The sequence below is a fragment of the Nicotiana sylvestris genome, chromosome 6 (assembly GCF_000393655.2).
Source record: "Nicotiana sylvestris chromosome 6, ASM39365v2, whole genome shotgun sequence".
NCBI classification, from domain to species: domain Eukaryota; kingdom Viridiplantae; phylum Streptophyta; class Magnoliopsida; order Solanales; family Solanaceae; genus Nicotiana; species Nicotiana sylvestris.
The window spans coordinates 87953700-88025788 of record NC_091062.1 but is presented as its reverse complement, the minus strand read 5'-3'; the positions used below and the strand labels follow the sequence as shown (position 1 = coordinate 88025788).

At 41.8% G+C, this 72089-nt stretch overlaps 1 protein-coding gene across 8 annotated transcripts; it reads left to right on the top strand.

Annotated features, from left to right (window-relative positions):
* Window positions 1-47129: 47129 nt before the first annotated feature.
* On the top strand, window positions 47130-56290 carry LOC104242263 (protein MICRORCHIDIA 6-like). Of its 8 annotated transcripts, XM_070150336.1 has the most exons (12): window positions 47497-47810; window positions 49248-49286; window positions 51540-51638; window positions 51732-51830; window positions 51922-52068; window positions 52529-52621; window positions 53346-53397; window positions 53500-53611; window positions 53968-54056; window positions 54924-55030; window positions 55811-55853; window positions 55989-56290. In XM_070150336.1, exons 1-11 carry the CDS (start codon window positions 47799-47801, stop codon window positions 55817-55819), a joined length of 858 nt encoding a protein of 285 aa, XP_070006437.1. In that variant the 5' UTR covers window positions 47497-47798; the 3' UTR covers window positions 55820-55853; window positions 55989-56290. The 8 variants fall into 8 exon arrangements, with proteins under 8 accessions (XP_070006443.1, XP_070006440.1, XP_070006437.1 ...); XM_070150342.1 differs by lacking the exons at window positions 47497-47810; window positions 55811-55853; window positions 55989-56290 and adding exons at window positions 47130-47490; window positions 55177-55804; XM_070150339.1 differs by lacking the exons at window positions 47497-47810; window positions 55811-55853; window positions 55989-56290 and adding exons at window positions 47130-47490; window positions 55177-55804 and having other exon boundaries at window positions 49183-49286.
* Window positions 56291-72089: the final 15799 nt, after the last annotated feature.

Sequence of the window (72089 nt, the reverse complement as noted above, 5' to 3'; positions counted from 1 at the left end):
TCTACTATTGGTTGTCGCTGGGTATATGCAGTCAAGGTTGGTCCGGATGGCAAGATTGATTGCCTTAAGGCCCGTCTTGTTGCCAAGGGATATTCTCATATATTTGGGCTTGATTACAGTGATACGTTCTCTCCCATGGCTAAGATAGCATCAGTCCGCCTTTTTCTATCCATGGTTGTAGTTCGCCATTAGCCTCTCTATCAGCTGGACATTAAGAATGCCTTTTTACACGGTGACCTTGAGGATGAAGTTTATATGGAGCAACCACCTGGGTTTGTTGCTCAGGGGGAGTCTTGTGGGCATGTATGTCACTTGCGCCGGTTACTTTATGGTCTAAAGCTGTCTCCTCGAGCCTAGTTTGGTAAGTTCAGCACAGTTATCCAGGAGTTTGGCATGACTCGGAGTGAAGCTGATCACTCTGTGTTTTATCTGCACTTTGCTTCGAGTCTCTGTATTTATCTGGTGGTCTATGTTGATGATATTATTGTCACACCTCCTTTTTCCGTACCCGCGAGGGGACAAGGGAGTTTTTCCAATTAAAGGACAATCGAAATAGGATTTATTTATTTATTTCAGAGTCGCCACTTGGGAGATTTAGGGTGTCTCAAGTCACCAATTTTAATCCCGAATCGAGGAAAAGAATGACTCCATACTATAGTCTGCGTACCAGAAATCCGGATAAGGAATTCTGTTAACCCGGGAGAAGGTGTTAGGCATTCCCGAGTTCCGTGGTTCTAGCACGGTCGCTCAACTGTCATATTCGGCTTATTTATCTGATTTTAATACAATTATGAACCCTTGTGCCAATTTTATCTTTTCACCGCTTTTATTATATCTTAAGGAATGTGAACATCGTTTAAAACATGTTTTTAGATTGCGTCACATGAAATGCACCCGCGATCCGGAACATATTTTTATTCAATGTTTTAGGATTTGGATTTGGATTTGGGTCGCATGAAATGCACACCCGAGTTTAAGAAGGTAAGATTATTAAAATACGCGCCTAAAGCGATTAGCGTATTATTAATTCTGGGAAAGGCCGTGAGATTTGCTAAACGGCCCGCCCTGGAAACTAAGTGCTTTATATACACATTTAACGAGGGCCTCGCAGCTTGTGCATTTTTATTCGTCGAAGGCTCATCTCATCTTTATTTTTTAGAAGGATATCCTATAGCGGCTATGTTTTCTTGTCGCATTTGTCTCTACTAATTGAAAGTAAAATGATCCTACTCAATTACATGCTTGCAGGTTATTTATAACGGGATTCCGAATGCCTTTGCAGAATAAGAAAACATGGCCATGCACATGGGCAGCTAATCGAACATTATGGGCCCAAACCCAGCCCACACAGTATCGGCTGGGCTTGGGCCACTGCCTTTCTGATGAAAGCCTGCTGGGTTCGTTTGATTCGGGCTCGACCTTCGTGAGGTTGAGAAGTGCAGACTTGCGCTGTTTGTTTTAAAGCAATGGTTTGCCAATTATAAGGAGGCAATTTATCAAAAGGAAATGAAATTAACTAACAATGGATAGTTTCATACTTGACATGCATTAAAGGACATGCTAATCACAAACATAGCTAATTTCTAAAATATATCCTACTACACTGTCAATCCTGTTGCCTATCAGCTTACACGCGCAATACGACATTAAGTTACCCCACATTTGCATTCACTATATAGGAGGGCTAACTCCCGTATCCAGGCAAAAATGTAAACCATTAAACATCACATGATATTCAATATACAGATTATGCATAAAATAAACAATCTTCAACTCTTCTCTTTTGTATTCATACTCAACTTCAAGTTACGTTGACAGTATTAGTCGTGTACCTGGATGTTTGAACAATACGAAGGAGAAGAAGAAAGGAGTCAGCAACAGGCAACCAAACAACAACAACACAGTAACAACAATGAAGCCCACAGGTGGTCGAGCACCAAGCAAACAATCCCAGACACAGAGTGTAAAACAGCAGAAAACCCAGAATATTCAATGTAACAGCACCAGCAACTCAATAGTCACAAACAGTTCGGCAACTAACCCAACAACAATTGGCAAAGACAGCTTGACCAACTTGCACTCTTATGCAGTGTTCAGACAATGCTTTGTTACAGTATTCTGAAATTTTCTTTATGTTTCTTTCTGTCAATTCTTTTTCAACTTAAAACCCTTCTGAAGACTAAAAATGTCCACCTCCTTTATGTTCTGAAACAATCCTCTTTATAGGCAGAAATGGCAAGCATTAATATGCCTTGAACCCTTTCCCTCCTTCCTGCCCATAACTTCTTTTTAAACTAAAAGTCTTCCCCATGCCCATCCATTCGACAGGCCTTTAGCCTGTATTTTTTGCCCAAAAGCATGGGCACCCCTTTTTTATTCAATCAGCCCCATGCTACCAAGTTTGGCTCCCCACTATTACATTAGTTTAATCCTAATTCAGTACTCTATTTGTCAGCTCACTTAAACTAAGCTTTTTTGTTCTTTTCAAACCCCAAACTACCCCTGTTAGACCCTGGTTATTACTGTATTAACCCATTGCAACAGTAGGACATTTTGAACTTCTGAAAGTTTAAATTCAGAGCTGCCCTAGACTGAATCTTTTAGTTGTTTTGCAAATGCAGTTACAAACTAATCTCAAACAAAGTCAAGCATCCAATTAACAACAAAGTTCGATCAGTCATGTGAAGTTATCAGAACATTTGATCATTCAGTCATAGAAAACTATCGACGATGTTTATCAAATCGACTATACTAATTATAACAAGAAATAACCAGTCGATCACATAAACAACACGTACAGGGTCCCGAATGGCTTCAGACAACTTTGCACAATCACTGGGAGGCCATATGAACTATCTATTCGACGACTAATCTCATCGAGCATATATATCACAAGACGTATTCACATATACACAGGAGAACAAATGACCAAATAAAAGGTCTTTACAAAGACGGAAGAAATTGAAAAAATATCAGAAACACCAAACAACTACAACAAAACATGCTTAACAAATTCAGACAACTTAAACAAAACTGAAAAGAAAAAGAAAACTTACTGAAAATGTTCAACCAAAGCCGACCCAGGTCTGAATTAGATTTGACCATTTGAGGCCGAACAAACTTTAATCGGGGTGTTCTCAACCGAGAACACCTTGATTAAGGTCTATTAGACCTCAAACCTCTATTAAAACTGGTCGGATTCCCCAGGTTCTTGTGTTCTAGGGTTTGGATCTTCAGATTTGAGATTCTAGGATTTGTGGGTAGATTCGGACCAAACCAAGCTTGGTTTAGTCACGAGGGAGGTCAAGGGGTTGTCCAGTGTGAATCTGGGTTGGTTTGGTGTAGATCGGGGTTTGGTCTCGAATCTTCAAATCAAGATTCGAGATGATGGAGTGTGATTCGAGGCCAGGGGGTAACAGATTTGGGTTTGGGGTGGTGAGATGCATCAGGGGTGTTAAGGGGGTGGTCACCGGCGTCCTTGCCGCCGGCTTTACAGTGAAGGTGAAGGGGGGCGGCTAGGGTTTGGGATATTAGGGTTAGGCTCTGGAGACGATGAAGCCGGGGGTGTTTGGATAGGGGGCGTGGGGTGTGATGGAGGGTTTATATACGGAAGGGGAAGATAGATCAGGGCCGTTAGATCAAGTGATCTCAACGGCTTGGATCTACTAGTGAGTGACAAGACGGGGTCGTTTGGTATGGAAACGGGGTTGTTTTGGTTTAAGTGAGGGGTTGGGTTGACCCGAGTAAACAGGTCGGGTTATGGGTGTGAGTGTGGTTCGTTGGATGAGTTTGAACGGACGGCTCAAATCAGATGCCCTATGAGGCGTTGTTTTGGGTCCGTGCCTGGGCAGGCCTGGTTTGGACCGGGTCCTTGTGCTGGTTTTGGGCCTCTCTTTGGGGCCCAATCTGATTTTCCCACAACCCTTTCCCTTTCTAATTAACCAAATTTAAACTAAATTCCTAAATAAATTGTAAAATTAGAAAAAATTTAAAATAGAATTACACACACATTGGTTAATACCTATAACAATTAACACACAAATTAACATTAAATACAAATCACTCAATGACAAGACATATATTTTTTGATTTTCTTTTCTTTTTGGAGTAACTTTCGCGAAGCCAAAAATCACGTGCTTACAGCTGCCCCTCTTTGTCCGAAGACATGAAGGGTTTTCGCGCAAAGATAAAGCGGGTGATTTTTGCTCGTCCGATTACTCCGTGTGAAGCATTTTTTGAAAAAGATTTGACCGAACCTTTGCTTCAGAGGTTTCCTACATATCCTGGGCTGAACAGGAATTAGGTCAATGTAGTTCGGGAAGTTTTGGTAGCTGGGACTATCGTGTGACTGTAGTGTTTGCTGCTGTTGTGTGCTGTTACATGCTGCTGGAGGATGTTACCGCTTACCAATCTCCTTGTTACATTGTGCTGAAAAGAAAACAAGAAGCTAGGCTAGCCTATGGATCATAAGATCTCATCTATCTTCAACTTGTTCTTGTCGCCTTGCTTTCTTGTCGGCTTGAGTTTTCCTCCGATGCTTTTATTTTGTGAACTTCGGGGACGACACTGGTCCTTTGCCTTTCTGAATGCCAGTTTTCATTACTTTGCTTGTCCCGCTGGGGACATGGCTTTCTTCATTAAGCTTTTCAGTGGTTCCTCCGGTGGTACGGTTCTCTTCATCAGTTTGCTATGTTGGGCATGATTTAATGTTTACAAGCCGCTTCTTTCAAGACGCGTCCTTTCTTCCTTTTGACACATGCACTTGAGTCTGCAATCTTCTGCTTCCTGGTGTTGGGGATTTTTATTGTTTCCTGCTGGGGATTCCTGTTGTAACCTTCTACCTTCCGGTGGGGTTATTATACTGGTGGGCGACCTAGAACAGAAAGTATTCCCGCATTATACTGGTGGGCGACCTAGAACAGAAAGTATTCCCGCATTATACTGGTGGGCGACCTAGAACAGAAAGTATTCCCGCATTATACTGGTGGGCGACCTAGAACAGAAAGTATTCCCGCATTATACTGGTGGGCGACCTAGAACATGAATGTATTCCCGCATTATACTGGTGGGCGACCTAGAACATGAATGTATTCCCGCATTATACTGGTGGGTGACCTAGAACAGAAATATATTCCCGCATTATACTGGTGGGCGACCTAGAACAGAAAGGTATTCCATTTGTTTCCTCGTTCTTCCGAGAAATTTTTTGACAACGGCAGAAAATTTTCTGCCCCGGTTTTGGTGATCTCCCTGGCATCGCGTCCTGCTGCCATCATCAACCTTTATTTTCCTGCAGCAGACAAAAGGATTTAGTTAGTTTTAATCATGGTGGGCAGCGGTGTCTTTCCGGTGGGTGATGATTTTTCTCTCTTTCTCTTTTCTTGCTTTGTGCCCCCACAACTGGTTGGTGGACAAAGTTGCTTGCTGGGGGCGACCCGTCTGATGGGGATGGTTTTCCATTTATCCCCCTTTTCTTCTTTTCTCTTTACGGAACCAACTGTGGGAGTCTGCTCCCCCCCCCCCGAAACCACTCCCTTAAGAGTTTATTTCCTCCCAGAACTACAAGGCATAAAACTTTATTGCCTGGGGATAACCTTTGGGACTGTTAGGGTTATCTTGCATCGGATCAATTTCCCTTTCCTGTGGAGTCCGACCACTTCGGACTTGGGTCCGTGATTTATCGACGTTCTGCGGGGAAACCTTCTCGGAACTTGGTCCATGAGTCCTTCACCCGTCATTTTCCGCTCTCTTTACGTCACCCTTCTTTCGACGCAATTCGTCCTTTGGTTTTGCGACCGACGCCTTTTGTCTTATTCTCGGTTTTTGGCCTATCCCTTTCGTATTTTTGCTTTTGGACCCCTTCGGTCTCTGGTAGTAAACTTTGAAAGATCCTTTTCAAAACAAATTTTTAGAAAGAAAATGAAAAAGGTAGAAAAGGTGAAAAATCTTTCTGAACCAAAAAACTTATCTGGATGACATGACTGGTCCTTATGATCCTGACGTGCACCATAGATTCCTGACCCAGTCTATTTGTATCAATCATCTTGCCTGATGGTCTTATTTGCTGGGGATAAATGGGTGTCCATTTCTTTGCGAATGTGGACCCTTTTGTCGATCTGTCTTGTCGCCTCATAGTGCCCTTCGAGGGGTTTTCACTAATGAGACTCTCTCTTTTCTCTCATCTCCCGGCGCCTTATGGTGCCTGTGAAGGTTTTCACCGATAAGACTCTTTCATTTCATATCTCTCATCTTTCGTCGTCTTGTGGTGCCTGCGAAGGTTTCACCGCCAAAACTCTCTCATTTTATTTCTTCAAAGGAGAATTGGAGTTCTGCCGATATGACCCTCTCTTCTGGAGATTCCTTTGGACTATCAATTCATTTCCAGTTCCTCTTCTTTGCCGGGGATCAGTGTATTATTCTCGGCTTTATCTGCCTGACTTGGCACCTCCTGGAGGTTGATCGGGAGGTCTTTTTTGGATATCGATGTTGGTTTTGGTGTGGGGCCAAAGAAAAGCTAACAAAAATTTGAAATAACTTTGACGGGTGAGCCACTACAACTTTTGGAATCAAACTTTTGCTGGAACTTTAAAACATAACCCCTGCCCCAGTTTTTTTGCTTGGGGGATTTTATTTTTTTACACTATGTTGAGCTATGTGCATTACGCACACTGTACCTACTATGCACACTATGACCGAGCCGTGAGGCGCCTACGTATCCTCTTTGAGGAATCAGGTCAAACGTAGTTCCTAGCGATTTCATTTTTCTTGTGATTTTTAGCTTCTTCTTTTTTCATTTTCTTTTAAATTTTTCTTTCTCTTTTTTTCTTTTTTCATATCTTTCCATTATGTGATTCTAAAAGGGGGATATGAAAGAATAACTTAAGGCTCAAAAAGGGGGAAACAAGGGTAAAAAGTGTTTGGATAGAAGAAAGAATTGCCTCCGTCATTTCATTATCCAATAAGTGCCAAATACAAACAAATGAACCAACAATTGCCATAATTAAAGAAATTACGCGTAATATCTCTTGACTGCATCCAAATTGATAGCCATGTCGACACATCTTCCCTCGATATCCGTCAGACACAAAGCACTGTTGGACAACACTCTGGTCACGATATAAGGCCCTTGCCAATTTGGGGCGAACTTGCCTTTTTCTTTGACTTGATGCGGGAGGATTCGCTTCAATACCTGCTGCCCTACTTCAAACTTCCTGGGGAGTACCTTCTTATTGTATGCCTTTGCCATTCTCTTCTGATACAGCTGACCATGGCACACCGCTGCCAATCTTTTCTCGTCTATCAAGCTCAACTGTTCCAATCGAGCTTTGACCCACTCATTATCATCAATCTCGGCTTCAGCGACAATCCGGAGGGACGAAATTTTGACCTCCGCTGGTATTACGGCCTCAGTTCCGTACACCAACAAATAAGGAGTCGCACCTATGGAAGTCCGGACGGTAGTGCGATAACCCAACAAAGCAAAGGGTAATCTCTCGTGCCATTGTCTAGATCCTTCCACCATCTTTCGCAGTATCTTCTTGATGTTCTTATTGGCTGCTTCGACCGCTCCATTCGCCTTGGGGCGATATGGGATAGAATTGCGGTGTGTAATCTTGAATTGTTGGCATACCTCTTTCATCAAGCTGCTGTTAAGATTCGCACCATTGTCCGTAATGATCACTTTGGGGATCCCAAATCTGCAGATGATATGGGAGTGAACAAAATCCACCACTGACTTTTTAGTCACCGATTTGAAGGTTTTAGCTTCGACCCATTTGGTGAAGTAGTCGATGGTCACCAGAATGAACCTATGGCCGTTGGACGCTGCCGGCTCGATAGGCCCAATGACGTCCATGCCCCATGCAACAAATGGCCAGGGTGCTGACATCATATGTAACTCTGTTGGCGGAGAATGAATCAGATCTCCATGTATCTGACACTGATGGCATTTCCTCACGAAAGTGATACAGTCATGCTCCATGGTGAGCCAATAATACCCTGCTCGAAGGATCTTCGTTGCTAACACATATCCGCTCATATGTGGCCCACAAACTCCAGCATGTACCTCTGCCATGATCGTCGTGGCCTGACCGGCGTCTATACATCTTAACAGTCCCAAATCCGGGGTTCTTCTGTATAACACTCCTCCGCTGAGGAAGAAACCATTTGACAAACGCCGGAAGACTTTTTTCTGGTCTCCAGTGGCCTGTTCTGGATATATCCCCATTCTGAGGTACTCCTTGATATCATGAAACCAGGGCTTGCCATCTACTTCCTCTTCCACTGCGTTGCAATAAGCGTGCTGATCACGAACCTGGATGTGCAGAGGGTCAATATACATTTTGTCAGGGTGGTGCAACATTGATGCTAAGGTGGACAATGCATCTGCAACCTCGTTATGAACTCTCGGGATATGTTTGAACTTCACCGATCGAAATCGCTTGCTCAGATCGTGCAAGCATTGTCGATAAGGCATGAGTTTCAAGTCCCGTATTTCCCATTCGCTCTGAATCTGATGTACCAAGAGGTCCGAGTCTCCCAAGACCAAAACGTCTTGGACATCCATGTCCGCAGCCAATCGCAGACCCAAAATGCAAGCTTCATACTCGGCCATATTATTGGTGCAATAGAAGCGTAGTTGAGCCGTAACAGGATAATGGCGTCCTGTTTCAGAAATGAGTACTGCTCCTATTCCAACCCCTTTCGCGTTTGCAGCTCCATCGAAGAAAAGCTTCCAACCCGGTTCCTCGGGTAACGCCAACTCACTTGTATGCATCACTTCTTCGTCGGGAAAATACGTTCTTAAAGGCTCGTATTTTTCATCAACGGGATTCTCTGCCAAATGGTCGGCCAGCGCTTGGGCTTTCATGGATGTCCTTTGTCACATAGACGATATCGAACTCTGTGAGCAGAATTTGCCATTTTGCCAACCTCCCTGTGGGCATAGGTTTCTGAAAGATATACTTCAATGGGTCCAAACGGGATATGAGATAAGTAGTATACGAGGACAGATAGTGCTTAAACTTCTGAGCTACCCAAGTTAGGGCGCAACATATTTTCTCGAGTTGAGTGTACTTGACCTCATATACTGTGAATTTCTTGCTAAGATAGTAGATGGCCTGCTCCTTCCTTCTTGTGTCATCGTGTTGCCCCAATACACAACCAAATGAATTTTCTAGGACCGTCAGATAAAGAATTAAGGGCTTCCCTGGCTTAGGCGGGACCAACACGGGTAGATTAGACAGATACCCTTTGATTTGGTCGAAAGCCTCTTGACACTCTGCCGTCCAACTTACCGCAGCATCCTTTTTCAGCAGCCGAAATATGGGCTCACAAGTTGTTGTGAATTGAGCGATGAACCTGCTGATGTAATTGAGTCTACCCAACAGACTCATTATCTCTGTTTTGTTCTTTGGCGGTGGCAATCTTGGATGGATTTGATCTTGGATGGGTCTAACTCAATACCCCGTTGACTGACGATGAATCCTAACAGCTTTCCTGATGGAACCCCGAATGCGCATTTGGCCGGGTTGAGCTTGATATCATACCTTCAGAGTCTTTGGAAAAATCTCCTTAGGTCTTCTACATGGTCTTCCTGACGCCAAGATTTTATGATCACATCATTTACGTACACCTCAATTTCTTTGTGTATCATGTCGTGAAACACAGTGGTCATTGCTCGCATGTACGTTGCCCAGGCATTCTTCAATCCGAACGGCATTACCCGATAGCAGTAAGTTCCCCATGGCGTAATAAAAGCTGTCTTTTCCGCATCTTCCTCGTCCATTAGGATCTGATGATAACCCGCATAACAATCCACAAAGGATCCGATCTCGCGCCCAGCGCAATTATCGATCAGGATATAGATGTTGGGCAATGGAAAATTGTCCTTTGGACTTGCTTTGTTGAGGTTGCGGTAGTCGACGCACACCCTGATTTTTCCATCCTTTTTTGGAACTGGTACCACATTGGCCAACCACTCGGGATATCGAGTGACCCGAATGACCTTCGCCTGCAACTGTTTAATCACCTCTTCTTTGATCTTTACACTCATTTCTGTTTTAAATTTCCTTAACTTTTGCTTGACCGGAGGGTATGCCGGGTCAGTGGGCAATTTGTGAACCACTAAATTGGTGCTTAACCCCGGCATATCGTCATATGACCATGCAAAAACATCTTTGAATTCCATGAGGGTTTTGATCAATTCTTCCCTGACATTCTGCTCAATGTGGATGCTGATTTTGGTTTCTCGGGCGTTATCAGCGTCTCTTAGATTCACAGCCTCGGTGTCATTTAGGTTAGGCTCGGGTTTCTCTTCAAATTGGCACAGTTCTCGGTTTATTTCTTCGAAGGCCTTATCTTCGTCATATTTGGATTCATCGCCACAAACGACCTCTTGTATCATTAAGTCGGATTCAAATTGATTTATTAGACTAGGTCGAAGATCCGTTGTGCATGCCATGTCAGTAGAACCAGTAAAAAGAGAACTGTTCAGAAAAAGAACAAAATAAAATTAAAATGAGACAAAAGAAAAGAACTTTATTAAACTTGCGGGATAAAAGGGTTCACACTTTTACAAAACAGAAGTAAAATTTGGATTACACCCTGGAATAATCCGAAACAAAACAAAACAACCAAAAACATAAACCAAAGCCTACTACCAAGACTCCCCCCCCCGGACAGGAAGAGGAGTGACTGTCCAATTGTTGGTCTTGGCCTCAGGCCCCACAAACTGTATCTCTGCTCTGCTGGACCCTTCTCCAGCTTCTACCATACTGACATCAGCGAATAGCATCCCGAAACTCTGATTTAGGTCCCCGTCCGTCCCGATCAATGGTCCGAGAATCTTTGGGACCGGTGGCCCCTTGGCCCTTGCTCTGACAAAAGACCTTGAGAGACGTGGCACGGGTTTGGGAAGATACCAGACTTTCTTCTTTATTTTCCGCGCTTGCTTTACATTTGTTGCGGTTGGTTTGAACCCCAAACCGAAAGTTTCCAAATTTTTAGGCAGGGAGACAGGTTGGACAATCCCCTGAAGCTCGACTCCCAGGCCTTTTCTAGGCACAAATCCATTACCCAGCATTTCCGAGACCATCATGACTGTTGCGGAAGCTACCCTAGGTTGCGGGATGATTTCTCCTTCAGAAATTTTGTTTGCCGACACTGTATCGAAAATCTGGTAGACCCAAGGACCTTTGTCATCATCGGTCTCTATGAAAGGCACAATGGCGCCACCCATGGTGCATGCCGTGTTCTCGCCGTGTAGTACGACCTCCTGCCTATCCCACTCGAACTTGACCATCTGATGGAGGGTGGAGGGCACTGCTTTGGCTGCATGAATCCACGGTCATCCTAACATAAGGTTATAAGATACCGTGGCATCTAGCACCTGGAACTCTATGGTGAACAGGACTGGACCGATGGTCAATTCAAGTACAACATCCCCCACAGTGGCTGTTCCATTTCCGTCAAATCCCCGGACACAGATGCTATTCTTGTGGATTCTTTCGTGGTCGATCTTTAACTGGTTCAGAGTGGATAATGGGCAAATATTGGCACTCGAACCGTTATCCACCAATACCCGAGCAACTATAGAGTTTTCGCATTTGACAGTTAGGTAGAGAGCTTTATTGTGCTTCGTACCTTCCATCGGCAGATCATCATCTGAGAATGTTACCCTGTTCACCTCGAAAACCTTGTTGGCAATGGTTTCCAGGTGGTTTACAGAAATCTCGTTGGGCACATGAGCTTCGTTTAATATCCTCATCAAGGCCCTGCGATGCTCCTCAGAATGGATTAGTAATGATAGCAGCGAGATCTGGGCCGGTGTTTTCCTCAGTTGTTCGACCACAGAGTAGTCCTGCACTTTCATTTTCCTCAAGAACTCCTCAGCCTCTTCTTCGGACACAGGTTTCTTGGTTGCATCTGGGCTGGGTCTTCTCAGCTCCACTGGAGCAAAACACCGTCCTGATCGAGTCAGCCCTTGCGCTTCACAGCTGACTTCATCCACTTGTTTTCCTTTGTACATCACCACTGCCTTATCGTATTTCCAAGGCACGGCCTTGCTATCAACCATTGGCAGCTGGACTACAGGCTTTATGGTGACCAGTTCCCTGTATACCACTTTCAACACAACTGCAGGTGTGGGTGGAGTCCCTGATATTACCAACTTGTTTGGCTCGGGTTTGCTTGTTGTGGCGGACGGGCTCTTTCCCAATATCACTACTGGCTTGACGCCTTCTCCTTGCACCTGTACCCCCGTTCTTTCACTGGTCGATCCTTCTTTCGGAGCGGCCTGGATCATCATCACTGTTTGTGAGGGTTTTCTCAACTCTCCTCCCTCATACACCAACTCAATCATGTGAGTCTCGTGGTACGCTGGCAGTGGGTTCTGGTTGATGTTGGGAGCCTCCGGTGTCTGGACCTCGATCTTATTGGTATCAATAAGATCCTGTATGGCATGCCTCAATTTCCAACACTTTTCGGTATCATGCCCCAGCATCCCTGAGCAGTACTCACAGCTTATTGATTGGTCCACGTTTTGGGGTGTGGGATTTGGTCCTCGAGTCTCGACCGGACTAACCAAACCCAATTGCCTCAATTTGTGGAACAAAGCGGTGTAGGTTTCTCCTAACTCAGTGAACGTTCTCTGTTTCCGCAGCCTATCATTCCTAGCAGCTGGATTTCCCCGAAAGCCTGCCCCTAGAGGGTTTCTATATGCGCCTGGAGGAGGATAGGTGTTTGGTGGTGGTGCATATGTGTTCTGGGGAGCCGGCGCGTGCCATTGCGGGCAAACCGGAGGCTGAGTGTATGTCTGGGCCTAGTGTACGGAGCAATGTGGCTCTCGAGGCGGATATCAGTGCTGTGGCGGGTTGTATGGGTAGTTTGGCCTGTGAGGTCTGGGTTGGTTGTAGTGGGGTTTGCCAGACCTGGACCAACTGCTTGCCTCAATCGTGGCAATTTCTTCTTTCTTCCTTCTTCCCAGCGCACCTCCCGCGCCGCTCTGAATAGCCTGGGTCGTGGCCTTGAGTGCCGAGTAATTCAGGATTTTGTCAGACCTCAGACCTTCTTCTATCATGACCCCTATCTTCACTACCTCGTTGAAGGATTTTCCAACCGTCGTCACCAAGTGACCAAAGTAGGTTGGATCCAATGTTTGCAAGAAGTAATCCACCATCTCTCCCTCTCTCATGAGAGGATCGACTCTGGCTGCTTGCTCTCTCCAACGGAACCCGTACTAGCGAAAACTTTCCCTGGGCTTCTTCCCGGTCCTCAATAACGTGAGACGGTCAGGGACTATCTCGAGATTGTATTGAAAATGACCCGCGAAAGCCTGCGCCAGATCATCCTAGGTGTACCATCTGCTGGAATCCTGCCTGGTATACCATTCTAGTGCCGATCCGCTCAGACTTTGGCCGAAATAAGCTATCAACAGCTCATCTTTACCGCCTGCCCCTCTCATTTTGCTACAGAATCCTCGCAAATGCGCCATGGGATCACTGTGCCCTTCATATAAATCAAACTTAGGCATCTTGAACCCAGCCGGGAGTTGGATGTCCGGGAAAGGGCATAGATCTTTGTAGGCCACGCTGACCTGGTTGCCCAATCCGTGCAGGTTCCTGAAGGACTGCTCCAGGCTTTTGAACTTCCTCAATACCTCATCTTGTTCTGGGGCTTTAACTGGCTTTTCAATTTCTGCCAGTACTTCCAAGTGCGGATTGTAGGCCTGTGGTTCGGGGGCATGGAATGTGGGCTCAGGGGGATAGTATTGCGTATTGTGAGCCTGAAACAATGGCTCGCTGGTCGCTCTTTGCAGGGTGGCTGATGTGGGTCCCACAAAAGTGGGAATATTTGGTGTTGGGAGAGGTTGATGGGGTGGTGGAGCTTGGGAATCATGGGGGCTTCTTTCCTGATGATAACGGGGATTCGGGAGGCTTGTTGAAGGGCCGGAGTGAGGGTATTCCGGCATGTGCCCCAGTGGCTCAGGGCTCTTTTGTGCTTTGGCTAGAGCTAGCTGCATTGCATTCATCTCTAGTCCCATCCTTTCAATCTTTTCCATCGCTTCTTTTAACAACTGGCTCATCGGCCTTTCTTCCTCATTACTATTCTCTGAAGTAGTCATGCTTGTTGCTACCGGTCCTTTGGATCTGGTTTGGTAAGAGTGTGTTGCCAGAATTCTTTAACAACTAACTGTCTGGATTCAGACAACAACAAACTTTGTTAGCGTTAGAGTTTAACATATTTGATCACAACACATAGAGGATGCAATGCTCCTAGGCAGTTAACCGTTTCTACATGCTTTGCTTCAAACAACATGCGTCATCCCAGCTTGCTCATTTGTCCCCTTTTGGGAAACCCTGTATTTTATTTTATTTTTTGTATTTTCTTTTTCTCTTTTTTTTTCTCTTTCTTTCTTTCTTTATTAAAAGCGGTCGAATCTTATGGGGATTGCCTACGTATCACGTCCCCGCGCGAATCAGACCAGGCGTAGTTCTGCTATAAAGTAAAGAAACACAAAATTCTTTTGGAATCATTAAATTCATTCTCAAAATTTTGCTATTACAAATTACTTCAAACAAGGAACAACAATAGTACAGACTCCACAGTGTTTAACCCGATTTGACTAAAAGAAAAGAAAACAACATATGGGAAGGTGACAAAGCCAAATAAAAAGGACTCGACCAAAGATTAATTTTTCAACTTAGGGGCCCGCGAGGCATCATTCGGCCTTTCCGCGGCCCTTGGTGTGAGGTCCCTTTGCAAGCTCTTCAACTCGTTCATAATCCGGTGGACGCAGCCCATGATGGAAACAAGGAGGGTCTTCCGAGGCATTTGCTCGCATGCTAGGCATCTCATGTAGATGTAGTGCCCAATCTCGTCGATCCTTCCTCGAATGTTGTCCCTTTCAGCGAACAATTGCTCTATTTGCCGGTTCTTTAATCCCAGTGCTTGAGCATTGTCAGCAAGTCGATCCTGGAACATCTCCATTTGTCTTTCCATGCAGGCCATTGCATCGTAACAATGTCTTCTGTCGGCCTGGGCATCTCGTGCTTGTTTGATGATCCGATCATGTAGAGTGGAGTTCGTTTCCCTTAATATCCCGATGCTCATTTCATAATCCCTTATGACCTGTTGCAGACGCTGCCTCCGGGCCATTGTGCATTTTGCCCATCTGACCTTCATCCTTGCTACGCGAGCTTCTGATTCTTCTAATTCTTCTTGGCTTTGGACGACCTGATTTTTCAAACTTGCTATCAATCTTTCGTCGGAGCGACGTTTCTGTCGGTCAATGTTACTTTTGCTGGCTTGGCGTAGGCGGGCCTTTAGTGTCTGGTTCTCTTGGGCTAGCTTGTTCTTTTCGCCTCGCTCCGAGGCGACTTGCACATTGCTCTCAAATATAAGCCTTTCAACGTGTTGCTTTAGCTTCCCGATTTCAGCCCGGTAACCTTCTTCCCTTTTTAACCATCCCCATTGCTCCTGTGAATCATCTGTGAATTGTTGGACGTGGGCTCTTTTAACAGGTCTCTGCCGAATCTGAAACCTTCTTTCGAACCAAGCATCGTACTTTGGGTCTACCTCACCTTTAGCTAGTTCTCGCACCATGGTCTTGGGTTCCAAGAATCTACATTCGTGCCACAGCTTTCTAATCTTCCCCTCGGGAAATATGACTCCCGGGCTCAGCTCAATGGCATGCTTGCTCAGATCTTCATCAGTAGGGATTACTTGAAACCTGCCCAGCTGTCGCAATACCCGATGAGGAGCATATGGCTGGATGCTGCGAAGTCCCATCAAGAGGACATAACATTCTTCAGCCGACATGTAGATCACCTCAGTATCAATCAACCAACCGAATTCCCATTCAATTTGGTCAGCCGTTGTTGATCTTAACCGTGTAAACCATGCTTTGACACCTTCAGGAGATCTGACGCCTGTCATGCGTTTCTCAAAGCCGCTGATACAATTCCTCTCGGTCAACCCGTGGTTCATGTATCCTACTCGGTGATGGAGGTGCTCTTGCATCCATAGCTGAAGTAACAGATTGCAACCTTGGAAGAACTTGCCTCCTTCTCGGCATATAGTCAAAGCTCGGTAGATTTCGGACAAAATCAAAGGAACCACAGTACTGTCGGTTCTTTTGATTGCAACGTCGGCCATCCCTACAAGGCCTATCTCTATCTTTTTATCCTTCCTTGGACAGACCACGACTCCCAAGAACGCTGTGATGAAAGCCAAAGTACGTCTTGCTTCCCATTTGTTTCTGTTCCCACCATGAGTTAGTCCAAGGTTTGGTTCCTTGAAACCTTGCGGAGTTCCGTACCGCTGATACAAGAAATGGAGATCACAACATCCTCTCGATAAATCATCATTTTGTATCTTCTGACTGATGCTTAGCAGATCCAAAAACGCATGCGGAGATACTGGCCTTGGCGAAAGTAGGTATTGCTCTCTTAACCTCCCATTCAATCCTGCATATCCGGCGACTTCCTCCAGTGTTGGTGAAAGTTCAAAGTCAACGAAATGGAATACATTGCGGGTTGGGTCCCAAAATGGTATTAGAGCTTCAAGAATATCTGTCCTTTGCCTAACACTCAGCAAATCGACAAAACCTCCCAATACTCTTCCCACTATCTCTTTGCTATCGGCTTCCAAGTCATTCCACCACATGTGGAGTTGTAGAGGGACCTCGCTGAGGGCCGAGAACGGTTCATTTTGATTCGTGCTCATCCTGCACATTTATTAAGGTGTTTTTAGGCGAAAGCAAAAATCTTTATTTTTATTCCAAACAAAAAATCTTCGAAAAAACAATATATGTATATATATACATGTGTATATATATTTATACATATATACTTTGTTGTATATCATTATTGGTAAAATGAAACAGGGAGTTGGACCCGATGAGGGTTGCCTACGTATCCCACATCCGGTGAGAATCAAACCGACGTAGTTCGGGTAATAAACTAACTAGTTTATATTTTTTTTATTATTTTTATTTTTGAAAATAAAGCAAATTAAAATAAAAACTCATTCCTCATTCTCAGCATGCTATTTTTCTCTTTTCTCTTTTCCTTTGTTTTTAGTAAAACAAACTATTAAAATAAAATATACTCATTTTCTCTTCCATTTGAACTTTGTCATTTTTTTGTAAAAATTTCCCAACATTCAAAAAACGGTCGTCATGCATGTTCGAAGCAAATAAATGCACAAGCAGTGAGCAGGATGCATCAGGATGGCCTTTTCTGTTTTAGGTTGCTATTCCTAGACGGACCCAACCCCTGTGTTGAGTCCCCTAAGTCAAAAATGCACATGATGTAGATAAGCGTTCCTACTAGGGATCCGACATGAAGTTGAGTTATTCTAAGTTCAGAACCTGGGTGTTTGTTCTAGACCTGGCTTACCCGAGCGGACAGCTCGAGCCGAGGGGGGGCAGCGTACCGGGAATACAGAAGCTTCACCGGCTTAGCAACTTGTCCGAACCTCGTTCTAAATTAGGATTTGACACTATACAGAAAAGAAGTCGTACGAAGTACACCCTTCTTCATGATTTAGAAGACTCAGAAAGGATCGGGGTTTCGGCACAGTTTATATACAGTTCACGTAATATCAAAGCGGTAAAAGGTAACCAATTAGCACATTAAGCACAGATCATGTGACAAAATCAGATAAAGCTGAACACAACAATTTATTCTAAGCTCGATTTCTAACCCTAAACCAGTGATTCTGGGTTTCAAACGTCCCCAGCAGAGTCGCCAGAGCTGTCACACCTCCTTTTTCCGTACCCGCGAGGGGACAAGGGAGTTTTTTCCAATTAAAGGACAATCGAAACGGGATTTATTTATTTATTTCAGAGTCGCCACTTGGGAGATTTAGGGTGTCTCAAGTCACCAATTTTAATCCCGAATCGAGGAAAAGAATGACTCCATACTACAGTCTGCGTACCAGAAATCCGGATAATGAATTCTGTTAACCCGGGAGAAGGTGTTAGGCATTCCCGAGTTCCGTGGTTCTAGCACGGTCGCTCAACTGTCATATTCGGCTTATTTATCTGATTTAAATACAATTATGAACCCTTGTGCCAATTTTATCTTTTCACCGCTTTTATTATATCTTAAAGGAATGTGAACATCGTTTAAAACATGTTTTTAGATTGCGTCACATGAAATGCACCCGCGATCCGGAACATATTTTTATTCAATGTTTTAGGATTTGGATTTGGGTCGCATGAAATGCACACCCGAGTTTAAGAAGGTAAGATTATTAAAATACGTGCCTAAAGCGATTAGCGTATTATTAATTCTGGGAAAGGTCGTGAGATTTGCTAAACGGCCCGCCCTGGAAACTAAGTGCTTTATATACACATTTAACGAGGGCCTCGCAGTTTGTGCATTTTTATTCGTCGAAGGCTCATCTCATCTTTATTTTTTAGAAGGATATCCTATAGCGGCTATGTTTTCTTGTCGCATTTGTCTCTACTAATTGAAAGTAAAATGATCCTACTCAATTACATGCTTGCAGGTTATTTATAACGGGATTCCGAATGCCTTTGTAGAATAAGAAAACATGGCCATGCACATGGGCAACTAATCGAACATTATGGGCCCAAACCCAGCCCACACAGTATCGGCTGGGCCTGGGCCACTGCCTTTCTGATGAAAGCCTGCTGGGTTCGTTCGATTCGGGCTCAACCTTCGTGAGGTTGAGAAGTGCAGACTTGCGCTGTTTGTTTTAAAGCAATGGTTTGCCAATTATAAGGAGGCAATTTATCAAAAGGAAATGAAATTAACTAACAATGGATAGTTTCATACTTGACATGCATTAAAGGACATGCTAATCACAAACATAGCTAATTTCTAAAATATAGCCTACTACACTGTCAATCCTATTGCCTATCAGCTTACACGCACAATACGACATTAAGTTACCCCACATTTGCATTCACTATATAGGAGGGCTAACTCCCGTATCCAGGCAAAAATGTAAACCATTAAACATCACATGATATTCAATATACAGATTATGCATAAAATAAACAATCTTCAACTCTTCTCTTTTGTATTCATACTCAACTTCAAGTTACGTTGACAGTATTAGTCGTGTACCTGGATGTTTGAACAATAAGAAGGAGAAGAAGAAAGGAGTCAGCAACAGGCAACCAAACAACAACAACACGGCAACAACAATGAAGCCCACAGGTGGTCGAGCACCAAGCAAACAATCCCAGACACAGAGTGTAAAACAGCAAAAAACCCAGAATATTCAATGTAACAGCACCAGCAGCTCAATAGTCACAAACAGCTCGGCAACTAACCCAACAACAATTGGCAAAGACAGCTTGACCAACTTGCACTCTTATGCAGTGTTCAGACAATGCTTTGTTACAGTATTCTGAAATTTTCTTTATGTTTCTTTCTGTCAGTTCTTTTTCAACTTAAAACCCTTCTGAAGACTAAAAATGTCCACCTCCTTTATGTTCTGAAATAGTCCTCTTTATAGGCAGAAATGGCAAGCATTAAGATGCCTTGAACCCTTTCCCTCCTTCCTGCCCATAACTTCTTTTTAAACTAAAAGTCTTCCCCATGCCCATCCATTCGACAGGCCTTTAGCCTGTATTTTTTGCCCAAAACATGGGCACCCCTTTTTTATTCAATCAGCCCCATGCTACCAAGTTTGGCTCCCCACTATTACATTAGTTTAATCCTAATTCAGTACTCTATTTGTCAGCTCACGTAAACTAAGCTTTTTTGTTCTTTTCAAACCCCAAACTACCCCTGTTAGACCCTGGTTATTACTGTATTAACCCATTGCAACAGTAGGGCATTTTGAACTTCTGAAAGTTTAAATTCAGAGCTGCCCTAGACTGAATCGTTTAGTTGTTTTGCAAATGCAGTTACAAACTAATCTCAAACAAAGTCAAGCATCTAATTAACAACAAAGTTCGATCAGTCATGTGAAGTTATCAGAACATTTGATCATTCAGTCATAGAAAACTAATCGACGATGTTTATCAAATCGACTATACTAATTATAACAAGAAATAACCAGTCGATCACATAAACAACACGTACAGGGTCCCGAATGGCTTCAGACAACTTTGCACAATCACTGGGAGGCCATATGAACTATTTATTCGACGACTAATCTCATCGAGCATATATATCACAAGACGTATTCACATATACACAGGAGAACAAATGACCAAATAAAAGGTCTTTACAAAGACGGAAGAAATTGAAAAAATATCAGAAACACCAAACAACTACAACAAAACATGCTTAACAAATTCAGACAATACTTAAACAAAACTGAAAAGAAAAAGAAAACTTACTGAAAATGTTCAACCAAAGCCGACCCAGGTCTGAATTAGATTTGACCATTTGAGGCCGAACAAACTTTAATCGGGGTGTTCTCAACCGAGAACACCTTGATTAAGGTCTATTAGACCTCAAACCTCTATTAAAACTGGTCGGATTCCCCAGATTCTTGTGTTCTAGGGTTTGGATCTTCAGATTTGAGATTCTAGGATTTGTGGGTAGATTCGGACCAAACCAAGCTTGGTTTGGTCACGAGGGAGGTCAAGGGGTTGTCCAGTGTGAATCTGGGTTGGTTTGGTGTAGATCGGGGTTTGGTCTCGAATCTTCAAATCAAGATTCGAGATGATGGAGTGTGATTCGAGGCCAGGGGGTAACAGATTTGGGTTTGGGGTGGTGAGATGCATCAGGGGTGTTAAGGGGGTGTTCACCGGCGTCCTTTCCGCCGGCTTTACAGTGAAGGTGAAGGGGGGCGGCTAGGGTTTGGGATATTAGGGTTAGGCTCTGGAGACGATGAAGCCGGGGGTGTTTGGATAGGGGGCGTGGGGTGTGATGGAGGGTTTATATACGGAAGGGGAAGATAGATCAGGGCCATTTGATCAAGTGATCTCAACGGCTTGGATCTACTGGTGAGTGACAGAACGGGGTCGTTTGGTATGTAAACGGGGTCGTTTTGGTTTAAGTGAGGGGTTGGGTTGACCCGAGTAAACAGGTCGGGTTATGGGTGTGAGTGTGGTTCGTTGGATGAGTTTGAACGGACGGCTCAAATAAGATGCCCTATGCGACGTTGTTTTGGGTCCGTGCCTGGGCAGGCCTGGTTTGGACCGGGCCCTTGTGCTGGTTTTGGGCCTCTCTTTGGGGCCCAATCTGATTTTCCCACAACCCTTTCCCTTTCTAATTAACCAAATTTAAACTAAATTCCTAAATAAATTGTAAAATTAGAAAAAATTAAAAATAGAATTACACACACATTGGTTAATACCTATAACAATTAACACACAAATTAACATTAAATACAAATCACTCAATGACAAGACATATATTTTTTGATTTTCTTTTCTTTTCGGAGTAACTTTCGCGAAGAAAAAATCACGTGCTTACAGAGGCATATGTTGATTCTCGCATTATTGTTCAGTTTTCTTTAAACTTAAGCAACATCTCTCTCAACACTTTCAGACTAAAGGACCCGGGCAAACTAAAGTATTTTCTGGGTATTGAGGTCGCTCACTCTAGCTTAGGTATTGTGATATCACAACGGAAGTATGTCTTAGACATTCTTGAGGAGACAGGAATGACAGGTTGTAGATCGATTGACACTCCGATGGATCCAAATTCTAAACTTCTGCCAGGATAGGGGGAGCCGCTTAGCGATCCTGCAAGATATAGGAGCTGGTTGGTAAATTAAATTATCTCACAGTGACTAAACCTGACATTTTTCCTTTCCTGTGAATGTTGTAAGTCAGTTTATGGATTATCCGTGTGATAGCCACTGGGATGCAGTTATCTGCATTCTTCGGTATATAAAATCGGCTCCAGAAAAAGGGTTATTGTTTGAGGATCGAGGTCATGAGTAGATCGTTGGTTACAAATACTGATTGGGCAGGATCACCTTCTGACAGACGTTCTACGTCTGGATATTGTGTTTTAGTAGGAGGCAATTTCGTGTCTTGGAAGAGCAAGAAACAAAATGTAGTTGCTCGATCAAGTGCAGAAGCAGAATATCAAGCAACGGCTATGGCGACATGTGAGCTAATTTGGATCAAACAATTGCTCAAGGAGTTGAAATTTGGTGACATCAGCTAGATAGAACTTGTGTGCGATAATCAAGCTGCCCTTCATATTGCATCAAATCCGGTGTTCCATGAGAGGACTAAACACATTAAGATTGATTATCACTTCATCAGAGAAAAGATACTCTCAGGAGATATTGCTACAAAATTTGTGAAGTCGAATGATCAACTTGCTGATATTTTCATCAAGTCCCTCACTGGTCCTCGTATTAGTTATATATGTAACAAGCTCGGTACATATGATTTATATGCACCAACTTGAGGGGGAGTGTTAGTTTGGTAGTTAAATAGTATTAAATAACCTTAATCCCATATGTGGGGGTGTTCATAAAAACCCGAAAAACCGAAGCAAACCGAAAACCAAACCAAACCGACCAAAAAATCGATACTTTATGGTTTGGTTTGGTTTTGGTTTTGAATTTTAAAAACCGATCAAATTTGGTTTGGGTTTGATTTTAATCAGAAAAAACCGAAAAAACCCGACTATAGGAGTAGTTATTTCAAATTTATTATTACACCTATATATATGTATATTTTTATACAAGGTTTCAAATATTTAATGGTGAATTTTAATAGTTTGCACTTTTAGTATAGTTCTTTACCTTTACATTCTAGTTTGATTGGTAGTTTTCTTTTGTTAAGTGTAAGAATCCATTTCGTGTTAAAAATAATATATTTTTAATTGAGTCCTTAAATTATTCATCACTATTTGATTCAATTATCATCAATATATCTTGGTAAATAATAGAATTTTCGAAGGGCAATTGATTTGATAGTGTTACGTTGAAAATGTGGTCTCTGGAATATGTGTTTAGTAGTGTATGTCTTATATTTAAGAAAAAACCCACAAATAACCAAAAAAAAACCGAAAACCCGACATAAACCGAATCGAGAAAAAACCGACTTAATCGATTTGGTTTGGTTCTAATATTTGAAAAACCAACTTACTTGGTTTGGTTTCTTTTTAGGGAAAAACCGATCCAAACTGAACCATGAACACCCCTACCCATATGTATTAGGAGTATGACCTGTATTATATATATATATAGGGATCATTGTATCATTGTTAAGATATGTGAATAATATCAGATTTTCTCCCGTGCATTCTCACAGTAGAAGTAGAATATGTCGTAGTCCTATATGTATTAGGAGTAGAATATGTATTATATATAGCGCTCATTGTATTATTGCAAAAAAATAGATTTTTCTCCCGTGCATTCTCACATGGTATCAGAGCTTCAGTGAGAAAATTATCGTTGTGCGTCATTCTAGCGACATCCGGGAAGAAAGATCTCATCGCCGTGCAATTTTCCGGCAACTTCATCTTGTTCCCAGGGCTCATCACTGCTAAGTGGTACTGTTCATATACCAGTACCACCATTATATCTGAAACCCTTGTGCGACTAAACCCCAGAAATTTCAGTCCGATCGGAACAGAAAAGTCAGTCACCGTGCGTCTTTTCGGTTGACGACTCAAGATTGATTTGCATTATCTCCCCATTAGTAAGTGTTGTGCGAAAACCAACACTACTATCTTGTTCGGAAAAGCCAGGCAACAAAACTCCAGTCAATCACTCCGGTAGAAAGTTCCTCACGCGCCGCCAGAACTAGGGTCCCTGCGAGCTACAGTAACTTTTCCGGTGCGTGTGAGTCATTATGGCCACTTTTTGACAAAACTTCTTCAGGACAACTTGCTTTTCCAGTGATTCTGATCCTACCCATATAAATTACATCAAAGTCTGATAATTTTTATTTTTTACGGCGTGAACAGTAATTTCCAGAAAAAAATTTCTGCTTTCTGGTGCTGTTTTAAAATCTATTTTGTAGTTTAGAATTTGGCTTTGTCTCACTCTTTTAAGATTTTTCCGGCGACCTTTTAGCCAACTCCTGTTTATCATCAACCACCTGGTTTTGTTGCTCAGGGGGAATCTTGTGTCCTTGTATGTCGAATGATCAGCTTGCAAATATTTACCAAGTCCCTCACTGGTCTTCGTATTAGTTACATATATAACAAGCTCGGTACATATGATTTGTATGCACCGGCTTGAGAGGGAGTGTTAGATAGTTATCTGTAATTAGTCCTAGTCCCATATTAGTAGGAGTAGAGTATGTCCTAGTCCCATATGTAGTAGGAGTAGAATATGTCCTAGTCCTATATGTAAAAGGAGTAGAATATGTATTATATATATGGCTCATTATATCATTGTTAATAAATAGATTTTTCTCCCATGTATTCTCACAAAAGCAATTAGTAGGAAAGTTCCTTATTTGATATAAGCTAAACTCCTATATGAAAACTCTATAATATGTTGTTCACCTCTCAATTCAGTAAGAGGTTTCTCTTTTTTATATTTTCAAATATAGATGACAATCTCAGGGCATATAATCAATCATGTATGTGATAAAGTTGTTGCTCAACCATCTCATGCAGTTGAGTGTCCTTACTTTTCTATTTTCGCATTTCATGTTTCATTTGTTTGGCAGATAGAAAATGGGGCCACCTTCGTCGCTATAGATAAATTATTAAACCCGAAGGATTGAAGTTCAGCTTTATTAATTCAAGGTATCCATTTCTTTCTGGGTTTTTTTGCTCTTCTGATAGTGAAGTTTGTTGTTCTTCTGGTTGTACAACTGTTAATATGAGACTGGCAATTTCTATTATTCTACTAGATAATGGTGGTGGAATGGACCCCGAAGCCATGCGTTGCTGTCTGAGTTTTGGATTTTCAGATAAGAAGTCCAAATCAGCCATTGGACAGTGTATGGAGATTCAGTAATTGTTTTTCCTTTCCCGTTCTCTCATTTTTTTATGTAAGTAATGTGTCCCCTTTTAGATGGAAATGGTTTCAAGACAAGTTCGATGAGACTCGGGGCTGACGTTGTTGTATTTAGCTGTTGTATGAAGAACAGGTTTGATACCAGTGGATTATAATTGCACGTGTTGTTTACCATTTTCCTTCTTTCATCATGGGAGAATTTTACACTCTGTAGTATGTAGCAGTCAAAATGGGGTCCTTTATGTTTTGCGGTAGGTCTAAAAGTCCCTTAAATATACCCTGAGGGGTTTTGGTCCTTTAAGTTAGCCAAAAGTAAGCATTTTTTGTCTCTATCAAATATTTATCAAACTCTAATTGTCAGATTTAATGGATTTGTGGAAAAAAATTGAACAGAAACTCAAAATTGGAGGTGCAATTGCTGCTATTTTTTTAATTCTATTTCTGGTGTCTTGTGCATGTTTTGGTGTTGCAATTTCGAGGATTTGACGGGACTTTCTTGATGTTTTCGGCTGAATAATTGTTTCTTTCCATTGTTCTCTTTAAATCTAACTTCCAAATTTTTTTAAATATTTGGCAGCGATCAAAAGTGCTCTTTTTAGTGAACTCAAAGGACCAAAACCACTCAAGAGTACAATAATGGACTATTTTAAACTTATCCTAAACATAAAGCTTCCGACCTATATACCTTTAAGCAGTTGAACTTAGGGGGTACTCTTTAGCTTTCATGTAATGACCCGACCGATCGTTTTAAGAATTAATGCCCCGATCCCCTATTAATTGCTTTTCCCATATTTGTTTCTGCTATTGTGAGTTGACGGGAGGATTTATTTGGAGTTTCGGAGAGCTTTGGGACAATTAGTCCCTAAATGAGAGTTTAAGTTTTAGAATTTGGACCGTAGTCGGAGCAGTGTGAATACAGTCTCGGAATGGAATTCTGTTGGTTCCGTTAGCTCCGTTGGGTGATTTCGGGCTTAGGGGCGTATTCGGATTGTGTTTTGGAGGTCCGTAGCTTATTTAGGCTTGAAATGCCGAAAGTTGAATTTTTGAAGTTTCCCGTTCGATAGTGAGATTTTGATTTAAGGGTCGGAATGGAATCTGAAAGTTGGAGTAGCTCCGTAGTGTTGAATGTGACGTGTGTGCAAAATTTTAGGTCATTCGGACGAGGTTTGATAGACTTTTTGATCGAAAGCGTAATTTGAGAGTTTTTGGAGTTCTTAGGCTTGAATCCATGGTTAACTCGATGTTTCGATGTTGTTGTAGGTGTTTTGAGGAATGGTATAAGTTTGGATAGTGGTATATGACTTGTTCGTGCATTTGGTTGAGGTCCCGAGGGCCTCGGGATGATTTCGAATGGTTAACGGGAAGTTTGGAGTTGGAAATTTGCAGCTGAAGCTGCTGAGTTTGCTGTCATAACCGCACCTGCACTTACAGACCACAGGTGCGAGCAAACAGAAGTGAGATCACTTCCGCAGATGTGGCCAAAGGTGAAGACAACTGAAACCTTAGAAGCGGGAGATGTTCCGCACCTGCGGGACCGCAGATGCGAATTCTGGGTCGCAGGTGCGGAGAAAGGGACTTAAGTGAAAATCGTAGAAGTGGTTCCCTTGACCGCAAAAGCAGTAGCACAGAAGCAGAAATGGACCGCAGGTGCGAAAAACCTGGGTTAGAAAGTATAAAAAGATTTCCTTCGCGAATTTAGGTTATTTTTCATAAATTTTCAACGGGAAGAAGCTTTGGAGAGCATTTTCAAGGGAGATTTTCAGAGGGATTCATTGAGGTAAGATCTTTGGTCCTTAAGCTCAATATTGTGGTGATTTTTATCATTGTAAGCATGAAATTTGAAGGAAAATTAGTGGTAAATTGAGGGTTAGGGCTTGGTTAATTGGAGAGCATTGAGTAGTGATTTGAGAGACCATTTGAGGTCCGATTTTTGTACTTTTGGTATGACTAAACTCATGAGAGTATGAGAATTCTGAAAATGTAAATTTTACCCGATTCCGAGACGTGGTCCCGGTGGGCATTTTGGTTATTTTTCCTAATTTCACGTATTAACTTAGAATTTATTAGTGGAATCGGTTACTTGAAGTTATATTTATATTATGCAATTGAGTTGAATAGATTTGGGCCATTTGGAGTCGAGTACCCATGGCAAGAGCGTAGTTTCGGGTTTATTTTGAGCCGGTTCGAGGTAAGTGGCTTGCCTAACCTTGTGTGGGGAACTCCCCTTAGGATTTGGTATTGTTGATATTTGAAATGCCTTGTACGTGAGGTGACGAGTGCGTACGTGTGCTAATTATTGAAAATCTGGTTTTCATTAAGTAATTTAAATTGTGTTTCCTTTCCTGTTTATACTACTTACAATTTAAGCCTGCTGTTAGCTTATGGAAATATGTCTAATTGACTTAATTGCTTTACTTGCTCAAACTGCCTTATTTGGATTATGTGCAGCATGCTATGTTAGAAATACCTATTTTACCTTGGTATGAAATTTGAATTGAATTGTGTATTCTTCGAGTTGTTGCTGTGTGTTTACTTTGGGACTACGGGACAGTATCCCGGGAGATCCCCCTGCATGCTTACTTTGGGACTACGGATCGGTATTCCGGGAGATCTCCCTGCACTTTTACATTGGAACTATGGGACTGAGCCCGGTAGATTCCCGTAGTTCTGAGTATTTATATTTGGGACTATGGATCGGTATTCCGGGAGATCCCCGCACACTATGAGTTGGACTACGGGACGACACCTGAGAGATCCACTGGATATTTATATTTGGAACTATAGGACGGTATCCTGGAAGATCCCCGATTGTTATCTCTGCGTTGAACTGTATTCCTTTCTGTGATTATTTTATCTGAGTTATAGTTGATTTTGTTCTGTCTATCCTGTGTTACTTTTTATTGTTGCACTTAATTATACTCTCTTATTCTATACTATTATACCTTGATTTTCATTTAAACTTAGTAGGGCCCTGACCTTCCTTGTCACTACTCGACCGAGGTTAGGCTTGGCACTTACTGAGTACCGCTGTGGTGTACTCATGCCCTTTCTGCGCATGTTTTTCATGTGCAAATCCAGGTACTTCGACTCAGCCCTACTACCCTTGAGGGGAGGGGATTCTCCAGAGACTTCGAGGTATATCTGCCTCGTCCGCAGACCGAAGAGTCCCTTTCCATTCTCCCTTATAATACCAGCCCTTCTGTATTTACTTTTGTTTAGACATTCTGGAGTTAGATACTTGTAGTTATTCAATACCTTGTGATTTCATGAGATTCCGGGTTTTGAAAAATGTAGTTTCAGTTTGAGAGTTGTATTGTATATGCCGAGTGGCATCTTAAACTTTCATTTGATATTTTTCTACAGTTTTGACGAGTTTATCTCTGTTGTTTTCTTTTCTGCAATTTGTTGGGTTTACCTAGTCGTAGAGACTAGGTGCCATCACGACAATTCATGGATGGCGAACTCGGGTCGTGACATTTCAACTACTTGTTTGTTTGGTTGGATCTGTTACTGATTTAACTGGTGTTAATAATAGTCATCTTTTCGTTGCTTAAAGTAGTTGAACTTAGGGGGTACTATTTAGCTTTCATCTATTTGTTTGTTTAGTTGGATCTGTTGCTGATTTAAGCAGTGTTATTAAAAACCATCTTTTCGTTGCTTAAGGTGATGAAGCAATGCGAAGTGAGGGGTTATCACTTCATTGGTGAACCCGTGCGCCTCAGAGAAGTGTGCATTTCAAATAAGGATGTGCAACGTGATCCCAACGAGAAGCGATCCATTCTTTAAATCTCAAGTTTAAGGGGTTGGCTTAATATCCGAGTTGTATATTGGATGCTTAAATTATCAATCTTTATTGCAATTTGATTATTTAGGTTCTAAAAACAACAATGCTTGATATTTTTCTATTTTGTAAATTATGTGTTTCACTTTGACAAAGCATGTGCTTCAGTTCTTGCTTTTCACTCATGCCCGATGAGCCTTGTCACTTTTTTGCGCTTTTTCACTTTTAAATACATTTAATTTAAGAATTTCTGGACCAACACTTTTACCAAATTGACTTGAAGGACCAAATTGGATCTGGTCATAAGTTTTGGGAATTAAAGGTATTGTTTCTCACTTTTGGTTCACATGACACTGTCTTTTGATGAGAATATGTAATAAGGCCTCATTCTGCCTTAAAGTTCTTCCTCCATCAATTAGATTTTTGTCATATGAAATAGTGCCCGATTATTGTTTCTTCTATTCTTCCTACCTACCCTGACACAATACTTCCGTTTGTTAGAACTATTTTAGGTAAATGTTCTTGTATTCCAAGTTAAATGTTCTTTTTGACTTGGCTACTTTATGATGTTCTTGTTCCACTTAGGATCCTTCAAGGTAAGAATTAAAAAATGTATCTTGTTTAATTAGAGTCTCGCAGATCGGTACGAAAACGTCTGTACTTATCTACGAGAGGTTATGTAACTGTTAGGAAAATTCCAATTCATTTGATTTCCTTGTCGTGCGAGATTTTGATATCACCATTCTAAACTTCTGTCTTCTATTCTCTCACATATGGTGAGGACACGTGCTACCAGAGATGATTAGGCACCCACGCCCCCTACTGGAGCTGTCAGAGGTCGGGGACGAGATAGAGGCCGAGGACGTGCACTTGGTGCAGCCAGAGCACCCGCGCGAGCTGCCACCGAGGTACCACCAAGAGTTCCAGCCAGAGTCCAGGCACCTGATATGCCTACTACTACTACTAAACCAACTCTCCAGGAGACTCTTGCACAGTTCATGAGCATGTACACCGCTCTAGCTCAGGCAGGGTTGCTTTCCCTTGCTGCAGCTATGTCTTAGGCTAGGAGAGGAGCACAGACTCCTGCTGCCCACACTCCTGAGCAGCGAGTGCATGTTGATCAGGTCCCAGAGATTATTTCTGTATAGCCTGCAATCCCAGATCAACCCGAGGACTGGGCAGCGACTTTCGAGGATGAGCAGCTCAGGCTTGAGAGGTTCAAGAAGTACAAGCCTCCTGTATTCAGTGGTCTAGCATCTGATGATGCTTTGGGATTTCTAGATGAGTACCACCGTATTCTCCATACCATGGGTATATCAGGATCGAGCGGGGTTTCCTTCATTACCTTCCAGCTTTGAGGAGCTGCCTATGAGTGGTGGCGTACTTATGAGTTAGACAATCCGGATGAGGCAGCTTTCCTGACTTGGACTCAATTTTGAGATATGTTCCTGAGAGAGTATGTTCCTCAGAGCCTTAGGGACGCATGGCGCACAGAGTTTGAGCATTTGCGCCAGGGTACTATGACTGTCTCGGAGTATGCTGTCTATTACACTAGCTTGGCTAGACATGCCCCAGCATTGGTTTCTACTGTTCACGAGAGGGTTCGCCGGTTTATTGAGGGGCTTATTCCCAACATCCGATCAAGCATGGCTCGTGAGTTGGATATGGATATTTCTTATCAGCAGGTGGTGAGCAATGCTAGGAGGATAGATGGTATGCATGTTAGGGATAGAGAGTAGAGGGAGACCAAGAGGTCTCGAGAGTCGGGCCATTATTCTGGTTGCCCATGCTCCAGCTGTAGTTCGTCATGGTAGGGGTTATATGAGTTGCCCCATTCATTCATCTCTTCCAGCAGCTAGTGGTATTCCAGCTCTTCCTAGGCCTCACGAGCCTTATTATGCACCTCCAGTATCTAGTGCGCCTCCTGCGCGGGGTGCTTTTAGTGGTCAGTTCAGCAGACTTGGCCCAAGCCAGTCACCACGTCCTCCCAGAGATTGTTTTGAGTGTGGTGACACATGCCATATGGTGAGGGATTTCCCCAAACATATGAGGGGTGCACCTCTACAGACTTCTCAACCATAACGTGCCCTGCAGACTTCTCAGGATATGGTTATAGCTCCAGTTGCTACCCCACCTGCTCAGCCAGCTAGAGGTGGAGGTCGGAGAGGTAGAGGTCACCCTAGAGGGGGAGTCCATGCCAGATATTAATCCCTTCCTGCCCGAACCGAGGCTGTCGCCTCCAATTCTATCATCACAAGTATTGTCCTAGTTTGTCATAGAGATGCATCGGTTTTATTCGATCCAAGCTCCACCTATTCTTATGTGTCTTCTTATTTTGCCCCGCATTTGGGTGTACCTTGGGATTCTTTGAGTACCCCTGTTTTTGTTTCTACTCTTGTGGGAGATTCTCTTGTTGTGGACCGCGTCTATCGATCGTGTGGGGTTGCCCTTAGTGGTTTTGAGAGTAGAGCTAATTTATTATTGCTCAGCATGGTAGATTTTGATGTTATCTTAGGCATGGACTAGTTGTCACCCCATTATGCTATTTTTGATTGTCACGCCAAAATCGTGACGCTGGCTATGGCAGGTGTATACCGCGAGTAGAGTGGAAGGGTGTCTTAGATCATACTTCCAATAGAGTTATTTCATTCCTTAAGGCTCAGCGTATGGTTGAGAAGGGGTATGACGCGTATCTAGCTTATGTGAGAGATGTCAGTATTGATACCCCTACGGTTGATTCAGTCCCAGTAGTACGGGATTTTCCTGATACGTTTCCAGCTGATCTTCCGAGCATGCCGCCCGATAGAGATATTGATTTTGGCATTGATCTATTGTCGGGAACTCAGCCCATTTTTATTCCTCCATATCATATGGCCCCTCCTGTGTTGAAGAAGTTGAAGGATCAATTACAGGAATTGCTTGATAAGGGTTTTATTCGGCCTAGTGTATCACCTTGGGGGTGCTCCTGTCTTGTTTGTAAAGAAATATTATGGTTCTATACGTATGTGCATTGATTATCGCCAGTTAAACAAAGTTACAGTGAAGAACAATTATCCTTTGCCTCGTATTAATGATTTGTTTGACCAACTACAGGGTGCACGAGTGTTTTCTAAGATTGACTTGTGTTCAGGTTACCATCAGTTGAAGATTCGGGAGCCAGATATCCCCAAGACTGCTTTCAGGACTCGGTATGGTCATTACGAGTTTCTTGTTATGTCATTTGGGCTGACCAATGCCCCATCAGCCTTTATGAATTTGATGCACAGTGTGTTCCGGCCATATCTTGACTCGTTCATCAGTCTTTATTGATGATATTTTGGTATATTCCTGGAGTCGGGAGGATCATGACCAGCACCTGAGGACAGTGCTTCAGACTTTAAGGGAAAAGAAGTTATATGCAAAGTTCTCAAAATGTAAGTTTTGGTTGGATTCCGTGGCATTCTTGGGCCATGTGGTTTTGAGTGATGGTATTCAGGTGGATCCGAAGAAAGTGGAAGCAGTGCAGAGTTGGCCCAGACCATCTTCAGCTACAGAGATCTGTAGTTTTCTTGGCTTGACGGGTTATTACCGTCGATTTGTTGAGGGGTTTTCCTCCATTGCAGCCCCTATGACTAGGCTGACCCAAAAGGGTGCTCCATTCTAGTGGACAGAAGAGTGTGAGGCGAGCTTTCAGAAGCTCAAGACAGCTTTAACTACAGCCCTAGTTTTGATATTGCCTATAGGTTCGGGGGCTTATACTGTCTATTGTGATGCCTTGAGGATTGGCCTTGGAGCGATATTGATGTAGAAAGGTAGGGTGATTGTCTATGTATCTAGACAGTTGAAAGTACATGAGAAGAATTATCCTTTCCATGATCTCAAGTTAGCTGCTATTGTTCACGCCTTGAAGATTTGGAGTCATTATTTGAACGATGTGCCTTGGGAGATTTATACCGATCACCGGAGTTTGTTGCATCTGTTCAAGCATAAGGATCTTAAATTTTGTCAGAGGAGGTAGTTAGAGCTGTTGAAGGACTATGATATCACTATTTTGTACCACCCGGGCAAGGACAATGTAGTGGAAATGCTTTGAGTCGTCGGGCGGTGAGTTTGGGGAGTTTGGCTTATTTACCAGTAGCGGAGAGGCCCATGGCGATGGATGTTCAGGCCTTAGCCAGCTAGTTTGTGAGATTGGATCTTTTGGAGCCCAGTCGGGGTCTAGCTTGCGTGGTTTCCCGGTCTTCCTTGTTTGATCGTATCTGGGAGCGTCAGTTTGATGACCCTCATTTGCTTGTCCTCAAGGACAAGGTTCTGCATGGAGATGCCAGAGATGAGACTATTGGTGATGATGGGATATTGAGGATGCAGGGTCAAATATGTGTACCCAATGTTGATGGGCTTCGGGAGTTGATTCTAGAGGAGGCCCATAGTTCGCGGTATTCCATTCATCCGGGTGCCGCGAAGATGTACCAGAATTTGAGGCAGCACTATTGGTGGAGGCGGATGAAGAAAGATATAGTTAGGTTTGTAGCTCGGTGTCTCAATTGTCAGCAGGTGAAGTATGAGCACCAGAGACCGGGTGAGTTGCTTCAGCAGATAGAGATTCCGAGACTTTGTAGTTCAGCTCCCACAGACTTTGAGAAAGTTCAATGCCATTTGGGTGATTGTGGATCGGCTGACCAAGTCCGCGCATTTCATTCTTGTGTGTACTACCTATTCTTCGGAGCGACTGGCGGAGATTTATATCGGGGAGATTGTTCGTCTGCATAGTATTCCAGTTTCTATCATTTCGGATAAAGGTACGCAGTTCACATCACGATTCTGGAGGGTCGTACAGTTAGGTACTCGGGTGGAGTTGAGTACAGCATTTCACCCTCAGACGGACGGACAATCCGAGCACACTATTCAGATTCTTGAGGATATGCTCCGTGCGTGTGTGATTGAGTTTGGAGGGTCTTGGGATCAGTTCTTGCCATTGGCGGAGTTTGCCTACAACAACAGTTATCAGTCCAGCATTTAGATGGCACCGTACGAGGCTTTATATGGTAGGCGATGTAGATCCCCGATGGGTTGGTTTGTGCCGGGTGAGTCTAGATTATTGGTCACAGACTTGATTCAGGATGCTTTGGAGAAGGTTAAGGTGATTCAAGATAGACTCCATACAGCCTAGTCCAGACAGAAGAGTTATGCGGACCCGAAGGTTCGTGATGTTTCCTATATGGTTGGAGATCGAGTTCTGCTTTGGGTTTCGCCTATGAAGGACGTTATGAGATTTGGAAAGAAAGGGAAATTGAGTCCGAGGTTTATTGGTCCCTTTGAGATTGGGGCGTGTTGGGGAGGTTGGTTATGAGTTTGCCTTACCTCCTAACCTGGCAGGAGTTCATCCGGTATTTCATGTTTCGATACTCCGGAGGTATCACGGTGATCCGTCACACGTGTTGGATTTCAATTTAGTCTAGTTGGACAAGGATCTATCTTATGTTGAGGAGCCAGTGGCGATATTGGACAGGCAGGTTCGAAAGCTGAGGTCATAGAATATTGCATCAGTAAAGGTCCAGTGGCGGGGTCAGCCGGTCGATGAAGTGATCTAGGAGACCGAGCAGGATATGCGCAGCCGTTACCCTCATATTTTCACTACTTCAGGTATGTCTCTATGCTCGTTAGAGGATGAACAAATGTTTAATTGTAGGAGGATGAAACAACCAAGCCAGTTGTTTTAAGAATTAACGTCCCGATCCCCTATTAACTGCTTTCCCCGTGTTTGTTTCTACTATTGTGAGTTGATGGGAGGATTTATTTGGAGTTTCGGAGAGTTTTGGGACACTTAGTCATTAAATGAGAGTTTAAGTTTTAGAATTTGGACCGTAGTTGGAGCAGTATGAAGACGGCCTCGGAATGGAATTTCGTTGGTTCCGTTAGCTCCGTTGGGTGATTTCGGGTTTAGGGGCGTGTTCGGATTGTGTTTTGAAGGTATATAGCTTATTTAGGCTTGAAATGCCGAAAGTTGAATTTTTGAAGTTTCCAGTTCGATACTGAGATTTTGATTTAAGGGTCGAAATGGAATTCCAAAAGTTGGAGTAGCTCCGTAGTGTTGAATGTGACGTGTGTGCAAAATTTCAGGTCATTCAGACGAGGTTTGATAAACTTTTTGATCGAAAGCGTAATTTGAGAGTTTTTGGAGTTCTTAGACTTGAATCCATGGTTAATTCTATGTTTCAATATTGTTATAGGTGTTTTGAGGATTGGTATAAGTTTGGATAGTGGTATATGACTTGTTCGTGCTTTTGGTTGAGGTCCTCGGGGCCTCGGGATGATTTCGGATGGTTAACGGGAAGTTTAAAGTTGGGAATTTGTTGTTGAAGCTGCTGAGTTTGCTGTCATAACCGCACCCGCAGCTTGAGGATCACAGGTGCGAGAACACAGAAGCGAGATCACTACTGCAGATGCAGCCATGGTGAAGAGAGCTGAAACCACAGAAGCGGGAGGTGTGTCGCACCTGCGGGACTGCAGATGCGGATTCTGGGTCGCAGGTGTGGAGAAGGGACTTAAGTGAAAACTGCAGAAGCGGTTCCCTTGACCGCAGAAGCGGTAGTGTATAAGCGGAAATGGACCGCAGGTGTGAAAAACCTGGGTCAGAAAGTATAAAAAGATTTCCTTCGCGAATTTGGGTTATTTTTCATAAATTTTCAACAGGAAGAAGCTTTGGAGAGCGTTTTCAAGGGAGGTTTTCAGAGGGATTCGTTGAAGTAAGGTCTATGGTCCTTAAGCTCGTTATTGTGGTGATTTTTATCATTGTAAGCATGAAATTTGAAGGAAAATCAGAGGTAAATTGAGGGTTAGGGCTTGGTTAATTGGAGAGTTTTGAGTGGTGATTTGAGGGACCACTTGAGGTTCGATTTTGGTACTTTTGGTATGACTCAACTCGTGAGAGTATGAGGATTTTGAAAATGTAAATTTTACTTGATTTCAAGATGTGGGCCCGGAGGCATTTTAGTCATTTTTCCTAATTTCGCGTATTAGCTTAGAATTAATTAGTGGGATCAGTTACTTGAAGTTATATTTACATTATGCAATTGATTTGAATAGATTTGGGCCATTCAGAGTCGAATACTCGTGGCAAGAGCATGGTTTTGGGTTGATTTTGAGCCGGTTCGAGGTAAGTAGGTTGCCTAACCTTGGGTGGGGAACTCCCCTTAGGATTTAGTATTGTTGATATTTGAAATGCCTTGTATGTGAGGTGACAAGTGCGTACTTGTGCTAATTGTTGAAAATCATGTTTTCATTAAGTAACTTAAATTGTGTTTCCTTTATTGTTTATACTATTTGCAATTTAAGCCTGCTGTTAGCTTAGGGAAATATGTCTAATTGACTTAATTGCTTTACTTGCTCAAACTGCCTTATTTGGATTATGTGCAGCATGCTAGGTTAGAAATACCTGTTTTACCTTAGTATGAAATTTGAATTGAATTGTGTATTCTTCGTGTTGTTGTATGTTTACTTTGGGACTACGGGACGGTATACCGGGAGATCCCCTTGCATGGTTATTTTGGGACTACAGATCGGTATTCCGGGAGATCCCCTATCCTTTTACATTGGAACTACGGGACTGCACCCGGTAGATTCCCCCAGTACTGAGTATTTATATTTGGGACTACGGATCGGTATTCCGGGAGATCCCCGCGCACTCTGAGTTGGACTACGGGACGACACCCGGGAGATCCACTGGATATTTATATTTGGAACTATAGGACGGTATCCTAGAAGATCCCTGGTTGTTATCTCTACGTTGAACTGTATTCCTTTATGTGATTATCTTGTCTCAGTTGTAGTTGTTGTTGTTCTATGTATCGTGTGTTACTTCTTACTATTGCACTTAATTATACTGTCTTATTCTATACTGTGATACCTTGTTTTTCATTTAAACTCAGTAGGGCCCTAACCTTCCTCGTCACTACTCGACCGAGGTTAGGCTTGGCACTTACTGAGTACCACTGTGGTGTACTCATGCCCTTTCTACGCATGTTTTTCATGTGCAGATCCAGGTACTTCGACTCATCCCTACTACCCTTGAGTCGAGGCGATTCTCTAGAGACTTCGAGGTATATATGCCGCGTCCGCAGACCAAGGAGTCCTTTTCCATTCTCTCTTATAATACTATCCCTTCTGTATTTACTTTTTTTTAGACATTCTGGAGTTAGACACTTGTAGTTATTCAATAGCTTGTGATTTCATGAGATTCCGGGTTTTGGAAAATGTAGTTTCAGTTTGAGAGTTGTATTGTATATGCCGAGCGGCATCTTAAATGTTTCATTTGATATTTTTCTACAGTTTTGGCTAGTTTATCTCTTTTGTTTTCTTTTCTGCAATTTGTTAGGTTTACCTAGTTGTAGAGACTAGGTGTCATCACGACAGTTCACGGATGGCGAACTCGGGTCGTGACATTTCAACTACTTGTTTGTTTGGTTAGATCTGTTGCTGATTTATGTGGTGTTAATAATATTCATCTTTTCGTTGCTTAAAGCAGTTGAACTTAGGGGGTACTATTTAGCTTTCAACTATTTGTTTGATTGGTTGGATCTGTTGTTGATTTAAGCAGTGTTATTAAAAGCCATCTTTTCGTTGCTTAAGGTGATGAAGCAATGCGAAGTGAGGGGTTATCACTTCATGGGTGAACCCGTGCGCTTCAGAGAAGTGTGCACTTCAAATAAGGATGGGCAACGTGATCCAAACGAGAAGAGATCCATTCTTTAAATCTCAAGTTTAAGGGGTTGGCTTAATATCCGAGTTGTATATTGGATGCTTAAATTATCAATGTTTATTGCAATTTGATTATTTAAGTTCTATAAACAACTATGCTTGATATTTTTTTATTTTGTAAATTATGTGTTTCACTTGACAAAGCATGTGCTTCAGTTCTTGCTTTTCACTCAAGCCCGATGAGCCTGGTCACTTTTTGTGCTTTTTCACTTTTAAATACATTTAATTAAGAATTTCTGGACCAACTCTTTTACCAAATTAACTTGAAGGACCAAATTGGATCTGGTCATAAGTTTTGGGAATTAAAGGTATTGTTTCTCACTTTAGGTTCACATGACACTGTCTTTTGAGGAGAATATGTAATAAGGCCTCATTCTGCCTTAAAGTTCTTCCTCCGTCAATTAGAATTTGTCATATGGAATAGTGCCCGATTATTGTTTCTTCTATTCTTCCTTCCTTCCCTAACACAATATTTCTGTTTGTTAGAACTATTTTATGTAACTGTTCTCTTATTCCATGTTAAATGTTCTTTTTGACTTGGCTACTTTATGATGTTCTTGTTCCACTTAGGATGCTTCAAGGTAAGAATTAAAAAATGTATCTTGTTTAATTAGAGTCTCGCGGATCGATACAGAGACGTCTGTACTTATCTACGAGAGGCTATGTAACTGTTAGGAAAGTTCCAATTCATTTGATTTCCTTGTCGTGCGAGATTTTGATATCACCATTCTAAGCTTCTGTCTTCTATTCTCTCATATATGGTGAGGACACGTGCTACCAGAGATGATCAGGCACCCACGCCCCCTACTGGAGCTGTTAGAGGTCGGGGCCGAGATAGAGGCCAAGGATGCGCACGTGGTGCAACCATAGCACCCGCGCGAGCTGCCACCGAAGTGCCACTAGGAGTTCCAGCCGGAGTCCAGGAACCTGATATACCTACGACTATAACTACTCCAGCGCTCCAGGAGACTCTTGCGCAGTTCATGAGAATGTACACTACTCTAGCTCAGGCAGGGTTGTTTCCTCTTGCTGTAGCTATGTCTTAGGCCGGGGGAGGAGCACAGACTCCTGTTGCCCACACTGCTGAACAGCGAGTGCATGTTCATAGGTCCTAGAGATTATTCATGTACATCCTGCAGTCCCAGATCAGCCCGAGGATAGGGCAGCGACTTTCGAGGATGAGCAACTCAGGCTTGAGAGGTTCAAGAAGTACAAGCCTCATGTATTCAGTGGTCTAGCATCAGATGATGCTCCGGGTATTCTAGATGAGTGCCACCGTATTCTCCGTACCATGGGTATATCAGGATCGAGCGGGGTTTCCTTCACTACCTTCCAGCTTCGAGGAGCCGCCTATGAGTGGTGGCGTACTTATGAGTTAGACAGTCCGGATGAGGCAGCTTTCCTGACTTGGACTCAGTTTTCAGATATGTTCCTGAGAGAGTATGTTCCTCAGAGCCTCAGGGACGCATTGCGTGCAAAGTTTGAGTATTTGTGCTAGGGTACTATGATTGTCTCGGAGTATGCTGTCTGTTACACTAGCTTGGCTAGACATGCCCCAGCATTGGTTTCTACTATTCGCGAGAGGGTTCGCCGGTTTATTGAGGGGCTTATTCCCAGCATCAGATCAAGCATGGCTCGTAAGTTGGAGATGGATATTTCTTATCAGCAGGTGGTGAGAAATGCTAGGAGGATAGAGGGTATACATGTTAGGGATAGAGAGGAGAGGGAGACCAAGAGGTCTCGAGAGTCAGGCCATTATTCGGGTTGCCCGTGCTCTAGCTGTAGTTCGTCATGGTAGGGGTTATATGAGTTGCCCCATTCATTTAGCTCTTCCAGCAACTAGTGGTATTCCTGCTCCTCTTAGGCCTCAGGAGCCTTAATATGTACCTCCAGTATCTAGTGCGCCTCCTACGCGGGGTGCTTTTAGTGGTCAGTCCAGCAGACTTGGCCCGAGCCAGTCATAGTTGCCACGTCCTCCTAGAGCTTGTTTTGAGTGTGGTGACACATGCCATATGGTGAGGGATTGCCCCAGACTTAGGATGGGTGCACCTCTACACACTTCTCAGCCACAACGTGCCCCGTAGAGTTCTCAAGCTATGGTTACAGCTCCAGTTGCTACCCCACCTGCTCAGCCAGCTAGAGGTGGAGGTCGGGGAGGTAGAGGTCACCCTAGAGGGGGAGTCCATGCCAGATATTATGCTCTTCCTTCCCGTACCGAGGCTGTCGCCTCCGATTCTATCATCACAAATATTGTCCTAGTTTGTCATAGAGATGCATCGGTTTTATTGGATCCAAGCTCTACCTATTCTTATGTGTCTTCTTATTTTGCCCCACATTTGGGTGTACCTCGGGATTCTTTGAGTACCCCTATTTATGTTTCTACTCCTGTGGGAGATTCTCTTATTGTGGACCGCGTTTATCAGTCGTATGCGGTTGCTATTAGTGGTTTTGAGACCAGAGCTGATTTATTATTGCTCAACATGGTAGATTTTGATGTTATCTTGGGCATGGACTGGTTGTCACCCCATTATACTATTCTTGATTGTCACGCCAAAATCGTGACGCTGGCTATGGCAAGTGTATACCGCGAGTAGAGTGGAGGGGTACCTTAGATCATACTTCCAGTAGAGTTATTTCATTCCTTAATGCTCAACATATGGTTGAGAATGGGTGTGACGCGTATCTAGCTTATGTGAGAGATGTCAGTATTGATACCCCTACAGTTGATTCAGTCCCAGTAGTACGGGATTTTCCTGATATGTTTTTAGCTGATCTTTCAGGCATGCTGCCCAATAGAGATATTGATTTTGGCATTGATCTATTGCCGGGCACTCAACCCATTTTTATTCCTCCGTATCATATGGCCTCTCCTGTGTTGAAGGAGTTGAAAGATCAGTTACAGGAATTGCTTGATAACGGTTTTATTCGGTCCAGTGTATCAACTTGGGGGTTCTCCTATCTTGTTTGTAAAGAAAAAGGATGGTTCTATACATATGTGCATTGATTATCGCCAGTTGAACAAAGTTACAGTGAAGAACAGTTATCATTTGCCTCGTATTGATGATTTGTTTGACCAGCTATAGGGTGCACGAGTATTTTCTAAGATTGACTTGTGTTCAGGTTACCATCAGTTGAAGATTCGGGAGCCATATATCCCCAATACTGCTTTCAAGACTCGATATGGTCATCACGAGTTCCTTGTTATGTCATTTGGGCTGACCAATGCCCCATCAGCCTTTGTGAATTTGATGCACCGTGTGTTCCGGCCATATATTGACTCGTTCATCATTGTTTTTATTGATGATATTCTGGTGTATTCCCGGAGTCAGGAGGATCATGACCAACACCTGAGAACAATGCTTCAAACTTTAAGGGAAAAGAAGTTATATGCAAAGTTCTCGAAATGTGAGTTATGGTTGGATTCCGTGGCATTCTTGGGCGACGTGGTTTTGAGTGAGGGTATTCATGTGGATCCGAAGAAAGTGGAAGCAATGCAGAGTTGGCCCAGACCATCCTCAGCTACAGAGATCCACAGTTTTCTTGGCTTGGCGGGTTATTTCCGTCGATTTGTTAAGGGGTTTTCCTCCATTGCAACCCCTATGACTAGGCTGACCCAAAAGGGTGCTCCGTTCTAGTGGACGGAAGAGTGTGAGGCGAGCTTTCAGAAGATCAAGACAGCTTTAACTACAACCCTAGTTTTGATATTGCCTACAGGTTCAGGGGCTTATACTGTCTATTGTGATGCCTCGAAGATTGGCCTTGGAGTGATATTGATGCAGGAAGGTAGGGTGATTGTCTACGTGTCCAGATAGTTGAAAGTATATGAGAAGAATTATCCTTTCCATGTTCTCAAGTTAGTTGCTGTTGTTCATGGATTGAAGATCTGGAGTCATTATTTGAACGGTGTGCCTTGTGATATTTATACTAATCACCGGAGTTTGTAGCATCTGTTCAAGCAGAAGGATCTTAATTTTCGTCAGAGGAGGTGGTTAGAGCTGCCAAAGGACTATGATATCACTATTTTGTATCACCCGGGCAAGGCCAATGTAGTGGCCGATGTTTTGAGTCGCCAAGCGGAGAGTTTAGGGAGTTTGGCTTATTTACCAGTAGCAGAGAGGCCCATGGCGATGGATGTTCAGGCCTTAGCCAGCTAGCTTGTGAGATTGGATCTTTCGGAGCCCAGTCGGGTTCTAGCTTACGTGGTTTCCCGGTCTTCCTTGTTGGATCGTATCTGGGAGCGTCAGTTTGATGACCCTCATCTGTTTATCCTCAAGGACAAGGTTCTGCATGGCGATGCCAGAGATGAGACTATTAGTGATGATAAGGTATTGAGGATGCAAGGTCGAATATGTGTACCCAATGTTGATGGGCTTCAGGAGTTGATTCTAGAGGAGGCCCATAGTTAGCGGTATTCCATTCATCCGGGTGCCGCAAAGATGTACCAGGATTTGAGGCAGCATTATTGGTGGAGGCGGATGAAGAAAGATATAGTTGGGTTTGTAGCTCGGTGTCTCAATTGTCAGCAGGTGAAATATGAGCACCAGAGACCGGGTGGGTTGCTTCAGCAGATAGAGATTCCGGAGTGGAAGTGGGAGCGGATCACCATGGACTTCGTAGTTGGGCTCCAACAGACTTTGAGAAAGTTCGATGCCATTTGGGTGATTGTGGATCGACTGACCAAATCCGCACACTTCATTCCTGTGTGTACTACCTATTCCTCGGAGCGACTGGCAGAGATTTATATCCGGGAGATTGTTCATCTGCATGGTATTCCAGTTTCCATCATTTCGGATAGAGGTACTCAGTTCACATCACGATTCTGGAGGGTCGTATAGTTGGGTACTCGGGTGGAGTTGAGTACAACATTTCACCCTCAGATGGACGGACAGTTCGAGCGCACTATTCAGATTCTTGAGGATATTCTCTGTGCGTGTGTGATTGAGTTTGGAGGGTCTTGGGATCAGTTCTTGCCATTGGTGGAGTTTGCCTACAACAACAGCTATCAGTCCAGCATTTAGATGGCACCGTACGAGGCTTTATATGGTAGGCGATGTAGATCCCCGGTGGGTTGGTTTATGCCGGGTGAGTCTAGATTATTGGGCACAAACTTGGTTCAGGATGCTTTGGAGAAGGTTAAGGCGATTCAGGATAGACTCTGTACAGCCCAGTCCAGACAGAAGAGTTATGCGGACCGGAAGGTTCGTGATGTTTCCTATATGGTTGGAGACCGGGTTCTGCTTTGGGTTTCGCCTATGAAGGGCGTTATGAGATTTGGAAAGAAAGGGAAATTGTGTTCGAGGTTTATTGGTCCCTTTGAGATATTGTGGTGTGTTGGGGAGGTTGCTTATGAGCTTGCCATACCTCCTAGCCTGGCAGGAGTTCATCCGGTATTTCATGTTTCGATGCTCCGGAGGTATCACGGTGATCCGTCGCATGTGTTGGATTTTAGTTTAGTCCAGTTGGACAAGGATCTATCTTATGTTGAGGAGCTAGTGGTGTTATTGGACAAGCAGGTTCGAAAGTTGAGGTCAAAGAACATTGCATCAAAAAAGGTCTAGTGGTGAGGTCAGCTGGTCGAGGAAGCAACCTAGGAGACCGAGTAGGAGATGTGCAACCGTTACCTCATCTTTTCACTACTTCAGGTATGTCTCTATGCTCGTTAGAGGACGAACGAATGTTTAAGTGTAGGAGGATGTAATGACCCGGCCGGTCGTTTTAAGAATTAATGTCCTGATCCCCTATTAACTGCTTTCCCGTGTTTGTTTCTGCTATTGTGAGTTGACGGGAGGATTTATTTGGAGTTTCGGAGAGTTTTGGGACACTTAGTCCCTAAATGAGAGTTTAAGATTTAGAATTTGGACAGTAGTCAGAGCCGTGTGAAGACGGCCTCGGAATGGAATTCAGTTGGTTCCGTTAGCTCCATTGGGTGATTTCAGGCTTAGGGGCGTGTTCGGATTGTGTTTTGGAGGTCTGTAGCTTATTTAGGCTTGAAATGCCGAAAGTTGAATTTCTGAAGTTTCTAGTTCGATAGTGAGATTTTGATTTAAGGGTCGGAATGGAATTCCAAAAGTTAGAGTAGCTCTATAGTGTTGAATGTGATATGTGTGCAAAATTTCAAGTCATTCAGACGAGGTTTGATAAACTTTTTGATCGAAAGCGTAATTTGAGAATTTTGGAGTTCTTAGGCTTGAATCCATGGTTAATTCGATGTTTCGATGTTGTTGTAGGTGTTTTAAGGATTGGTATAAGTTTGGATAGTGGCATATGACTTGTTCGTGCTTTTGGTTGAGGTCCCCGACGCCTCGGGATGATTTCAGATGGTTAACAGGAAGTTTGGAGTTGGGAATTTGCAGCTGAAGCTGGTGAGTTTGCTGTCATAACTGCACCCGCGGCTTGGGGACCACAGATGCGAGCCCACAGAAGCGAGATCACTGCCGTAGATGCGGCCAAAGGTGAAGACAACTAAAACCACAGAAGCGGGAGGTGTGCCGCACCTGCGGAACCGCAAATGCGGATTCTGGGTCGTAGGTGTGGAGAAGGGGACTTAAGTGAAAACTACAGAAGCGGTTTCCTTGACCACAGAAGCGGTAGTGCAAAAACGGAAATGGACCGCAGGTGCGAAAAACCTGGGCCAGAAAGTATAAAAAGATTTCCTTCGCGAATTTGGGTTATTTTTTCATAAATTTTCAACGGGAAGAAGTTTTGGAGAGCATTTTCAAGGGAGATTTTCAGAGGGATTCATTGAAGTAAGGTCTTTGGTCCTTAAGCTCGTTATTATGGTGATTTTTATCATTGTAAGCATGAAATTTGAAGGAAAATCAGTGGTAAATTGAGGGTTAGGGCTTGGTTAATTGGAGAGCTTTGAGTGGTGATTTGAGGGACCATTTGAGGTTCGATTTTGGTACTTTTGGTATGACTCAACTCGTGAGAGTATGAGGATTCTGAAAATGTAAATTTCACTCGATTTCGAGACGTGGGCCCGGGGGCATTTTGGTTATTTTTCCTAACTTCGTGTATTAGCTTAGAATTAATTAGTGGAATCAGTTACTTGAAGTTATATTTACATTATGCAATTGATTTGAATAGATTTGGACCATTTGGAGTTGAGTACTCATGGAAAGAGCGTGGTTTCAGATTGATTTTGAGTCAGTTCGAGGTAAGTGGATTGCCTAACCTTGTGTGGGGAACTCCCCTTAGGATTTGGTATTGTTGATATTTGAAATGCCTTGTATGTGAGGTGACAAGTGCGTACTTGTGCTAATTGTTGAAAATCCTTTTTTCGTTAAGTAACTTAAATTGTGTTTCCTTTCCTGTTTATACTATTTGCAATTTAAGCCTGCTGTTAGCTTAGGGAAGTATGTCTAATTGACTTAATTGCTTTACTTGCTCAAACTGCCTTATTTGGATTATGTGTAGCATGCTAGGTTAGAAATACCTGTTTTATCTTGGTATGAAATTTGAATTGAATTGTGTATTCTTCGTGTTGTTGTTGTATGTTTACTTTGGGACTACGAGACGGTATACCGGGAGATCTCCTTGCATGTTTACTTTGGGACTACGGATCGGTATTCCGGGAGATCTCCCTGCACTTTTACATTGAAACTATGGGACTGCACCCGGTAGATTCCCCCAGTACTGAGTATTTACATTTGGGGACTACGGATCGGTATTTCGGGAGATTCCCGCGCACTATGAGTTGGACTACGGGACGACACCCGGAAGATCCACTGGATATTTATATTTGGGACTACAGGACGTATCCTGGGAGATCCCTGGCTTTTATCTCTGTTTTGATTTGTATTCCTTTCTGTGATTATTTTGTCTCAGTTGTAGTTGTTGTTGTTCTATCTATCATGTGTTATTTCTTATTGTTGCACTTAATTATACTGTCTTATTCTATACTGTGATACCTTGTTTTTTCATTTAAACTCAGTAGGGCCCTGACCTTACTCGTCACTACTCGACCGAGGTTAGGCTTGGCACTTACTGAGTATTGTTGTGGTGTACTCATGCCCTTTCTGCGCATGTTTTTCATGTGCAGATCCAGGTACTTCGACTCAACCCTACTACCCTTGAGTCGAGACAATTCTCCAGAGATTTTGAGGTATATCTGCCGCGTCCGCAGACCGAGGAGTCCCTTTCCATTCTCCCTTATAATACCATCCCTTCTGTATTTACTTTTGTTTAAACATTCTGGAGTTAGACACTTGTAGTTATTCAATAGCTTGTGATTTCATGAGATTTCGGGTTTTGGAAAATGTAGTTTTAGTTTGAGAGTTGTATTGTATATGCCGAGAGACATCTTAAACTTTCATTTGATATTTTTCTACAGTTTTGGCGAGTTTATCTCTGTTGTTTTCTTTTCTGCAATTTGTTGGGTTTACCTAGTCGTAGAGACTAGGTGCCATCACGACAATTCATGGATGGCGAACTCGGGTCGTGACATTTCAACTACTTGTTTGTTTGGTTGGATCTGTTGCTGATTTAACTGGTGTTAATAATAGTCATCTTTTCGTTGCTTAAAGTAGTTGAACTTAGGGGGTACTATTTAGCTTTCATCTATTTGTTTGTTTGGTTGGATCTGTTGCTGATTTAAGCAGTGTTATTAAAAACCATCTTTTCGTTGCTTAAGGTGATGAAGCAATGCGAAGTGAGGGGTTATCACTTCATGGGTGAACCCGTGCGCCTCAGAGAAGTGTGCATTTCAAATAAGGATGTGCAACGTGATCCCAACGAGAAGCGATCCATTCTTTAAATCTCAAGTTTAAGGGGTTGGCTTAATATCCGAGTTGTATATTGGATGCTTAAATTATCAATCTTTATTGCAATTTGATTATTTAGGTTCTAAAAACAACTATGCTTGATATTTTTCTATTTTGTAAATTATGCGTTTCACTTTGACAAAGCATGTGCTTCAGTTCTTGCTTTTCACTCATGCCCGATGAGCCTTGTCACTTTTTTGCGCTTTTTCACTTTTAAATGCATTTAATTTAAGAATTTCAGGACCAGCTCTCAAAGGTATCAGGTTAAAAAAGATGGATTAAATTGCAAAAAAGACTCGTGGGAAGTAGACAGAGACTTAGTTGATACAAACCTATGAATAGGAAAACGAAGACGGGTGGATCTACGTACCCCGAGAATAGAAGCTAGAGAACCTAAGTCTGAAGAAGAGTCTTGGTTCGAAGTATAGGGAGAGAGGGAGACCACTGAATCAGTTGGCTCAGCTCTGAAAACTGAGTGACGAGAATCTGTCTTCACAAACCTGCGAAACTTCCCCTTAAGCTGATCAAGCTGCTGATCACTCTGGTCACCCGGATCTTGCTGACTCTATTAAATCGGAGAATTCTGATGCTGTCTCACATAAACTCCTCAATAGTTCCGTTTGTTAGAACTATTTTAGGTAACTGTTCTTGTATTCTAAGTTAAATGTTCTTTTTGACTTGGTTACTTTATGATGTTCTTGTTCCACTTAGGATCCTTCAAGGTAAGAATTAAAAAATGTATGTTGTTTAATTAATGTTAAATGGGAAGATTATATGGGCCACCTTCTAGTTGTAAAAAAGCCAATTACCTTCTTTTTTGTCTGCAGTTTATAGAGTAGAAGAGGGGAAGAGTTTAGGATAATTCAACATCGGAAACAAATGTCCTTATTAAGCAGGATGAATGTTCACTTTGGGATGTTTCACCTCTGCAACTCCAGTGTTTTGTTTTCTTTTCTATTTCCTGAATGGTCAGTTTAAAGAAGATACTACAAATAATTATTCTTATGGTGAATGAAAGAAGCTTTTTTCTTTTGGATCCGGCAACTTGCTTAATGTAGTTGGTCATTAATCATTTGATATCTCTACACTTGTATTCTGAGCAAGCAATGGACACAAAGCATCGGTCTTCTCTCCTATACATTTTTGACAGGGGAAGGCCTTGACAGAATAGTGGTTCCTATGGTGAGCCGCAGTTGTATTGGTTACAGTGTTTTAAAAGGAGTTTTTGGAGCGGGTCCTGTGTCGGGACATAGTAAAAACACAGCAAGGCGATCCTGGGGGCAAAAGTATCGCGAGGCATAAGCCCCATTGTTCTGGGCATACGCTGAGGCGTTTGTAAGTTTTTGTTTTGGGGTGTAAGCCTAGGATGCCTCTCAGATTAGAATTAAAATTGCTAAACAAGTCCTTAATATATATAATATCAAAAAGCACAAAGTCGGCTTGTTATTAAATTCTAAAAAGTTTATAGTCAAGAAATTTCTTAGCCCTAATTTTTATTCTTTCTCTTCGTCATCTACCGGGTAAAGGAGAAAATGATCAATTTGCAATGACAAAGCAAACACGCATCATCCCCCATCACTTGCTCTGGTTCGACGCTTCTGATTGTAGATTCCTTCTTTGCTTGTCTTTCTTTTGAAGTTCTTATGCTCTTTCAAGTTAGTATATACATTTCTACTCTATATATTTCCAAAGTCTGATTAGTCTTTTCAGATGAAGTAATTCTGATTAGTTTTTAGTCAATTGTTGATTCTATTTAGTGTTTTAAGATGAAGCAGTTCTATACACATTTCCACTTGTTTTATATTTTATTGAAATTTCTTTAAATTCTATGTAATATTTACCTTCTTTTAATTATAATTTCCGTTATATCTGTTTGTAAAATATTACAAATAAACAGATATTATTTCCTGGCCAGCAAATAAAAAAGTTTAGAAGGAACTTATAAATAGAGTTAGAAAAGGCTAATTTACCGCTTATAATTACTTTACCTTTATTTTAGTTCCCAAAACTTGTTAAATATCAAATCATAATTGTCACAAATAATGAAAAAGAGATTATTGTATTTATAAATGAGAACTTGTACTTATAATTTTGTAAGGCTACACTAGGTGACGAATTTTTATGTAGTACAAATATGAGATGTTTAGAAAATTTTGAAAAAAGCGAAGATTAACTGAAATAACTAGGTTTAAACAGGTAGTTCATTTGCTTCCTACTTTAATTCTATTTCATGTATTAATTAATTTATTTACATTCAATTTGCATCATCAAGATAAAACAATTTGTTTACATGCAACTAAAATCCAATAATACTGTTTGGGGTTTTGAGCTTTGCAGCTTTCTTATATTAATTGCTAGAAAGAAGTGATGAAATGTTGAAGAGGGTGATGGAATTGGTGTTGATGGGAGTCAATAGGAAGTTTTTTCTTTTTAACTTTATCTAAATTTTTATCTTTATTTTAGTGATATTTTGATTTGATGTTTCCTATTATATACTGATGTAAAAACTTTAACTGTAAACTTAAAACTTGTTGAAAGTGTATATGACATGGTTATTTGTAAGCTTTTATTGGTCTAACTATAAATTTCCAGCCAGAAGTTATAAATGTTTTTATACTTTCCGTTTATCAATTTGTTATTTCATGTTAATACTAATTCCCCTTCATATTCTTCTGCATTGAGTCTCAGACATATCTCCTTTGCTCTCAGTTTTATTTATGTCTTTGTTTATGCATTTAAAATAAGAGTCTGAACAACTACATTGACTAATATTAGAACCAAATGGGATGAAATCAGAATTTGTTATGGGTAATTTGAGCCTTGATGAAAATTGAGGTGGAAAATGATTTTAGAATGTTGGAAGTTGAAGAAATTTTTGGTGGCTGGTCAATTGCCAGCCAATATAGCATAGGGAGAGAAATTGTTATTTATCATTGTTCAAGAGGCAAATGATTCTAACCATCTAACACTTCCTCTCTTGTCCTTAATTCTTTTAATATTTGAAATTTTTTTGCTCATATGATACAGGTTGAATATGAGTTCATATCCGCCCTGAACAACATTTTGTGAATAACCTCTCGTTGTTGTTGCAGTGGTCTCCATTTTCAACGGAGGAAGCCCTTCTTAAGCAAGTGAGTTTAAAACTGCATCAATTTGTCTCTTCTTAATTAAATAATACATTACGCATAATGGCACCCAAGGATGTGGCCTAGTGGTCAATAAAGTGGGTGAGAACCATGAGGTCTCAGGTTCAAATCCCAGCGGAGGCAAAAAACACTAGGTGATTTCTTCCCATCTATCCAAGCCTTGGTGGATAGAGTTACTTGGTACTCGTTGCTGGTGGGAGGTGGCAGGTATCCCGTGGAGTCGAGTTGCGTGCAAGCTAGCCCGGACACCACGGTTATAAAAGAAGAAAAAAATTAGGCATAATATATCCTGACAAGGTTAATAGCCAATGTTATTATCCTATAAAGGGCCAACTTTTCTTTTTAAATGCTAAAGGGAATTTGGAAGCGTGGAGTTTGACATGTAAGAGAGAGCTCAAGCGTGAGGGGTTGGTGCTCTGGAATGCGAGGCCATGCGAGTAGCAGAACATCTAATGCATAAATTAGACATCCCTTAATTAGTAACTCCCTTCGTTTCAATTTATGTGAACCTATTTGACTAGGCACGGAGTTTAAGAAAAAAAAGACTTTTAACTTGTGGTATAAAATGTATATTGTGTGGCTATAAATCGTTGCATAAAGGTAAATTGTTTCCAAATATGGTATGGACTAAAAAGGAGATATGTTCACATAAATTGAAAAGGATGGAATATAATAAAAGATCTTGAGAAGATGATGCCGTTTCTCATGGCATATGAAAAGAATTAAAAGTCAAAGAGTGGGAGATAAACCCAAATGAAACTGCTTTTGCTTTTTGTAGTGTTGAAGTTTCTGCCATCTAAACACATGATTTCTTGTTAAATGCTAAAGGGAATTTGGAAGCGTGGAGTTTGACATGTAAGGGAGAGCTCAAGCGTGAGGGGTTGGTGCTCTGGAATGCGAGGCCATGCGAGTAGCAGAACATCTAATGCATAAATTAGACATCCCTTAATTAGTAACTCCCTTCGTTTCAATTTATGTGAACCTATTTGACTAGGCACGGAGTTTAAGAAGAAAAAAAAGACTTTTAACTTGTGGTATAAAATGTATATTGTGTGGCTATAAATCGTTGCATAAAGGTAAATTGTTTCCAAATATGGTATGGACTAAAAAGGAGATATGTTCACATAAATTGAAAAGGATGGAATATAATAAAAGATCTTGAGAAGATGATGCCGTTTCTCATGGCATATGAAAAGAATTAAAAGTCAAAGAGTGGGAGATAAACCCAAATGAAACTGCTTTTGCTTTTTGTAGTGTTGAAGTTTCTGCCATCTAAACACATGATTTCTTGTCATTGATGAAAAGTTGTGTTGTGGAATCTTCTACATTTGCTGCTTCAAAATTCAGGATGCCCTGATGGTTGGATCCTCAGAATCTTCGTCTTTTTAAGCTCTTCACATCTGAAAGTTACCTTGGGCTAGTTACTTAACTATTCTATCAGTGGACTATTCTTCATCTCTAAGCACCTCATCAGAATGAACTTTTTAACTACTTACCTGAACCATTGACCAGATGTCTTAGATTAAATAAGACGTTTTGCTTTTTTTCTTTCTTTTTCTCTTGAGGTGTTGGAGGGTTTGAATTTGTTGCCATGTTAAAGTTTCCTGGACAGCTGGACCTATCTTGATTAGATAAAACATTGTCTGTATTATGTCCTGACGAGGTTACTAGATACTGTTATCATTCTAGAAAAAGGAATTTTCTGTCTGAATGCTAATGGAGAAGAGGGGTTGCTCTGATGGTAAGCAACCCCCACTTCCAACCGAGAGGTTGTGGGGTTGCTCTGATGGTAAGCAACCCCCACTTCCAACCGAGAGGTTGTGAGTTCGAGTCTCTCCAAGAGCAAGGCGGGAAATTCTTGGAGGGAAGGATGTCGAGGGTCTATTTGGAAACAGTCTCCCTACCCCAGGGTAGGGGTAAGGTTTGCATAAACACTACCCTCCCCAGACCCCACTAAGTGGGATTATACTGGGTTGTTGTTGTTGTAATGCTAATGGAGAATATATAAGGTTGGAGTTTGACATGTGAGCAAAAGAGCTCAAGTTAAAATGAGGAAGGGTGTTTGGGACTGCAAGGGCATGTGAGCAGAGAATCTCTGATGAATAACTGAGAGATCCTTTAAATTTTGTGGCAAGTCATCCTTAATTGCCAGATGCATTATGTCTATTTGATTCTTCTTCCTGTGTTCCAACTGTTGATATACCTTATCTATAACCAACTATTCTTTTCCCACAACAGTTGGATGACATTGGTGATCATGGGAGTAGGATCATAATCTACAATTTGTGGCTAAATAATGAAGGCAAAATGGAGCTTGACTTTCAGTCAGATCCTGAGGTTTGATTTCTTTATCTGATTTAATTTTCCCATTTGGAATCTCTTGCACTGTTATTTACCATAATATGACTACTTCTACTACAATAATTGCAGGATATTCGTATCTCTTGTGATGCAGAAAGTGGTAAAAGTTGCTCCAGCACGTCAGTAAGTGACCTGCATCTTGCCAACACTCTTCAGTATTCACTCCGAGTAAGTTCGTTAATGAACAAGATGCACTTGAAGTTTCTTCATTCAAGGAGATCCCTGATTTCTAACTATGTTGTATTCTTCTTCTAAACAGGCATATCTATCTATCCTGTATTTGAAAATCCCTGAAAACTTTTGCATATGGTTGCGTGGACGGATAGTAGAGTATCATAACATTGCTAGAGATCTCAAGTATCCAGAATTTATCGTGTACAAACCTCAAAATGGTGGATGCAAAGAGGTTTCCACTAGTTTCTCTCTTTCTCAGACGTACTGTAAAGCATATCATTGATAACATTGATCAGAGCCTGCTCTTTTGTCAGAACAGTATATCAGTATAAGCCCATTTCTTCCTTTGATCTGCTTATGATTAAAAAGAGACCGATTATTAAGGATACTATATGGACACACTCGCACATACTATAATTTCTGGAAAAAAATGTAAACATCTGTGTATAGGGGGTACTTTGAGTTAAAACATTAATATAACTTTTCCCTTCATATAAAGGATAAAAAGGGTAAGTTGAGTCAAACTTACTAAATGGAGGATGTAGTAATAGGGTATTAGAAATGGTATTTTTAGAGAGCTGCATAGTGCAGTTTTTTGCTATAAAGCTTCAGATTTTTCTAATAACACTCAGCAGCTTCCCCCTTCTCCCTCTTTAAGATTCCTAACTGTTATTTTTCTTTATTCTTGGCAGGGTTCCGTCATTACTTCCATTGGCTTCCTAAAGGAAGCTCCATTGGTGAATATTCATGGTTTCAATGTCTACCACAGGAAGCGTTTGATACTGGTGAGTTGCTCTATCCAATGTTTTGATTTTGTAAATGGTACTTTGACTCATCTAGCACCTTCAGAAGTTTCCCCACTTCTCCAAAAGCCACTTCGCGCTTTTAGAAGACACATAGCTTTTGAGGTTTACTCTAGGACCTGATAATGACTGAAATTGATATGCATAAAACGATAAAATAGTAAATATTCCACCTGTCTTACTACAAAGTTGTTTTGCATAGTGATAAACCAGATGTCCATACCTTCAGAGTCTATCAGGACCCAAATAATTTGATGAAAAAGAAAAAGAAAAAAAGGAAGAGAAGGAAAATGGATGAGATGAGATAGTTTCGTAATTTGAACCTAATTGATATGGGGGATAGAGGGAAAAGGATTTCTAATGGGAAACTGTTTGCTGTGGGTCTGAAACAATGTTTCAGTATTAGTTCCATTACGCTTTTAGTTATGTATTCCTCCATATACCTAGCTTCCCTTAAACATACCTTTTGTACGCCTTCTCAATTTTTCCTTCCATCTCTTTTCTCCTCCGTTTCTGAGGTCTTATCTTTATGAACTGGCGCTAAATATATATTCTGCATTTAACCTGGTCTTCGGACAAGTATACACTATTTTGCACTGTGTTTATATCCTTTTGCTTAATTATCTTCTGCAATAACAGATTTTACTGTAAATGATATCTAGAGCCTATGTCTTGTCTTAAAAAATTTCCATTCGTTTCTTTGCAGCCATTTTGGAATGTGGCAGGCTCTTCTACTGCTAGAAGCAGAGGGGTTGTAGGTATGGAGCCTATGAAGCATTTCTTCTCTACTTGTGGTGCTTTATTCTTTTGGTCCACTACTAGCTGGAAAAGGCTCTAACTATTTTTTCCTGCCTTTTTAGGTGTTCTAGAAGCAAACTTTATTCAGCCAACTCATAATAAACAGGACTTCGAGAAAACACCCCTCTTTCAAAAGCTCGAGAACCGATTAAAGGAGATGACATGGGAGTACTGGTAGGCTATTACTTGAAGAACTATATGCCTACAAACTGCTGTTTAGCACTGAGTTGTATCGCTCCTATTCCTGGGCAACTAGTTTATCTAACTTCTCCACATGGATTATACACCAATAAACTGCTGTTTAGAAAATTAGCTGAATCCCAACTGTCTTGGACCGCCATTTTACATTCTATGCATGTATTTCTGTCTTAAGCAAGGAAATGAGAAATGTCTATTTAGCTTCTCAAATTGATTGCTATTGTTTATCATTCTGGATGCCCTTTTTTGCTTGTTCTTTGTGTGATTCTTGTTAATTGAATGTTTATTTGTTGATTGATTGATTTTATGTATTTATCATTTGATTTTGACAGGGATTATCACTGTGGACTAATTGGTTATCATGCAACTAAAAGGCTTCATAAACCTTCTCAGGTTTCATCAGAATCTAGACAGAAACATGGTACGTATCACCCCATTCCGTTGAGCAAAATGTCCTCTGTTGTTACTGGTGCCAAAGTTTTCTGTACTGGGAAACCTTCCTTCCCAAATAACACACAAGATGTTGACGGACCAAAAACAAATAGAGTTGTTGTCATTATGTGCATATTTCGGTGGGGTTTGGATGATTCCTCATTTCAAGGAGGATTTTGTAGCAATTTGTGAAACGAACAGAAGTTGGTGGAATCATCAAAGAATGTGATATGATAGTCTGTACCTGGATATGTCTTCTTGTCAGTAACTTGCCAAGGGAGTTGAATCTCTTAACTTGCAAACATCGTATCAAACGAAAGCACAGCTAACACGTGATACAGTTTGAAAATATTGTTTATTGTGCCCTAATCTTCTCTAATTTTTAGTGCTCCTGGCACATAATAGATATACCAAATACATCCACAATAGGAAGATCTGCAAGTTGAAATTAATGGTGTCTAACTTCTGAATGATGGCTTAAAAACAGTAGTATTGTAATATATCCCATCAGACATTATTTAGTATTTGATCAATTAGGGGGACACGGAGATATAGAAGAATGTATCATAATTCATATTAGATGTATTGTTTGGGAACTTGTTGCTGTCTCCTGTCTTGCATGTGTTCGCAGATTGCATTTTCATATACTTTTATCCACTGGACATACAGTATTAATGCATAAATTTCTCTTTGATCCCTCGAGGTTGTTCAACTTTCATTTCACCTCTATTTGCTATAAGAATAGGTCTTACCCTTGGCCTTTAACAACCCGATGAGTTTGCGCTATACATTTCCGTACTACCCGTAAGCACCTTTTGTCATTAGTACCTCTCATACAATCTTTTGCGATTTACAGCAACCACGAAAAGGAAAGACCATGATCATTCAATAGAACCTGAAATTCTGAAACGAAAGGCGGGATTAAGGGTCAATCTAACTGGTCCCGAGTCCATTCAAAATCCGGTTTGTGTCTACGAACTTTCCTCCACTTATTTTGACTTCAATAATTGACTGTGAAACTTAGCATTATGTTTTAAAATTTTGTCCATGCATTTCAGGTCATTCTCTGCTTTTGTTTTAATCTCTTCTTTATGTTTAACTGAACATAGCCTGCCACCACTACCACAAGTCACTTGGAAGATCAAGAGTTGGTCCTCCTCCTTAAAGAGAACAAAAGGCTCTACGCACGATAAGTTCAAAATGAGTCACTTGACTTCTTTTTTATCCTAATTATTCCCACCATGACGGTATTTGCTTGGACACGCAGTTTAAGGAAGAATGAAAAACTTTTGACACGATAAATAACATACTAAAACTACCTTAGGATCATGTGCTCTTCTACTTGTTATTTCATCCCTATAATAGCATGTCATTAAGAGAATGAGAATTTTAAAATAAAAAAGTTAACAAATATAAAAAGGTGTCAATCTTTTTGGAACAGAACAAAAAGGAACAATGTTAGATAAATAGAATGGAAGAAGTAGAATTCCAAATTCCAAATTCCAAATTCCAAATTCCAATTGCACCCGTACTTTTGGGCAAGTACAATTCAGAAAGATATATATACTTAGCTCATGAATGCCAGCACTTTGCCTTCTTCCTTGTAAATGTTATGTTCATGATAACCAGCAGTTTTGCATTCTCCCTTCTCGTATACATCGTGGAGTTGTTACTTGTAACATACTAGTCTTTTCAGATGCTCTTTTCTTAAGTTCCCTTTCATGTGCTTTTTCTGTCCTTCAGATGCTCTGAATATGAGAAGATGGATGAGGAACTTAATGCTAAGGTAATCCTAAGAGAGTTTGCTTTAGCTGTTGTGTTTTGATGTTCCAGTTGAACGGTGGCATCTAGTTTCAAGTTTTTGCTCTAGTATATTATGAAAGATCTTGAGAACCATGTATTGTTTATGCAACCTTGGTAGGTAACTTTGCTAAGGAAGGAACTGAAGGAAGCCCAGCGCGAATACGGTCGGTTGCTAATTGAATCAGGATCCCTGGAGTACCCCAAGATGGAAAGTACTGTTACTCTATAGATAATACTTGTTATAGTGCTCGTATGTATATATTTTTGTAAACTTTAAGAAATCCCTCGCTCAACTTCTTGTGCTTGTAAGAAATGGAGCTAACTTGCTATAGTGCTTGTATGTACATATTTTCTGTAAACTATATATTTTTGTTTAAGAAATCGGATGTAGCGTCTGCTGAAACTAGCAGGTTCTTCTTCTGTCTGTGACCTTTAAATCTGCACATTTGCTTGTCCCTTCCATATAGGGGCAGATACAGGTGGAAGGGAGTGGGGTTCACGTGCACTTGTACTCCCCTTCCTAAATTATTATAGTAATGCTATCTCTTTAAAACTACAAACTATATGTGCACCCAAGATCAAAAAATTCGATGGTATAATGATTACTGTGTGTACCTCTACAAGGCTAGGAGTTCAAATCCATGTTGATCTTGTTGCCCTTTCCTTTCTTTTTCTAGAATTAGATCCACCTATGAGAGACCGGCGTATGTGGTGTCACCTCTTGCGTTTTAATTAAGCGTTTTTTTCTTTTGGTTTATTCTTGCAAAATTCCCTAGTCTCAAACATTGAAATCCCTATCCTACTTTTGTCACCAAAAAACCAAATGTTTGAGTCTAAAATAGTGTAGGTGGAGTATTATAATTCCGTTGTACAACAACGGGGTTATCCGAAACTGCATCAACTATAAGGACATCAAACTGTTAAGTCACACTATGCAAGTCTGGGAGAGAGTGCTGAAGATGAGGGTGAGGAGGGGTGTGTCGATTGTCGAGAACCAGTTCAGTTTCATGTCGGGGGCAATCAGCTAGTGAAACCATTTATACTGTAAGGAGATTGGTGGAATAATATAGGGAAAGAAAGAGGGTCTTATATATGGTGTTCATTGACCTAGAAAAAGCATACGACAAAGTTCCAAGGGAGATTTTATGGGATGTTTAGAGGATATAGGGGTACTCATACATTAAGGCGATTAAGGACATGTATAATTGAGCCAAGACCTGTGTAAGGTAGTGGGAGGAGACTTGGGAGATTTTCCTGTCAAGATGGGGTTGCACTAGGGATCAACTCTTACCCCCTTTTTTATTCGCCTTGGTGATGGATGTATTGGTGTGACACATCCAAGGGGAGGTGCCATGATGTCTGTTATTTGCAGATGACATAATACTGATTGACGAGACGTGAGGTGGAGTTAATGTGAGGCTGGAGGTTTGGAGACAGACTCTGGAGTCTATAAGTTTTAGGTTGAGCAAAATTAAAACAGAATACTCGGAGTGCAAGTTTAGTGACATGACTTACGAGGCAAACGTAGAAGTGAGGCTTGACACACAAGTCATCCCCAAGAGAGCAAGCTTCAAGTATCTTGATTCTATCATCAAGATAATTGGGAGATTGACGAGGATGTTACACATCGTAGCAGAGTGGGTTTGGGTGAAATGGAGGCTTGCATCTGGTATCTTGTGTGATAAGAATGTTCCACAAAGCGTTAAAGGTAAGTTCTATAAGGTGATCATTAGACCGACGATATTGTATGGGGCGGAGTACAGACATCTAATAATTCTCATGTTCAGAAGAAAAAGTAGCAAAAATGAGGATGTTGAGATGGATGTGTGTGTGTGTACTAGGAGATATGATTAGGAATGAAGACATTTGTGACAAGGTAGAAGTGGCCCTCGTGGTGGATAAGATGCAGGAAGCAAGACTAAAATTGTTTGAGCATGTGAAGAGGAGATGCACAGATGCCTAATTGAGGAGGCGTGGGAGGTTGGCGATGGGAGGTCTTAGGAGAGGTAGAGGCAGACCGAAGAAGTATTGAAGAGAGGTGATTAGGCAGGATACTCACTTTCATCTTACCGAGAATATAGCCATGGATAGGAGGACGTAGATGTCAAGAATTAGAGTAGTAGGTTAGGAGGTAGTAGTAGCAGTCTCGTATTTCTTTGTCTTATATTTCTATTACTACCTACTGCTTCTTTTGCTTCGATTTTTCCATTATCTTGTTGTAGCTACTACTTCTCTTTTCATAGCTTCTTTACTACTTTATTTCCCTTTTACTACTGTCGGTTTTTGCTTTCCTTGAGCCAATGGCCTATTGGAAATAATCTCTCTACCTTTACAAGGTAAGGGTAATGTCTGTGTATACACTATCCTCCCCAGATTTCATTTATAGGATTACACTTGGATTGTTGTTATTGTTGAGCCTAAACTAGTACTAGTAGTGAATGATGTACCATAACGTCAATATATTCAATTGAACTAATAATTTTAACTAATATATATATATATATATATATATATATATATATATGCAGAGCAATATAAATGTAAACTTGAGCAAGAGTAAAATAAATAAAAATTTGATTGTTATTGAAACTTAAAAATTGATAATACAAGTTAAAAACTTATAATAATATACTAGAGAGAGCTCTAATCAATTCTAGAGAGAGGGAGGGAATTCTTTCTCAAGTGGTAGTGTAAGGTGTGTGTTTTACAAGTGATAGGGGGCTATTTATAGCCAAAAACTAAAAATTACATAGTGTTTTCTAATGTCATTCATGATATCATTAGAAGTAAGTACTAACTGATATCATGGATGATGTCAGCTGTGATATCACATTGATATTGTTTCTTATTAATTTCTTAGAATATTAAATCACGGTCTTTTTCTTCCTCTTCTTCTGATGATTTTTCAGACAAAGATGCTTGATTTTTGTTTACCGAGAAAATGGTAATAACAATTAAATTTGTTATAGGACTCTAAAACTACGTGATCTATTTTTATGCTAGTTTGTTAAGCAGTTGATGCTATGTATGTGAGACTTAGAAATGAAATAAGAATTAAGGATAGGGTGATAATCAAACCGCTGGGCCAATTATCGGGGCCTCGAGCTCACTGATTCGGGGCCTCGAGGTCGATTCCGAAAGTTCGGCAAGGAGCTATCAAGGGGGGTCGGAATACGGTTAACAGTTATACTAAAATTAACGGAGGTTCTTTATGGCCAATGATAGGCAATAAATGATGAACAAGTATGAAGATAATAAATAAAGACAATAATATCAAGAGAGTATGTTAAAGAGTAAATAGAATGTTCTTGTATATTTCGTGTGGAGCAGATGAAGCAATAGGAACTTACAAAGTGATAGGGATCCCCTTTATATAGGAGGGCAATCCCATCATAGTACAACAAACATTAATGACAAAGAGGTAGGGATGTGACAGCTAGCCAATGTCATGGTGCAGGTTCAGACTAGCCTCAGACTAGCCTCAGACTAGCCTGACAGATTTCATCGGCCCTGGCTGCACTCCTTGGTAACTCCCCATATCTGTTGTGGTCGCGACCAACATTATCCCTAGGTCGGGCATCGACAAACCTCGAGGGAGGAAACTCGGCCATAACCTAGCAGCCTCGAGGCTTCGAAATGATCCTCTGCAATGCCTTAATGCCGAGAAATGGGACCCTCCGATTTTGCCGTATACAGATAGTCCCTGCGTTTCTTGGAGAGGAGCGATAAGAAACGACCTTGACATCAGACTCCTCGGACTTCCCGTGATGACGCCATACTGATGATGCAAGCCTACGTGATTATCGAAACATTTCGTCGTTTCGCTTCTCCAGGATCATTCAAAGCATTGCGGTTTCTCATTCTTCAAAGCCATAATGTCGCCGCTGATTCAGCTCCCAAGGATGCATTAAATGTACCTGCCATTACGTCTTTCAAGAGCGATAATGGTGCCGTCAATTACGCTGCCTCCTTTTCTATAAATGGGAGCCTCCTGGGATCAACCTTTCATTTATGTCTACGGAGATTATGAATGCACGATTCTGTCGGTTAGTGCACATATCGAACCCAGAAGCGAGTGTTCTTTCTGACTTTCGGTTGATAAAAACGGCTTCTCGCAGAATCCTTTGCCGTTCCTTGGGCCAAACCTGGATTGATCCGATAAACTCGGGTCGTCGGGATCCTTACTTTGAGTCGAATGGAAGTAGGGCTTCGAACCCCTAAACTGAGACTTAGCCTTTAGACCTCTAAGAGCAGTCCCCGAGTGAGGGTTGATTCGGGGCATTTGGAAACTTGTCTTGAACTTAATGTATATAACCTTAAGGCATTGTAGATAGGTCCCGGATGGGGGACTGCCCGGTTTTAGATAATATCCTGAGGATGAACCTTATGGACGGAGTTTGAAGTGCTTATTATTCTTCTTGAGAGGGGCCTTCAAAATCGGGTATCGTCTTGCAATGCTGTTAAAGGCTTCCTGGAGCCTAACTTATTTTTCGAAGGAGGTCCTCGAGGTCGGGTACAACCTCGGGGCTGGTGATGATGCTGTTGGCTTCTTAAAGCCTAACTTCTGTTTGATGGAAATCCTCGAGGTCGGGTACCACCTCGGGATTTGGCGATGATGTCGTTGGCCTTTTAAGACCTAACTTCTATTAGATGGAGATCCTCGAGGTTGGGCACCACCTCGGGATTGGTGAAGATGCCATTGGCCTTTTAAAACCTAACTTCTGTTGGATGGAGATCCTCGAGGTCGTCTACCACCTCGGGATTGGCGAAGGCGTTTTTGGCTTCTTGGAGCCTAACTTCTTTTTTTATGGAGGTCCTTAAGATCAGGTACCACCTCGGGACTAGCGAAGGCGTTTTTGGCTTCTTGGAGCCTACACTTCTTTTTTATGGAGGTCCTCGAGGTTGAGTACCACCTTGGGACTAGCAAAGGCGTTTTTGGCTTCCTAGAGACTAACTTGTTTTTGATGGAGATCCTCGAGGTTGGGTACCACCTCGGGACTAGCGATGATGACATCGATCAATGTTTCTAATCGGCTTTGGGGTAGGCGGACCGTCGCTGTTTCTTCCATGTATAAATATAGGGTTGACTCTGCTCTTTTTTGGAGATTCCACCATTTTAAGTAGTTACCCTTCTTTTTTTGTGCTAGCCTCTCGTTACTTCAGCACTAACACACGCTCATATTCCCGTTTTAGTTCTCTAATTTTGTCATAGCCATGGCTGCTATGTCGGGGTATGTCCGATAGGGAGGGGAGAGCTCTGCCTCCGGCATTCAGGACCAACGAGAGTACACCTTGAAGGCTACTTCTTTGATAGGAGAATAACATCTTGAGTCAGTGAGAAAAGACTGTGGATGGGGGGAGAAAGCGGTGTTACAGGCATTTTCCCTTGGTGAGGGCATCACGGATCGTGCCGATGGATTCTTAAATGTGTCCACATATCCTTTCACACTGGCCCCCCTTGATAGGGTTGTGCTCAACTTCTGCCTAGAGTATTGGGTTACCTTGGCACAGATCCATCCGTCATTTTGGCAAACAATATTGATGGTGAGATTTTTTTGCGGAGAAGGCAGGGCTTGAATTTACTCTTAGTCATCTTATCAGGCTGTACTGGCCCTTCCACCATCGAGGTCTTCTAACCTTGCGATGCCGATCGACCACGCCCTTCGTTGTTGTTGATGAGGAAGATGGAGACCAGAGGTGGATGAGTCGCTTCGTCCGAGTGCAGACCGCTGACATTATCCCCGTGGAGATTATTCCATTCCTTGAGGAATGGAATCATACACGTAAGTGGTGCATTTCGTGCCTTCTCAGTTTTGCCTTTGGCGAAAACTGGTTTCGTAACCGTGCCCTCCTTTCTTTTTCTGCAGCGGTTTCATGGGCACCGGGCGACATTCCTGATTTGTCGTATTGGGTCCGAAATTTGGCAACCCACTCGACCTGTGATGAGCGTAAGTGGAAAGCTTTGTCCCGGTGTAGATGGGAAGCAAAACGTCATGGTGAGTGATGTGCTATTTTTTCCTTTCCCTTCTTTCATATGGAGAAGCATTTTCCCTTTATGCGTGTTAATCTTGCTGTTGTAGGCATTGGAGAGCCTTTTGAGGCGAGGCCGCGCTTCTCTGGAGAGGGGAAGGGTTGCCAACTCCCGGGCTGAAGAATGACAACAATAAGCAAGAGATGCTTTTACAGGCGATATCGCTCAAAGTAAGGCAAAACGAGACCAGGGCTTTGGAACGGAAGCATCGTCCGAGCATGTCGCGTCTGTAGTTCCTAGTTCCGGAAGGAGGGTTTCTCCATTACTGTCGCTTCCCTTTCCACCGACAGTACTTTGAGAGATACTAGGAAACTGAGGTCACATACCCCGAGCGACCGTGCTTCGACCGGAGTCGACTCTTTCAAGGCTGGAGGAACCGGATTGGTAGGTGTGTGCTCGACCTTCGAGGAAGCCCAGCGGCTTCACTTTGTGGTGAGTTTCGACACAAATCTTTCGAGCTTCGCTTCTTCCCTTCCTTATTGGGTTTTCTTTTGCAGGCCTTCGACAAGCTTAAGTCCGGGTTGCTTCGTTGTGAAGCCAGGCTATGGAAAGCTCTAGATGATGAGAGATCCCTTAAGCTCCTTTGTGATGAAAAGGAAGTCGAGTTGGTACACTTGCAGTGTGAGGTGGGCCGGAGCTTGAATTACGAGAACCACCTGAAGGAGCAAGTAATTTTCTGTCCCAGGTGAGCGTACATTCCGCCTCCTGGTTCCTGAGGCTAATGCTTAGTTTATTTTAGTTGCAGAAAAAGACGGAGGCCCTGGAGCGCCTTCGAGATAAAGTTGGCCGGGACGGGCATGAGCATGATGAGCTGAAAGCTCGGGCGGAGGCTTAGGCTTTAGAGGGGAAGGACGCTCTGGCTAAAGTTCCCACCTTTGAGGCCCAACTTCGCTTAGCTCGTCGTAATGATTTGGTTCAAGTAGATATGATTGTGAAGCTTGAGTACGAGCTTTCAAAAGTTAGGGCTGAGATCGTTGATGCCCGGGCAGAAGCTGTAATGAGCCGGACTAAGGCTGACCAGGAGGTGGCGGTCTATTCAAAAGGATGCTGCCAATGCTCAAGCTGAGCTGAGAAGGATCCTCGACCGTGAAGGTAGGATTAAAGAATATGCTCGTTGCAAGTCTCGAAGAAAGACCTTCGAGGAGATCCGTGCTAGGGGTTTCGCCCTCTTGGAAGAATTGGCGCTAGCAAGTGCGGACGAGCTTGATGCTCGGTTGCTTTTGCCTGATGCCGAAGAAAGCGAAGATGAGGCCGGTAGGCCGTAGCCCCCCCGGGGGGGGGGGGAATAGATTTTGTCATTTGTATGTAGCACTTTAGTAGCATGTTTGTAAACGGAGATTGTGCTTTTTCACACACGTGTATGAAAGAAAACCTTGCAGCTTTATTTCTTTTGTATCTCTTATTGTCTTAAATTTAGCCAGGTGGACTGGTCTTTGAGTTGGTAGGAATCATTAGAGTCGTGATATGGCCCTGGGGCTCATTAGACTGGCCTGTAGGCCCTTACGTACTTTTGCTCTTAGGCATATATAGGCCAACCGTTTTGGGCTCAGTCCCCGAGTCCGGCATCGACTCGAGCTTAACCATCCAGTGGCCGAAATTTAGGCTGGCGACAGTGGCTCTTGCACTTTTGGTCGACGCAACTTTTTAATGTGGGCTGGCGACAGTGGCTCTTACGCCTTGCTCTTAGGCATATTTAGTTAACTATTTTGTGTTCAGTCTCCAAATCGCATTATGACTCGAGCTCATTTGACCCTCAAGTTTTGTATTTTTGTGGGCTGGTGACAATGTCTCTTATGCCTTGGGTCGAAGTGACCTTTTATGTTACGCCTTGTGTCGAAAAGACCTTTTATGTGTGTGGCCCTGAGGCTCATTAAGCTGGCGACAATGGCTCTTACGCGTTTGGTCGATGCGACCATTTATGGGCTTTATTTTTCCCTCGATAAGGATAAATAGTGTTTGCCTGACTCTTCGACGACTTAATAAAACCTTAATTGCGAGTCGTTATATGGCGATGATTTAGCACTTCAGGAGGTTTTGGCTCGGAGGCTGAGTATCTCGAAGCCGATGTTTAGGAGCTGACATGGTCGAAGCTCTTTTGCCTGTTTCGAGGGTAGCCTGTTTAACCGATTCTTTTCGAAGTAGATTCAAAGTAATTGAATGCCTATGATTTTGTAGCGACGGACGGACATCCCCGAGTTGTGTTAGTACGACCGGTACAGCCGTGTGACCGGAGTCACTTGTGTTTGGCCAGAGCCTTTGAGTCTCGAGTGAGATAGTTTCGGCATCTATATCGAGGGTATGCCTTTTTAGGGGTCTTACAAGTTCGATATATAGTTGAAACTTTGAGGTCGGGTTTATGCCTTTAGTAAGGTCTTACAAGTTTTTCATGCCTTTGAGGTCTTACAGATGTTGTCACTTGGTACAAGTGTGGTTCATGCATCGCTCGAGGTCTTACAGATATAGATGATGCCGTATGTAGGTTTTACGAGACCGAGTCTGCCCGCTCAGGGTCTTATGACCTCAGATTTTGATAAGTCAATGGAGGTGGCGCTTGATGGCAGTCCCCGAGTTGTCGATGGTTTCTTGACTTGGGAGCCATTGTTTGCAAACTTTGTATTACCGTATCTAGGGCTTACGATTTTGGAGATCCCAACCCTGGGGTCGTGCATTTTTTTGAGATTTTGACGCCAGTCCCCGAGTATTCGGGGTACTTTCGGCATTGGAGATGTTTCGCAATTTTCATGTTGCCTCATCTGAGGGCTTATGATTTTGGAGTCTCGACCCGGAGGTTGTTCAGGTGTTGAATTGTTGATGCCAGTCCCTGAATGTTCGGGACGTTCTCGGTGGAGGAGTCATTTTTGCGAATGTGTTGAGCCTCCTTTGGAGTGTGAGATGTTTTGATAAAAGATATTCTTCAATTATTTGGTAAAAGTGTACATGTTTTCACCGTCGAGGGCCCAGCTATACGGACATGGCTCATTCGACCGTTTGGCTCGGTACATCATTTTCCTATTGGGACCCCATTTGGCATTTCTTGGCTTTTCCAAGCGGATGTCCTTCCGGGGGGAAGCCCCTCAGTGTTCGAGGCCGATTGCAAAAGAAGACTCGAATACTTGTTGAGTCTCCCTTAGGTAGAATGCGGATGTTGCCTCGTTAAAAGCCTTGCCGGTAAAACCTTTTTCGGGATAAAAACTCAGTCGAAGGAAAAGATAACAATGGATGCTTTAAAACCTTAAGGTCTTCGAGCTGGGTTAGCGCTCTAACTGCTTCGGTCGGGCGCCTGCATAAGGGTTAGTATGAAATATAAAATGAAAAAGGAGATGGTTATACCTTAGTGTGGGATGTGTCGGCGATGTTTCGAGGACCAATATTTCTTAGTTACTCGAGATGAGGATGCGGTATAGTCCTTTACTTTGTTTGATCGGGTTTAATCGAAGGTGTGGCTTGATTACCCTTTGGCTCTTTTGTAAGCGGAGGTATTGGTGCCGGTGCCATATCGTGCACCGCGAACATTTCCCTTGCCGCATATTGTTCCCCGTAGACGGTTTTAATCCCATACTTTGTCGGGAATTTCATAATTTGGTGTAGAGTGGATGGTACTGCTCTTATGCAGTGTATCCAAGGCCGTCCGAATAAGGAATTGTACCTCATGTCTCCTTCGATGACATGGAATTTGGCGTTTTGGGTCGTGCCGGCTACAGTGACTGGGAGGGTGATTCCTCCTTTTGTTGTTTCACTTGCCATGTTGAATCCGTTGAGGAATCAAGTGGCGGGCATGATTTGGTCAAGCAGTCTGAGCTGCTCTATCACCCTCGACCTGATAATGTTGGCCGAGCTACCTGGATCCACGAGTACATGTTTTATTTGAAAAGAATTTACAAGGAAAGAGATTACCAGTGCGTCATTGTGAGGTTGAGACAAGGTCTCGATGTCCTCTTCGCTGAATGTGAGGGCATCCTCGGGTATATATCCCCGGATTCGCTTTTCTCCGGTGATGGATATTTTTGTCCTTCTCATCACGGGTTCCTGCAGGGCATCAACACCTCCTAAGATCATGTGGATGACATGTTGTGGCTCGTTTGTTTCGTTCTTCTTGGCTGCCTCTCTTTCTCGGAACTGATTTTTGGCCGGTCGCTGAGGAATTCTCGGAGGTGACCTTTATTGAGTAGTCTAGCTACCTCTTCCCGGAGTTGGTGGCAATCCTCGGTCCTGTGGCTGTGCGTGTTGTGAAACTCGCACACTAAGTTATGATTCCTTTGTGAAGGATTCGATTGTACAAGCATGGGCCACCTAGCGTCTCTGATTTTACTAATGGCGAACATGATGTCTGATACATCGACATTGAAGTTGTATTCTGATAAGTGGGGTGCCCTCGTTGGCCCTTCGTTCTTATCGAATCTGGCTCTATTGATGAATCCCCGAGGATCCTGTCCTCAGTCTATCCTTCGATCACTGCAAGGTAGGTTGCGCCTCGGGGCGTTCCTTCTGTCTACGGTGTATGGCTGATATCTTTCTTTGTTTGGTTTTGGCTCCTTTGCCAGGAGCCTGCTTGGGTATACTGAGCCCGAGGGGGCTCCCAGCTGGTCGTCTTCGGCCCTGGTCTTTGACTGGTATCGGTTGTGGACGTCCGACTAGGTGACAACGGGATACTCGATCAAATTATATTTCAACTATTTTGAATCCATCGAGCTTCGTTCATTCAGACCTTGAGTAAAAGCTTGCACTTCCTAGTTGTCGGAGAATGACGGTAGCTCCATCCGTTCCATTTGAAAGCGAGATACAAATTCTCGCAGTATCTCGTTCTCCCTTTGCTTGATCTTGAAGACGCCGGATTTCCTCGTTGCTACTTTGATGGCACCGTCATGTGCTTTTATTAAGGATTCTGTTAGCATGGAAAATGAGTCTTTGGAGTTAGGAGCTAGATTGTGATACCACATCATGGCCCCCTTCGAGAGTGTTTCCCCGAACTTCTTCAATAGGACAGACTCGATATCGTCGTCCTTTACATCGTTGCCCTTTACTGCGCAAGTGTAAGCAGTAACGTGCTCATTGGGGTCTGAGGTCCCATTGTATTTTGGGAGTTCTGGCATTCTGAACTTCTTGGGAATGGGTTTCGGGGCTGCTTCCTCGGGGAACAACCTCTGTATGAACTTCTTCGAATCCACACCTTTCAGGACCAGGGGTGCGCCCGGAATTTGGTCGACCCTGGAGTTGTAGGTCTCGACCTTTTTGTCGTTGGATTCTATCATTTTCTTTCTCGATTCGATCCTTTTGGTGAGGTCCCCGAGCATTTTTATGGTGGTGGGATCGGTCATCAACCCATTATTGCTCGATCTCTCTGGTGCCTGTTCGGCTGGGGGAGCTGTCTCTGGCGCTACCGTGCTAGGTGTTTTCTAGTGACTTTGTAGCTGAGCAATAGCTAGCTGTTGTGCCTGCAACATTTCAAAAATAACATGAAGGCTAACCACCCGTTATTCCCTAGTAGGGGTTTTCTGAGCTTCTTGTGGATCTCCTTGATGCACGTTCCTATCGATATGCAAGCTAATATCGACGCGTTAGGCGTCACGTGAGACCGCATCCACGTGGATCAGTTCTGGCGCATTCCCAGGGTTTTGTGGTGGCACACCAATACCTGGGACATCCACACTGCTTTCTCCGTGGTCCTCAAGATTGTTATTTTCACCTCCATTTACCGAGTTAGACATTTTGACATGAATCGAAGATCTTGAACAAGAAATAGCGTGAAAGATAACTTGCGTTTTGTGACGAAACCAGCAAGAAAATAATTACTATTATTTTTATCCCCACAGTGGGCGCCAAACTGTTTACCGTAAAAAAGGTAATAACAATTAAATTTGTTTATGGGACTCTAAAAATACGTGATCTATTTTTATGCTAGTTTGTTAAGCAGTTGATGCTATGTATGTGAGACTTAGAAATGAAATAAGAATTAAGGATAGGGCGATAATCAAACTGTTGGGCCAATTATCGGGGCCTCGAGCTCACTGATTCGGGGCCTCGACGTCGATTCCGAAGCTCGGCAGGGAGCTATCGAGGGGGGTCGAAATACGATTAACAGTTATACTAAAATTAACGGAGGCTCTTTATGGCCAATGATAGCCAATAAATGATGAACAAGTATGAAGATAATAAATGAAGACAATAATATCAAGAGCGTATGTTAGAGAGTAAATAGAATATTCTTTGTATATTTCGTGTGGAGCAACTGAAGCAACAGGAACTTACAAAGTGATAGGGATCCCTTTTATATAGGAGAGCAATCCCATCATAGTACAACAAGCATTAATGACAAAGAGGTAGGGATGAGACAGCTAGCCAATGTCATGGTGCAGGTTCAGACTAGCCTCAGACTAGCCTGACAGATTTCATCGGCCCTGGCTGCACTCCTTGGGAACTCCCCATATCTGTTGTGGTCGCGGCCAATGTTATCCCTAGGTCGGGCGTCGATAAACCTCGAGGGAGGAAACGCGGCCACAACCTAGCATCCTCGAGGCTTCGAAATGATCCTCTGCAATGCCTTAATGACGAGAAATGGGGCCATCCGATTTCGTCGTATACAATTTTGTTGACCTGGAATTTGTGTCTTGAGGAAATCAAGAATTTTCTCCATTTCCTGAATAAAATCAAGCCCGCTGCTGGAATCAGCTAGTTGTGCCTTTGCAATAGAATTTTGTTGTAAAAATAAAATTTTGGCAGCATATGCGATAGCTAGATGTCATGGATGAGATAGAAACCACTTGTCTACTGCTGGAACTAGGAGTGTCAATGAATATTTAAAAACCGACCGAACCGTACCGCACCGATTTTTAGGTCTTTTTAATAAAACCGTAGTTTTTTTCTTTAAATCTATAACCGTACCGATAATTAGTGTAGGTTTTTTAATTTTATAAAAACAAATCGAAAAAATACCGAACCATGCCGAATAAATTTACATGAAAAAATATGTTTATATATTAAGTTTAAAAATAATAAAGTATTAAATTTTTCCTTGTGCTTTGGAATTATGAAAACTGTTACAAGGCAACAAGTAATTAAACTCAAAATCTTAATTCTCAAACCTATTATACTACTCCTATTGAAACTAAACTATTTCCATAATATTCACTAGCAAGACACAAGGTATTCTAGTGATTATGAGTAGCAAATTATAATGTATTGAATATGTTTTCTTTCATATGATTTAAATTTATATTTTCAAATATTTAATCATCTATAGACTTTATTCTCGAGTCCAAGATTGTTTAATATCTTTCAACTCGTGTGATTTATATTTTCTTTGTCTTTGCTTAGTTTTTTTTTATACTTGATGAATCTATACTCTGACCATCTTTTATGTATCTTAATTCATCACCCTTTAAATAGTAAAAAAAGTCTAGAGAGTTTTCCTAAATCCTATAAAAGTATGTATGTTATTGCATTTGCTTCTACTAGTGCTTTTAAATAACATTTAAAAAATGTCAAAGATTAACCGAACCGTATACCGAAGAGAAATCGATATGATTGGTACGGTTTCTAAGAACCTAATTATAATTATACATAATAGAATAACTAAAAAATTGGTATAGTACAAATTTTATAAAATAACTGTCGAACCGAACCATTGACACCCCTAACCTGATATGGATTTTCACTGAACCACAGTGGTTGATGAATGACTATGGGACAATCTTATGAAATCATCGAGATGCATTACTGTTCTATTTTTCAATATTTTTTTCCTCACTTAATTTTAATAATACTTATTAAATTGCAAGATTCTCTACTTTGCTAGAGGAACATTCACAGAGTCAACTTTTGATATTCCATTGACCAGTTTAATTAAACACTAATCGTACCATTGTCATACAACCTGACGACAACCATTTTTTAAAACTAGTAAAACAGCTCGAACCATTGTTCTTGTCCTTTACGCAGTATTGGTTTAGTCATTTCCATTGTTTCCTTTTGCTTTTTCTTCCACTTTTGACTAGCATGGTCAAAAAGGAATACTAAAATCTTTCTTTAGTATTAACATGGTTGAAATTTGAGAATAAAACTTTAAATTTTATGCACTGACAACTTACAAAATATTGACATAAGCAGGTGAGTCACATGAGAATTACAAATAAATTTTTGTGATAAACATTAATTTGTAACCTAAAAAAATAATAGTTGACTTGCTATCACATGTTAAACTATACTGATAGTACAAATAACTTTTTGGGAATTGGGGTTTATACTAGAGTTAGAGGTAGATTTTAAAACTTTGCTAGCGGCAAGAATAATTTTGTCTGGATAGTATAACAAAAGTTAAACATAGATAAATCCGAAAGTAGAGGAGTAAATTTGCCATTTTCCCTATAACTTATGTCCTTGAGATAATAATAGAAAACTCACAAAATAATTTGACTTGTGTAGGATCCAAAACATGGATATTGTTGGCTTGAATTGGGGTCAGGATTATTAGTAGGATACTGGCCTTCATTCTTGTTCAGCCATTTGCAAAACCATACAAGCATGATACAATTTGGAGGTGAAATAGTAAACTCAAGATCAATGGGATTTCACACTTCAACACAAAGGGGAAGTGGTCATTTTGCAGATAAAGGTTTTGGCAAGGCATCCTATTTTAGAAACTTGCAATTGGTTGACTGAGACAATAACTTGATTCCTTTATCAAACCTTCATTTTTTTAGCTGACAATCCTAATTGCTATGACATCAAAGCTAGAAAAAATAATATTTGGGGTGATTATTTTTACTATGTAGGTCCTGGTAGGAATTCAAAGTTTCCATAAAAGTAAAATGCCATCATATTCTTGGTGATCTTGTAGAGTATCCTATTGTTCTGACTCATATCTTTTTGCCTCTTTCTTACTTTTCTCTTTTTTACTTTATTATATTTTTCTTTGTATCCCTTCTTACGACAGCATATAATTAGAGGGTCCGCGTAATTTTAGATTCTTTTTAGAAGAAATTGTCTGCTCCTAACATTTCAGTATCACTATCTCGTATGGTTTCTTTAGCATCATGTGATCTCTTTCTCGTATTTTCCTATTAGTCTTTTTCAATATAATTGTTTGTAGATCTGTACAATCACACACTTCAGGTATATATAATGGCCTGAATCAGAGGCGGAGCTAGGATTTTAAGTGTATGGATTCTAAATTATAAATACAGGGTTTAGAAAAAAGTCACTGAGTTTTCTTCCACCGTAGCTCTACTGTAGACATATGAAAGTTTTCTTCTTAATAAGGGCATAAGTATAGCAGTAAGTAAAACATGACTCTTTTCCAACAAATAAGCAAATCAAGAGTAAGGAATGATGTAGTTAAACGAGACCCAAATGCCAAAAATGAATACTTGAAAGAGACCTTGGCCAACCTCAATCGCTCGAGCTATTTTGGAATTGTTGTTTTTGTGTGCGAAAGGGTTGCTTTAATAGCATTTTTCAGGTGATTTATGGCTGTAAAAGGGGGATTTTGGGAGCTGATTTTCGCTGATTTTTGTGGGAGTTTATTTGTAGATGAAATTTGGGGTATTTTGGAGCTGGAGTTTGAGGCAGCTTCCATCTATTGGTTTTCAATTGAGTAAGAGGGCTCCTTTAATGGTGGAAAATAGTATTTTGTTGTTGGACAGGAAGGAGTTGCTGCGCCTCTTTTCATCTAGGGTTTTTTTAATCTCTTGGCAGAACCCCAACTTTTTTGATTTGAAAACTTGAGAAGATTAGAAGAAACAACCACGACGTCGTTTAATTGTTGTTATTTGTGCTTTTTTTCATCTAAGGTTTTTTTAATTTCTTGGCAGAACCCCAACTTTTTTGATTTGGAAGCTTGAGAAGATTAGAAGAAACAGCCACTACGTCGTTTGATTTGTGCTATTTGTGCTTTCTTAAAAAGAACAAGAAAATAGCTCTGCATTCAACGTGATTCGACCCTATGACGCGTGTTCTCCAAGCGAACCCAGAACTCTTACCATTGAACCTAAACCCCTTTTGTTACTAGGTTCACCATGATATGTTTATATATAAACAGTAAATTTTTTAATACAAATACAGAGTCTCGAAAAAGTTACTGGGTTCACCCGAACCCGCACCCTTTACAGTAGCTCTGCCCTTGGCCTGAATGTCCTTAACCAACCATCTTGAGAAACGTAAACTGTAGCATCTATCTTATTCTGTGCCGATGAG

Coding starts and splice junctions, on each gene's coding strand:
- LOC104242263 (XM_070150335.1), top strand. Junction 49,287..51,539: donor AGGAAGCCCTTCTTAAGCAA/GTGAGTTTAAAA, acceptor TTCCCACAACAG/TTGGATGACATTGGTGATCA. Junction 54,057..54,923: donor AGAATCTAGACAGAAACATG/GTACGTATCACC, acceptor TGCGATTTACAG/CAACCACGAAAAGGAAAGAC.